The sequence below is a fragment of the Microtus oregoni genome, unplaced genomic scaffold (assembly GCF_018167655.1).
Source record: "Microtus oregoni isolate MIOR12 unplaced genomic scaffold, Mior012 000026F_ref0000081, whole genome shotgun sequence".
NCBI lineage: Eukaryota > Metazoa > Chordata > Mammalia > Rodentia > Cricetidae > Microtus > Microtus oregoni.
In genome coordinates this window covers 4,450,354-4,522,442 of record NW_024543085.1, presented here as the reverse complement: position 1 = coordinate 4,522,442, position 72,089 = coordinate 4,450,354, and the positions used below count along the sequence as shown (strand labels likewise).

The window sequence follows — 72,089 nt, the reverse complement described above, 5'->3', positions numbered from 1 at the left end:
CCATGCGCGCTTCCACTATCAGTGAGGATGAACATTTCTTCATATAACCACCAGGTATTTGAATTTTGCCTCAATTTCTCCATCACTTCTATAGACATAGGTGTTTTTGCTGCTGTTGATATAATGGTTCTGTATTTTCATTTAAAAAGTTCTTGAATGTTCATTCTGTGGAGGAGAGAGCTGTTTGTTGTTTCCCGCTGCCCAGAACTGAAATAATCATACAGAAACTATGTTAATTAGATCACTACTTGGCCCATTAGCTCTAGCTTCTTATTGGCTAACTCTTACATATTAATTTAACCCATTTCTATTAATCTGTGAATCGCCACGTAGCTGTGACTTACCGAGTAAAGTTCCATGTGTCTTCAACAGGGCTACATGGCTTCTCTGACTCCGCCCTTCTTTCTTCCAGCATTCTGTTTAGTGCCCCCCCTCCTTAGCTCTGTTGCCCTATAGCTCTGCTATTGGCCCAAAGCAGTTTCTTTATTTGTTAATGGTAATCACAGCATACAGAGGAAAATCCCACATCACTTCCCTTTTTCTGTTTAAATAAAAAAGGAAGGTTTTATCTTTAACATAGTAAAATTAAACATAACAAAACAGGTATCAAGCAAGAATTAAAGTTAAAATATTTATATCTACTTTATCTTTTATCATAACTAAGAAAAATTATAACTATAACTATAAATTCTTCATCAAAGATTCCAGAAGGATATACTATTGCCTAAGTAAACATGAAGTGCATTACAAGCAACTTCCAAAACTCTAAAATTGACAGAAACATCTCACTGTCTGGACAGTCACCCAAAGTTCTTCTGTACCTTGGGATATCCATCTTTAGCCTACAGGCCCATAGTGTCCATCAGACTTTTCCATGAAGCAGGAAATTTCAAAGACAGTTCTGCCTATACTGGCAGTTTGTCACTCACCTTCTTCTGTGTCCTGAAGAATGTCTGGCAGACTCTTTCAGGAAGCAGGAACCTTGAAGGATGGTCTCACCTTTAGGCAAATTCAGCAGTCATTTCTCTGTGGGTCTTGCATGTCCAGTTCATCAAGCAGTTCAAGCAATAGCAATTTCTTGCCAAAATGGCTAACCAACTTCATAAGGAGCCTCTCCAATGCCTATCTTCCTCATGAAGTAGATTGGTGCTGCCAGGAGCAGATGTATCTCATTGTCATGAAAAGTTCTAAGTTCTTAAAACATTTTAAATGCTATATTCTGAAGGTTTCTGACAGGTTTGAAGAATGCCTATCCATTTGAAATACATTTCTGTGCATCTAGAAAATCTAACTAATATGACTACAAGCTTGACTATTATAAATGACTCTCTATTAACCTATATATCTTAATTATACATTACATTTTTAAATGAGCTGTAGAAATGCAATACCTTTAGCAAGAGCAGAAATATATATATATGTATATATATACAGTACAACAAATTGATCTTCAATTTGTATCAATAAACCAAGATTCATACCAATGCAAGTCTCTATAGCATATCCCCCTTTAAATGTAAACAAACATTTATAGACAATATAAATTAATAATAATTATAAATTAAAAATAATAGAAATATGGGTATAATATTTCTCCAAACTGCTTCTTGTTGTTTATTGGGTGAAGTAATCTTTTGAGGGGTGTTTAAAGTGACCTTTTTGAACATTTCGGTCCGTCAAACCACATAAGTTTAGAATGAATCCATGGGTTCTCATCCTCTGTGGAAACAAAAGGAGAACCTCTTTTCCAAAGCAACATATCCTTATATCCATATTTGAAATCAAGATACCTTTAAAGCATATATGTTGGATTAGCTTAGCAATCCCCAGAATCAAATATCTCTCTGCAGTCAAAAATTTTAAAGAAAGCACAATATTATACATAATCCAGACTCTTTGTGAATTTTCCATCTTTACATGGCTAGTTTATACTCTTATACTTTTTCTACAAGTTTAATATTTATTTTATTGTCTTTACTCCTTTAATCTATGACTGTTTGTACTCTGTCTCTCTAAAGACTTTGTTTTATTTTTTAAAGAACCATTTATTTCTTTTTATAATGCTCTATACTCTTTTTCTTCTCTCTCCCAAGCCTATGTACATTTATCCAACACTGTGACCCATTTAGAGGTCTTTTATGTCTGAATCTGTTCTGTTTGTATCTGTAATTATGTAGTGCATTGAAGAGCTTTTAAAATGGTAAGCAGTTGGTTGCAGTGGCTCTGGATTCTGGCTCTGCCTCTTTCCTCTTTCAAAATGGTGGAGGTACCATTGCTGCCAGCTCTGGGACCTCCAGGTAGGAACTACGCTCAGCTTTTTAACTGTGAGAATGAGCATTGCAGCACATAAACCCTTTATTATCTGAGTAATAGCTAGATATGGCTTAACATTTCTTCATATAACCATCAGTTATTTGAATGAAAATTGCCCCATTTTCTCCATCACTTCTATAGACATAGGTGTTTTTGCTGCTGTTGATAATGATTCTATATTTTCATTTTAAAAGTTCTTGAATGTTTATTCAAGTGTTAGAGATAGTCCATATGACTTTCTTCCAAAGACTTCTTCACTTATCACGGTGCTGATCATTCAATAAAAATCTTTATATTTTATATTGTCATAGTATTTGGCTTGAAAAACTGCTGTTACCATGAAATCAGGAAATACTGCTTTATATTTTACTTTATTACTCTTTTATTGTTACTGTGCATGTTTTGATCCTGGAGTTATTTGGAGTGTGCTGTATGCTGTGAAAAGGAGAGCTGGTTTCCTTCTGTTGTGTGGTGGGCCAGCTCTGCTGGTGTCATTTCCAATAACCTGTTTCTCTTCTCTGACTTGTGATGCTTCTGTGATTAGATAACAGTTTCATATGCTCAGGGTTCTGTTTGTTTATAAGTTTTCTGTTCTACCACAGAAGTCTATTAAGTTCTGTTTTTGTTTTCCAATGAGTCAGCAATATGTCTTAACTCTGCATATCAATACACATCACTTTTCCATCCTCAAGTTGCCTGTTAGCTATTTAAGGACTTCTATTTTTCCGCAAAATCTTATATTAAAATGGTTAAATTCCTCAAAATACATTGCTAGAAAGTGAACATTCTGAAACTAATATTAGGTGAAAAAAAAGATGTTATGTAATTAGACATTTCACCTATTTACTCAGATTTTCTTTTAGACTCTTAAATTTTAAGTTTGAATACTTTCCATGAGATATTGTTTTTTAAATATTGAAGTTAGTTCCTAGGGGCTGTAGTTTTGCTTGTTAAGGGAAATGATGCCTTCTTTATGTTGTTTGTGTTAAATATTGTTGATCAAAATTTTAAATAAATTTTGAATGGATAATTAATACTTCTAACATTTTGTTTGTGGAAAACCTTGACATTTAATAAGATTTTGAAGCCATTAAAATTAATTGTTGTTTATTTGTTTCTAATTTTTTCCTTCCCTCCTTTTCCTTTTCTTCTCCCCAGTCCTCTTTTAAAGATGTGGTCTTGCTATATCAGAGAGTAGTTTTGAACTCCTGGTCTCAAGCAATATCTCAAGTGGCTGGGGGTATCTGTGTCACCATTTCTGGACTTTATTTGTACTTTTAAATTATTATTTAGCCAGGATTCAAAGAGCTCTATAAAAATAAAGTCATAATTATGGAGGCCTGCCTCCAAGTGGCTTTATGAAATGCCATATTGGTTGTAGACTTTTAGTTAAGAAGTTTTATTTAGCGGGAACGTCGTCATTCTGGTTTTTTAAAATGCAGTCTTTAAGATTTTTCTATAGCTTACACTCCACAGTGGGTTTTTTTCTATATTAATTCCCTAATGTTCAGATTCTCTTAAACTGTCACCTTTATATTCCCATGCTAAAATTGACTTGGTCACCAAATTTCTTAATATACAGATATCATAATAAAATCTTCAGTGTGTCCCAATGGTCTATATGATGAAGGCTTGCTTGCCAGCTAGGCAGTATTGAGGAAGAGTCTATAGAGGTGAGGTCTACTGAGAAGTCTTTGGGTCATTAGGGTCGTGCTCATGAAGCAAGGGTTAATGATGCCTGGTCTCTTCTCTTTCACTACCCACGCAGACAATGGAGATTTTGTCACCACACTTCACGTTATGATGTGTTGCCATAGATCAAAAGCTCATTTGTTAATAATGTATAGAACTAAAATAAGCAACTCCTCTATTAATTGCTCTTCTTAGATATTTATTATAATAATTATTGTATGTATAGCTGTGAGATAGTCTCCAACTTAATGAAAGTTCCATCTACAATTTTACAGCTTTCTAAGAGGCAGAATGGGCATGTGGTCGATGGAAAGCCCAGTGTGAACTTCAACTGGTGACATACAATGGACCATCACAGTTGTGAGCAGCAGCGAGGAACGGCAGCCCCAAGTCAGTCACAGTACACTTCAGACATGCTACAGCTTGCCTGTGTAAAACCAGGATGCTTTGATGAAAGAATTAATCATTTTTTCAACATGATATATTTTCGGCTGGCAGAGTGTTTCACAGGATGCAAATGGTGAACTGTGTGGCATCTGTACTGGCAACCTAAGCATCTTAGACTTCTCTCATTTGCAGTCATAAGTGAGGCATATCAACATAAGTTCCCTTGTACTGTTTTCTTTGATTTAATGTATTAACTGCAAAATACTGGGTGTCTGAGCTGTTTTCTTGATGGTATTAAGTCAGGGTCTTGCTAGCATTACAAGCACTGCTAACACAGTCTCCCTTCTGGAATAACTCATGCAAAGATTAGCAGTTCTTTACTAATTCTAAAGTTAAAATGCTTTAATTGCTATAAGAAGGGAATTACCAATGAGGAGCAGAAGGAGGGAGAACATGAGCAAAGAAGTCGGGACCACGAGGGATGCACCCACCCACTGAGACAGTGGAGCTGATCTATTGAGAGCTCACCAAGACCAGCTGGATTGTGACTGAAAAAGCATGGGATAAAACTGGACTCTCTGAGCATGGCGAACTATGAGGGCTGATGAGACGCAAAGGACAATGGCACGGGGGTTTGATCCTACGTAATGTGATGGCTTTGTGGGAGCCCAGCCAGTTTGGATGTTCACCTTCCTAGATATGGACGGAGGTGGGAGGTCCTAGGTCTTACCACAGGGCAGAAAACCCTGACTGCTCTTTGGACTGGAGAGGGAGGGGGAAAGGAGTGGGGGGAGGGGGAGAAGGGTGGGAGGAGGGGGCGTAGGGGGGGATGAGGGGGAGGGAAATGGGAGGCTGGGAGGAGGTGGAAACTTGTTTTTTTTTTCTCCTTTTCTCAATTAAAAAAAAAGGGAATTACATTAATGTCTTTAGATGTATGCTATTTAATTCATCGATGATCTAACCTGTTCTTTTAACTCCCCCTCCTGTCATCTCCCACTCCCTATACTTATTATTTGAAAACGTCTTAGAGATATTGTTGATGAATGTTTTAAATTTTCATAATATTACACCTATGTGTGATTTTGTTTCATCATCTATTTGTGGCCATCTATGATTTTTTAATTACTGCATTTATTAAATGGGGGGCATGTGCATACCACAGAAGGCAGAAGACAATTTGTAGGAGTTGGTTCTCTTTTTGTATCGTGTGAGTTCCAGGATTGAAGTCCAGTCATCAGGCTTGGTCACAAGTACGTCTCCTCCTTTTTTTTTTTTTATTAAAAGTAATGTTGTTGGTTTTTTTTCCAAGTAGTATATTTTGATCATGGTTTCCCTTCTCACTTCTCCACCTCTCCAGGCACCCAACTCCAAGTTTCTACTCACTTTAGAAAACAAACAGGCTGCCAATTTGACACAAGCTTGGGTTATCTGAAAGGAAGGAACCTCAGTTGAGAAAATGCCTCTATAAGATATGGCTGGAAGACTTTTTTTTTTTTTTTTTTTTTTTTAGTTAGTGACTGGTGTGGGCTGCCCCAGTTCATTGTGGGTGGTATCAACCCTGAGCTGGTTGTCCTGGGTTCTATAAAAAAGGAAGCTGAGCCATGATGAGCAAGGCAGCAAGCGACACTCCTCCATGGCCTCTGCATCAGCTCCTGCCTCCAGGTTCTTGTACCATCTGAGTTCTAGCTTCCTTCGGTGATGAACCGTGATGAGAAAGGGTAAGCCAAATAAATGCTTTCCTCTGACAGTTTGCTTTGCTCATAGCATTTCATTACAGTAAGAGTCACCCTAACCAGGATACAGGCAGTTAATTAAAAAAAAAAAAAGATAAAACAAGGCAAACATAGATAAGAAGAAAAACAAGAAAGAGAAAGCATGAGAAACACATGGACGCAAAATCCATGAAACCACAAACTTGGAAACCATACTAGATAACCAAAAGACTAGTAAGGTAAAAGAATGTGTAGTCAAAGCATTATAAGAGAAAATACCTCTGAAAAATATGATTGAGTTCATTTTGGGCTGGCCATCTACTAGGGATGGGACCTGGCTTCTGGAAGTATGATTTGTATACCCAGTGAGACTCCACAGGAGAAAACGAATTTTTCCTTTGTGAGTAGCTGTCCATTGTAGACAGTTTCTGAGTTAGTGGTGAGGGCTTGTGTCCACTTCCACGGGACCCCTGGCTTGAACCTGTGCAGGTCTGTGCAAGCTGCCACAGTCTCTGTGAGCTCATACGTGTGTCAGCCCTGATTCGTTTGGAAGGCATGTTTTCCTCGGTGGCTCCCATCTCTGTTGGCTCTCGTAATCTTTCTGCATCCTCCTCTGCATGGCTCCTTGATCCCTGAGAGGCAGGGTTTGATGAAGACATTCTATTTAGGATTGAGTACTCCAGTGTCTCTCACTCTCTGCACATTGTACAGTTGTGGTTTCTGGATTAGTTCCCATCTCTTGCAGGAGGAAGCTTCTCTGATGCTAGCTGAGTGATGCACTTATCTCCGGGTGTGCCAGAAAGTCACTAGGAGCCATTTTATTGCTATGTTCCTTTAGCACAGCAATAATAGTTGTTTTCTTCTTAGATCCATGGCCTCTCTATTCCCAGGTTCTTGGCCCCTGAGCAGTGTCGGGCATTCATGGAATCAGTGGCTGGTTACTCCCACAACCTTTATGAAACTATTGCACCAGTGTATCATGCAAAAGGTCACCATTGTAAATCAAAGGGTTTGTAACTGGGTTAGTATTTAGCTTTCTCCTCTGGTGGTGTGCATAGTACCTTCCAGTACCGTGACTACTAGTCAGTAGGAGTGAAGACTTTAGCTAGGTACCAGTTTGATTTTCCTGTGTTCTGTGAAATACATGTATGTTGTCTTTAACAATAGGGCTTTACCATCAGCTCATGGAGAGCAACGGATAGCCTTGGAAATATCCTGAGATGTTCATGGCTTCTACCAGGCCCCATTGACCAATAGCTCAGTTAGACATAACATATTCCTAACACTGGAGGTTTCCTTTGGTATCAACAGAAGTGTAGTTGGGGGCTTTGTCTTCCCTGTTACTTGGTGACCCGATTTAGATTTCTCTCATATCTGTATATTTTTAAGATGCTTCTATTGTAGTCGGTTTCCATATGATTCTCAGGTGGCCCTTCATGTTAGCTTTTCCTCCTTGCATTCATCCCCTTACCCACCTTCTTCTCACCACCTCTCTGCTTAATCCTACGGTTCTAGTCTTCACCCTCTCCCCAAACAATCTTTCCATGTCTTGATGGAGGGAGCCATTATGGGGTTAGCAAGAAATCTGGCTCTAGAGAAATTCCCAGGAATCGACAAGAATGACCCCAGCTAAGACCCTAAGCAACAGAGAAGAGGGTGCTTGAACTGGCCTTGCCCTGTATTCAGACTGATGATTATCTTAAATATCACCATAGAACCTTCATCCAGCAACTGATGGAAACAGAGGCAGAGACCTACATCAGAGCACTGGACTAATCTTCCAAAGTTCAGTTGAAGAGTGGGAGGAGTGAGAATATGAGCAAGGAGGTCAAGACCATGATGGATATACCCACTGAAACAGTCTATCTGAGCTAATGGGAGCTCACCAGCTCCAGCTGGACAGGGAAGGAACCAGCCTAGGACCAAACTAGTCCCTCTGAATGTGGTGACAGTTGCATGGCTGGGGCAGACTAAGGGGCCATTGGCAGTGGCACCAGGATTTATTCCTACTGCTTGTACTGGCTTTGGGGGAACCCATTCTCTTTGGATGAACACCTTCCTCAGCCTAGATATAGTAGGGAGAGCATAATCCCCAAAGCAATGTACTTTACTCTCTCTGAGGAGTGGATAGTGTGTGGGTGGGGGGTTATGTGGAGGGGATGGGAGGAGGGGAGGAAGTGGGAACTTGAATTGGTATGGATAATGAAAAGAGATAGTTGGTTTTCTTTTTTAAAAAAATAAAATTTAAAAAATGGTGGGGGGGAGTTTGCATTTTCACCAACAAGGGATGAGTGTTCCTCTTACTCCACATCCTCGCCAGCATGAGTTATCATTTGTATTATTGATTTAAGCTATTCTGACAGGGTAAGATGAGATCTCAAAGTAGTTTTGATTTGCATTTCCCTAATGATTAAGGATGTTAAAGCTTCTTTAAGTGTTTCTCAGTCATTTGAATTTCCTCTGTTGGGAATATTTCTATTTAGATCTGTACCTTATTTTTAAATTAGGTTATTTGTTTTCTTGATTTCTAGCTTTTAGAGAACTTTAAATATTTTAGATATTGACCCTGTTTTTTAATTGGTACTGATCTTTTCCCATTCTGTAGGCTGTTGCTTTTCCTGAGTGATAGTGTTCTTTGCCATACAGAAACTTTTGAGTTTCATGAGGTTCAATTTTTTAATTGCCAATCTCAGTGCCTGTGCTACTGGTATTCTGTTCAGAAGGTCTTTCCCTGTGTCAATGACTTCAAGACTTTTCCCCCACTTTACCTTCTACCTTATTCATTGTGTCTGGCTTATGTCAAGGTCCTTGACTCACTTGGAATTAAATGTTGTGCAGGCAATAAGTACTGATCTCTTTGTGTTCTTCTACACACAGCCATCCACTTTGACCAGCATCATTTGTTAACGATGCTGCCTTGTTTCCAGTGTGACCACAAGCATCTTTTCCCGCTGAGCCATCTCACCAGCCTATTGCCCATCTGCATTTTTAGTTTAAGGTCTTATACATTTTTCTAATTTTGAAAACTTTTGCTTACTCTGTCCTCAAATATTTATTTTCCTCCATTTATTTATCTATTATTTTCCCTCCTTCTCAGGACTCCTATTCTATAGATATTAGCTCTCTTAAAAGACCACAGAATGTGTGTATTCTGTATGTCCTACCCTCTGTCGCCAACATATTCCTGTTTGTTTTCTTGGGAAAGTATACAGATACTGCATTCTGGAGTTCAGCTCTCCTCCATCAATGCCTCATCACTGATCATTCTTGTAACTATTTATGTCTCTTTTGTGAACTTCATAATTTTTCTTTTCTAAAGATTTCTATTGTGCTTTAAACACCTTTGTTCTATTTTGCACATCATCTGTGCTCCATCTAGTACAGATTGTTCTGTTTATCTTGTTTTCTGGTACTTGAACCTTAAGGAACTCCTTTCTTGACTAACAATGTTTCTCTCAGTAAACTAGGAGAAAGCTAGGCTCTGTTTTCCTCATCAGAATGTGCCTGGCAGTGGAGAGGGAGTGTTCCGAAAGGAAGAATGACTTGGGTATTATAAGTCACCTCCTGTGACTCATTCTATGTTCGCTGCCACCTCCTAGGCTCCCACTTTCAACCCTCCCTATAGCTTAGCAAACAGAAGCACTCTTTTTTAAGAGAGCTCTGAACCCTGTCATGTTTTACATAGTGCATAGAACTGGGAGAGAGAAGAAAGAGCAACCTTAAGTCCTGGCCTCTCTCATTTGCTCTAGTGATTCCCTCCAGGGACTTCTTCTCCATGGTTTGATCAAGAGCACAGGAAAGCATCTGCTGTGGAGTGCCATGACCCTCACTCTGGGACAACACTTTCTGTTCTCCCTAAAGAGTCTATGAGATTCCTTTTCAGGGGTGCAGATCCTTAATCTACTTAACTCCTGTTTGAAATCTCACATAAAGGAAAATCAGAGACTAGTTCACTCTTTAGAAAGACCAGCCAGATACTTTTCTAAAAGTTCCCACATGCACAGCCAGGTCTGAAAGCATGCTAAGACTGAGACTTTCTTCCAGAAAGTTCTAGCTCCACAATGCCAGAAGAGGGTGTGCTGATAATTTGAGGTGGCGGCACAGTTTGAGAAAGAATTTAGCTAGGGCTAGCATGACAAGATGAGCTTTAACAATTCTGTTGCCATCCAGAAGGCAGACAAATTTCATTCATTCTCTCTTTCTTCCTCTTCTACCTCTTTCTCTCTCTCTCTCTCTCTCTCTCGTGTGTGTGTGTGTGTGTGTGTGTGTGTGTGTGTGTGTGTGTGCGCACATACAGGTGAATCTCCTCTCTCTCTCTCTTATCTCCTTCCCTTTCTGCATGTAAAATAGTCAGTACCTACTTGGCCACAGTAGTATGAATCCACCTAGTGGGACTTAAATAAAAGAATATTTTCAGAGGGAAGTTTGGTGAAAGAAACTCTTTCCACTATAGCCTAAGGATTATGTTTAGACAAGAAAGACTGATTTGACTCTGAAATAAAAATGTTGCCATGCAATTTTTTCAACAACAAAAGGTAAACTTATAAGTAAAACCCTATGGCTCTCTTTGTTCTTGTAATTATAACGTCCCCTCTGATTTCACTTATTGTGCTTCTTGCCAGAGCAAGCCAGTTAATTGAATAAAGACAGCCAGATTAGTCTCTCCAAACTACCTATCGTCTACTGGTGAAAAAGATCACCAAAAACATACAGTCCATTTTTATTTCCTACTAAACAGAAATGTGCAGGGAACTAGTCAGAAAATGTTATTTTATTTGCATTCAGCATTTATGTAAATTCACAAGAATAAGTGGTTTTCAATGACATCATCTTCCTTCCTTTCTTTGTAAGTCGATAATTAACTGTCAGATACACTTTCCAAAAGGAGGATTTCACCAAATAAGGGGTTTTGTGAATGCAGATCACAAAGCAAGCAGCACACAATGAACAGAGAAATAAATTTGCTCCCTCCCCCCAGGAAGGGATATATCGAAGTAACTGTGCCTTAGAAATAATAGTTACTCATTATTTTGTATTTTCTTTTTCATATATTGCCAGGAAAGTCCAAAGAAAAACAGTTTTCAACCTCTGGTTCAATGGATGAATTTGAAATGAGAATGAGAGACGCTGTTAATCTTGGCTTCTTCTCAGAGCCCCACCTGATATCACTCCTCATTCTCCACGTAGACTCTTCCCTGGCCAGGCAAGACAATGAAGTCATCCATCCTTAACAGATTATGTGCTTTCCCTGGCTTCAGTGCGCATCAGACTACAGCGACAGACCCAGGACGCAAACAGCAGATCAAGGAATTGTCTGTCAAGACAGAAAAAACACGGCGGGAACTGTTTATGCTAATGGGAGCAATTTTTCCTAGATTTCACACAAAACCAGACTACAAAATTCTGTGAGCACTTGGCAGAAATGATCCGAGGATTTGACTTTCCTGTTTACCATCACATGTACCTGCTTCTCCTCTTTCTGGACTTGACCGGCAGGCCGTCGTTTGAGTTGCCTCAGCTGTCCTTCCTGCTTCATACCACTCTATTTTTATCAAATGCATGTTGTAGGAGGCCACCCAGACTCCCAAAATAACCACACAGAAACTATTAATTAAATCACTGCGTGGCCTATGAGCTCTAACTTCTTATTGGCTAGCTTTGACATCTTAATTTAACCCATCTCCATTAATCTGTGCATCACCACAAGGTCGTGGCCTACCAGCAAAGTTTTAACCCATCTATCTCTGGCAGCGGCTCTATGGCTTCTTCTTGATTCTGCATTCTCTCTCCCAGCATTCAGTTTAGTTTTCCCTGCCTAGTTAACTTCTGCCTTGCTATAGGTCCAAAGCAGTTTCTTTATTAAGCAATGGTATTCACAGCATACAGAGGAGAATCCCACATCAAATGCACTCTTACTTTCAGACTCAAATTGTGTGCTTGTTTGACTCTTGTGTCTGTTTTGCCAAATGGGTGTCCTTTCTCCCTCTCTACATCTCCACACACATATGTAGACTTGTCACCATTGTGCTAACTCCCTCCAAGACCACTAAAGATCCCTATGATGAACCCCGGTGAATGACTTTACTATCTAGTGCACTGTAATCATCTTGATGTTTGACAATGATATTACATTCTGAAATACCTTCTATTTAGTTAGAGACAATTATATGCTGCACACGCTATCAGGCATTTTGTATGTATAGACGAATATTTGCATAGTTCCATAACGACCACTGAGTGTGAGGACTGTTACTGATATAGTTTTGAAAAGTACAAAATAGTGGCATGTGAAGGGGTTAAGAAATTTCTCATTTCTCCAGTTGGGAGGAAGGATTCAATTCTAGTTTGTGTTGACTTCACTATCCTCCATTATGATACTTCTACTCCACAAGGTAGGTCTTTGTTCCTCTAGAGTTATGACACATTTTCATCTGGGTATCTCTCTCTCTCTCTCTCTCTCTCTCTCTCTCTCTCTCTCTCTCTCTCTCACACACACACACACACACACACACACACACTTCAAGTGGACATTTTTAGGTACAGTCTTGATGTCTTCTCCAAGATGTTTCTAGAGTTCCATCATTTAGCTCAAATTGCCCTAGGAAAACCCCTCAGACTTAGTGGTTTACACTCAGAAATATATTTTCTCAGTTCAGGATATTGGAAGTGTGAAGTCAGTATCCCAGCATAGTATGGTCAGAGCTGAGGGCTTTGTGACTTGGACACAGAAGATTTCTTACTGTGTCCTCATGCAGCTTTTATTTCTGTGTAAATGAAGATCTCTGTTGTGTCTTCTTATAAGGCCACTGGTTTTACTAGAATAGATTATCACTTTTGTAGTATAATTTTCTCTTCAAGGCTCTTTTCCAAACAGTCACATTGCAGGTCAAAACTTCAATAGGAATTTGAGCACCAGGATTGAGAGCATCATTTGTGTCTAGTTCAGCCCCCTTTCCTTACCTCTAAGTCCTTGTCACACACATTTCTCCAATCTTCCCACAATCACCTTAGAGTCAACAAATCACAAATTTTGGGCTCATTTCTTTATCACCTAAATGTGATCATCCTTGTTCTCCTTCAGAAAAAAATCTCATAGTGGTCTTTGAATTTTAACCAACCCCAGTCTTGGTTCTTACCGAAGGACTTTGGCCTTCAAAGAATGTCTCATAATCCTCCCATCCTTTCTTTCTATTACACTAACATATCCTAATCTCCTGTAACAATTACTATTGCTACACAGCAAGACACCCCAAAACTTAATCTTAAAACAATTATTTAGCATTTACCATGTGTTTGTGGGCTGGCTAGGGGGTTAACTGATTAAGGCTGCATTCAGCAAGGGCTCAGCTGCCCCTGGGCTTGCTAGACGAAAATTAGCCAAGTTTTCTTCTCTTAGTGAGGATGGCATTCCGCCTAGACACACAGTATAAATGCTTCTCAAATTTTTTGTTCACATCATCCCTACTCAGATTCTAGCAACCAAAGAAAATTGCCCAGCCAAGTCAGCCAAGTCTCTAGCCAAGGGTTAGAGGACAGGCACTGAAAGTGAGAGGAGCATAGACTGGAAATAACAATGCATCCCATCATGCCTTCTCATTCATATATTACAACACACATGCTCTTAGTGGCTTTTGGTGACTGTAATGTAATCATGACCTACCGCTTCTAGTATACATGTCCCAGGTTGCCCTTCCTTCAGTGACCACATTAGTTATAATATTAACGTGTTCTAAAGTGGTGGGTGGGTTAATATCTCCAACAGCAATTGTATTTAATGTCTTTCTCTTGTCTTTCATTGACCCTCATAATCTGACCATTCATTGACTTCCACTCTAATCATATGATACCCTTCAGCATTTCATGAACACCTTTAAGTTCTTCTCATCTTTGTTCATACAGCTTTTCTTGCCGGAGATGCTGTCTTCTTTTTCCAGTCCTAATGACTTCTGTACCCTAGATAATTTTTTCCAATTTATATATGTTGTAGGATATCAACCAATTTGTTACTTGTCCCAATGAGATGTCTTGATCGTTAATTCATCCAAGAAACATTTTCTGAGTATTTACTAAAAGCCAACACTGTGCTAACAGAATAAAAGGAATTCGATCCAGGACCACATATTGATTTCTTGAAGAAGATTATGGAATCAGAGTGCTGCAAAGGTATGAGCATAAGCCACGTTGGGGGGGGGGGGGCGGCAGTGGGACTTAAGTGCTGCCTTAGAAAAACATGGTAAGGTATTTTCAGGCATAGTTGTCTATGGTGAAATCTGTTGTGGTGGGAGCTATTCAGATAAAAATGGATTATTGAAATGCATTTAGAGTAGAAAATGCTAAGACAGGAAAGAGAGAGTCACCATCTTTGGAGAGCTGTCCATGGTTCAGAATGGACAGAAAATTCCATAGAAGACCGAGGATGGAAGAAAGCCTGGTGAAAGGGAACTGGGGAGCTGGGTAGCATGTTTAAGGAGGGGCATTTCTAGTATGAAATAAACAGTTGCATCACTAGTTTGGGGAGCATGATGGAGAAGAGCTAGCAGGCAAGGGAAAGGCAGCGCGAATGGTGAAAGAAAGAGAGGGAGACATGGGCTGATAACTCAAGAAAGATACGTGGTTCAGAGTTTCCCAGACAGATGGGTAAGGAGGCTCTTCCAGCATTCCTGAAACCATCAGGCCAGCAGCTTGCTGAGCAGGATGGGTTTGAACTGGGGTGTGCCTGGGAGAAGTACTGTGGGTGACATTATCCAGCTCCAGACCAGTGTCCTTATACTCAGCATAGATGGAACCCAAAAATAATATCATAGGCACCCTTGAGTTCTTGTTACAGTGGACCTAGAACATTGATAGTTACAGCGACGTCTCAACCCACTTTGTCTATTAGTAGTTTCTGGAAGACATGGCATACCCTGTTTATGTGATGGTGCCAAACGAATAGTGTTTCACTGAGTACAAGGAAGACAGTGAGTCTCAAATTTAATAAAGTTTACGTTCTTCGCAAAGAAACCGAAGATGATATTTGTTTAAATATCTTAAGGAATAAAATATCCTCTGCTAAAGAAATAATCAAAATATACACTAGGTCTTAAAAATGAAAAGCTGACTTCTATGGCGTTTATATTAATATCAGGGATATTGAAAGATTTGTCTTAAGAGAAAAGAATGCAGGTGGATTCGAATGACCGATTTTCCAGGGAGAGAATCTACTGAATGGTTTGCGATGTATTTAATTGCTGGTGAGTCCAGCCATCCCAGGTTTACCAGTGTCGAGGGCTGTTAGCTTACTTAACACGGTCCCTGCAACCGTAATAGGCGTGCGCATAGGGGCTCTGTTCAGTCTAGTTTTAAAGGGCATAGGCTTCAAAGCTGTAATCACCTCCTTTAGAAGACTCTTCCCTTCTATCATAGAAAACATGTCCGTAAGGGAAATTTGCTGATACTCAACCCATATTTTACTTGTTATAATTTCCTATTAGTCTAATTAATACCTTTCTGGGAGCCATCCTCGTGAGTCATCGTTGCATATCACCTATTCCTCCACGGCACCTTGGCCGTCACATCCCGTGCATGTACAGTTATTCTGTGTCTCTAGCCAATCTTAATTGTTAGGAAATGTTTAAGCCTGTAGTACTAATAAATCAGCTCAACATATAATTAGAGGCTTAACTCTGTGAGGAGAAGCTACAACCTATTTGTTAATAATATCACTTAGGTCCTTTTCAACATTCTTGCCTAAAATAACTGAGTCAAATTAGCAAGTAGCCTTAAACAAAATGTCAAAATAATGGCCTTCTAGGACATGATGAGCCCAATGCTTTCACCAAAAGCAAAGAGCTAAGAATGTGTAGTAATTTCCTGCCAGTTACTCCCAAGGCTAACTGACTCTACTTCTCCAAATCCGGCTAACATGCAGATTAAGATTACTAATATGTGAATATATTCCTTTAATCCTCCAAATCGCACACATGTTACAGATGGATGTCAAAACTGAGAGATGTTCAGTAACATGTCTGGTACCACAGAGTAGATGTAAGAGTTAGCTAGGGATATGCCTGTGCTATCGACCAAGCAATGTTATGATTAATATAGTTTCTGTGTGATTATTCAGGTCTGGGCAGCTGAGAAACAAAAGTGTAGTCTCTGTCTATAATACATCCTCAGCTGCAGCCACAAAGAGTACCCCTGTGCACATTTGCCTTGCCCATCTCCCATCTCTGTCTGTCTGTCTGTCTATACACACACACACACACACACACACACACACACACACACACAAATATATGTCTTCTGCCACACTTGTCCTCAGAGACAAGTCATTGCCCCCCTCTCTGCTCTCCTCTACCTTTTTCTCTGTCCTTTTTTCTGCCCCTTTTCTCTCCTCTTCCAATAAGTCGCTTATGTGAGCCCTGTTTTATATGGTCTCTCTCTCACTCATCCATTGTTTTTAAATTATAACAATTACCAATCAGTATTCAAACCCATAGTAGTGGTTATAGTTTTAATAGCCTATTTTTCCCTCACTATTCTTAAAGTAGAAAAGAGTAGTAAACAAATCTCTAAGTAGGTTCTGGGAGATCTAGAGTTACGGCCAAGCATTATAGGAAATTGTGATTATCTCACGACCGTGCTGTTGGTATTCTACTAAAGTCTGGATGGACACAAGAACTGTGTTTATTTATCACCATAAGACTCACATTTGTTTGAAGTCAAATTTTTCTCATAAAACATTTGTTTGATATTTACAAAATAAAGATTAATTTTCACAACCCAGTAAGATGGCCATAGGTATGGTGCTTGCTATCAACCCTAACAATGTAAGTTTGATCCTCAGGGCATAGTAGAAAGAAAGGACTGGCTTCAGTAATTTGTCATCCTTCCTCCACACCCATGTGTGATGTACATGCCCATGCAGGCGTGCATCTACACATACATAAACACAAACATTAAGATCATTTTTAAAAATAGTAATCATCCTTTTTCAAAACACCATGTATCCTTGTAATTCCCATATCTTGAACTGTTCATTTATAAATTCAGATGGTGGGGACACCAAAGGCTATCCTCACAGGGATGCTGGAAAAAAAATCCATAGTAATTATAACATGCTTTGCAAAATCAAATATACTAAGCAACAACTGATCATATCAATTTCTTGCACTCAAATTGTACCCAAAATGAACTTTAAAACTCACTAAACCTGTTTTCCTATTATGCAATCCCTCTTCCTAACACTTCTAAATATGCAATGTCATCTTTAATGTATTATAACCTGAATGGTTCATAGCTGGTTATAATGGTTCTGAAGCTTCGATAAATAATGCTTAAAAGTAGATTTAATATTCATTTAAGGGAAATATCATGCTTTATAATTAATAGCAATTTCCAAAACATATTTAACCTTATAAACTCTAAGACAAATAATCAAGATTAACCCTGACAGTGATGAAACATGTTGATAGTATCCTTGATATAATGGGATAACATTGTTACTTTAACCCCATGGTCTTTCTCCCCAAATAGGTGAGAAAAACATTAGAACAATCTCATCCTACAGATAGATATACTTGTGAACTATAAGTACTCTTGAATACGCAATGCCATAACAAATCTAGAAAGTCTAAGGCATTGTCATAGTTGGGAGGCCTCTAAGGCCATGTGACCACGGTGAGTGAAGGTAATGTCTTCTCCTGGATGGGATCTTAGAATGGAATAAAAGAAGACATTGGGTGACAGCTCAGGACATCTGAAGAAAGCATAGTCTCTAAGAACAGTGCAGAAAGACAGCTCATTAGCCACAGGAAATTACGTGGGAGGCAGATGTGAACCTCTGTATTAGCAAGACAATTGCTAAAGATAAAATATATGTTCTTTACAAAGATGTTAATTAAGACAATAAACAGAAGGGGACATAGGACAGAATTCGCTTTTTATAAATTTCTTAAAAATTGTATTCTTCTGCTCCTGTTCTGGTGTTTCTGGGGAAAAAAAAAACTGAAGAATAGAATAACAAAGTCATTTTTTTCTTATTCACAGGAAATGTGTTTTCTTAAAGAAAGGTATTAGCCAATAAGTTCGCCTTTTCCCGCCTGGACTCTATAAATGGAGATTAGGATACACCCATTTTTCCTCAGCTTTGTTATTGATCAGAGATAATCAAAAGTTGTCTTAAAAGGGGCTGGAGAGATGGCTCAGCGGTTAAGAGCATCTCTTCCAAAGATCCTGAGTTCCATTCCCAGCAACCAAATGGTGGCTCACAACCATCTGTAATGGGGTCTGGTGCAGGCATACACGTAGACAAAATATTGTATACATAATAAATAAATAAATAATTTTAAAAAGTTGTCTAAAAATAAAATTGATGTAAATTCAAAAGCACATCTGATCAGTGAAGACTGGACAAGTAAATCTAATCTCACAAAAAAATTAACTTTTTAGTAAAAGTATTCCTTAAATTGTAAAAAAAAAAAAAAGTCATTTGTAAGTTGTAAAATAGATCAAATCCTGCCTTGAAGCATGTATCTAAAGTTTAATGAACAGACATCGATGGACAGTACAGGAAAACAATTATGGCAGGGCTGACATTCTAACATCAGAGCTTTTGAAAACAACGTTTCAAGCCCTGACCAGATTTGATTGGCCTGTGAGTACAGGCGGATATACTGGGACTTTATCCCCCACCCCCACACATTTTAGACTTTTCTTCACACACATAAGTACAGACTTCAACCTTGCTCAAATACCAGAACGTGCTGACACAAGCTGGGGGCAGAACTGCAGAGACGGTCCACACCCTGGTTCCTCCAGTGTTCTTAAAATCCAGGACACAGTGCGACCCAGATATGCAAGTCTGGGTGTGATGACTCAGCCCCTCCATACAAGAAACACATCCTTGGCAACCTGGCTGTGATGTTTCAAGGTGAAAGAAGTGATTGCCTAAGGAGAAGACATCCAGGCTACCACATGTACAGGCTGGCTCTGCCCAGGATGGGTAGAGTTTTGCTTTGCTTGAAACTAGAACCAGAATTTAAAATAAGACAACTTTGTGATATCCTAAGAGTACATCTATTTATTCCCAAGAATCCAGGTGCTGTGTTTTCTGTACATACAAGCCCTGCCCATATGTACCAATCTGGAGTCCTCCCCATTAACACACAATTGCTTGAGCTCCTAAGGTATTGTGAGGTAAGATGAATTATCCAATTCAGGAATAAGCTTATGTATAAAACCATTGCATGTGTAAGCAGAGGACTCACAAGATAGCCCGTGTGACCACAGGTTCTCAAGGGAGATGTGATTGTGTCTACGCCAGAAACCATCATCACTTGTGTTCTGTAATTTTTGGGTTTTTGTTGTTGGTTTCTGCTTCAAGAAAAGAAACTGTTGAAGCCACAGGAAACAACAACAACAAAAAACCTAGTAGGTCCACTCTCTGACCCAAGGTGATATCTAAGTGTCTTTCTTCTCTCAGAGAGGCCCAGGGACTCGGGTGATGGATACTCACGAGAATTTTATGAAACATAAGTACATTGGAGTTTCTGTCTTCACTTCAAATACTTTATGACTTGGGGTTGTAGACCAAGCCTCACTTTCTTCAGTCCCCTTCTCTTTTATACTGTCATCTGCTCCTATCCCAGAGTCCACCCTCTGCCCATCTCTATGACAGCTGTGAGTAGAGATGATCCACAGTCTTAAGGCTCTCCTGTTAGCTGTAGAGACTCGCAAGGCATTTCTGCATTAGGCGTTTGAAGTGCCATAGGAACGATGACGTCAGAAAGGAATGTAGTAAGTATGGAGAAGGTTTAAGGGCCTAATAACCTACGCAAAATTCTTTCCGGCACAGTCTCTAACTTGCAGTTGGGGAATGACACCCTTTGGCTTTCATTTCTTCTTTATAAATTCAAAGCTTAGAATAAATAATAAGGAAAACTGGTTTTCTATTTATGGGCAACATTTCAGTTTGGGGAAATGTCATGTATATGCTCCCAAATCTGATGGGCATTTTCACAACACAGGAACCAACTCTTATGGATTCTATCACTGGGATAACAATACCCTTCTCTAGCATTGCTATAGAAAGTTCAGTCAATATACAGAAAAAGAAGAATAAATATGACGTTTGTCACCTCTCAAACTCTTGCTTCTACCATTCTCCTGATGAGACTTACCAGAAACATGTCTCTGAAGCACATGCAGAAGGCCCTTGGCTTGGTTGCAATTTCATTTTCATCGCCTAGTCAGTAACGTTGCTGGCACTCCGCATTCACCTGAAAGCCCTTCCTCGTTTCTTCCTCAGACCAAAAGCTCATGCAACAGAGCTGCGCTGACCGTGTGTTTTGCAGAGTCAGCAGAATAGTCTACTAGCTTTAATTCCAAGTCTACACTAAGAAGGCCAATTTTCTCTTTTCTCCAGCTCACACACACTCACACACACTCTCAGAAGAGCAATAGGCACACATGGAAATAAAGTAAAGAATACGTTCTTAAATTCAAGGTGGCTTGTTTATAGCTCTTCTTATAAGTGTGGTAACTCAGGGTTATGTCTACCCAGGAGCCTAAATTTCCCTGGCACAAGTCTGGGGGCCTTTAGTTTGAGGACATAGCAAAAAACAAAACAAAACAAAACAACAACAAAAAAAAAACAACTTACCTTACAATTCACATGTTCATGGATGGCATATGAATCTACACACTAAAAATTTTATATTTTAATCTTCATTGCAATCATCTTACACCATTTTGGTGATGTTTCTGTTGTTTTATATTCTGTTTACCTGACTTCCTAGGGAAAGGAAGTATTCACGTATAAAATTCACTACTTGCTATGAGTTGCAATTATGTAGGGCTTTTCTTTTTCTTTCTTTTTTATTCTTGGAATCTTATTTTCTACAATTTTTCTTATGTTAGCCTGTTTATCAAATGATTACAATAATATATGGGAATGATCCTTTGTGTCCCAAGTTTGTATTTGTAGCATAAGTTGGATAGGTTGTAACAACACAAGCAGCAATAACATGTTATTAAATCTCAGAGGAGCATCATTTGTGGTAAATTTCCCTTTGTCTAGTCCTCTATAACTGTCAGTGGAGAAGTAATCTGAAAGACATAACGTTAAGATCTTAGTACTTTGTATTATATAACAGTAAAAATGACAGGGTAGAAATGAACAAGCCTACTTATGGTCATTCATTACTAACCTGGAGTTTTAATTCAGAAGACATTTATTCTGTTCTAATTACAGTGATTAAAAAGATTTTCTAAGAGTATGCAACCATGTGGAGAGGAAAAATAGTATAATTTATATTAATGAAATATTAATTAAGACAGCCTTTAAAACGTTTTTACCTAAAGCTTTAATGGATCTTATAATCAACAAATACTGCTAGGAAGGCTTGATATCCATATGAAAATGAATGAACTGGACTCCTATTTTACTCCATGCACAACCCTTAAGTTAAAATGGATTACAGACCTTGATGTGTGAGCAATATTTTCTTACTAGGAAGCATAGGTATAAATCTCCACAGCCTTAGGTTACACAATGGTTTTCAGATGGAGCCCATGAGCATAAGCACTGAAAGAAAAAAATTACACAGTTGCTTTTCAACGATGCTTTTTTTCTTCAGTGGACACTGTCACAGCGGCGAAGGGCAGTTCTCAGGATGAATTATCTGTAAGTCATGTGTCTGGAAAGGAAGTTGTCTGCAGAATATACAAAGAACTCATAGGGCTGGGCATGGTGGCTCACTCTGACCCCAGCACTTAAAAGGTCAATCTCTATGAGTTTGAGGCCAGCCTGGTCTACATGGTGAGTTCCAGGATAGGCAGAACTGCATAGTGAGATCCTGTCTTCAAAACAGAAGAACTCATAGAACACAGTAATAAAGAAGACAGTCCAATTTTTAAACAAGCAAAGGATTTGGCAGCAAACTTCTGCAGAGAAGATACCCAAATGCCTGTGAGCTAGCAAGCTCATAAAGAAGGTACAAATGTCATTAGTCACTAGGGGAAATGCAACTTAAAGCCAAAGTGAAACAGCCCTTCATCCATTAGGATGGCCATTTAAAAAACAGGAAATGCCAAGTCACAGCAAAGACGTGGAGAAAAAGGACGTCCCTGTATACTGTAGCTGGTAATACAAAATGGCGCAGCCCTTTAAAAACAATTTGACGGTTCTTTTAAAAAGGCAAACATGTTACTGTAAAAGTGAAGGCTCCATTCTTGTTGCATGTAGCGGTAAAAGTGAGAAATGTCCCCCAGCATTCATTTGGTCCAATGTTGGTTGTGCTATTTGAGAAGGCTTTGGAGGTGTGGCCTTAGTGGATGAAGTATGTCACTGGGCGCAGGGATTGTGACTAGTTAGCCTTCCTTACCATCCAGTGTGCTCTCTCTGCTTTGTGGTCCCCCAAAAAAGGGGTGCCCTCTCAGTTTCTTGCTCCTGCCTCTTGCTGCCATGCTGCCCAACATGACTGACACTCATCCCTCTGGAACCAGAAGCTGAAGTAAACTCTCTCTTCCTTACGTTGCCTTCTATTATGATGATTTATCATGGCAACAGAAAGGCGGCTAATCCACTGGGCCTTCTCATAGCTACATCTAAGAGCAATGGAAACATGCTATAAAAATTCCAATATGGACGCTGCCCAAAGTGTACACAAACTGACAAATTAACAAAATGTAGCGCACACATACATTTCCATAATATTTGACCATAAAAGGAAAAAGGGAAAGTGTATTGATATATACGTACATATATACTTAGATGGTCTCTGAAAACATGTTGAGGAAAGAACCTAAACACAAAAGGCTGGTGTCATATAATATATATTGACATTTTTTCTGGAGTAACAGAAATGTTTTAAGAATTAGTGGTGGTGATTGCAAAATTGCAAGTGGAAGAAAATCATGCGTTGTTCGCTTTAAAATGGAGAATTAGATGCCACATACGGTAAGTATTCAAACTCCCCGTACTTCAAGGGAAAATACAGCGATTGGGAAGGGCTACAGACTTTATTAAGAAGAGGGCAATGCAGGGTGTTGATCGACTCCGTGGTTCTCAAACCATGGTCAACAGCTCTGCCTTACTCAGAAGCAAGTTTAGAGACATGCATTTTAGGTTACACCTAGCCTCTGAGTCAGAGTCCCCAGGGCTGGGCTCTGTCTGTTTTAGCAAGCGTCCAGGTGACTCCGAGGCTCACTCAGCTTTGAGAGTCAATGGGTTGGTTACAATTTCTAAAACAGAATTGCCCCCCCCGCCCCCCCCCCCTCCCGACTCACTAGATGTACAGCCTTTGGCAAATTTCTGGACCTTTCTAGTCTTAAATTATTCAACTGGAAAACAGTTCCCTGCAGGGTTATTGTGAGGGTCATCAGAGATTTGAACATAGGGCTTGGGCTTGAAAAGGACCAGTCATTTAAAGAGTAGTAAATACAGTCAGCAGTTACACATGGGTGGAAGCTGATGTGAGGCGCCATCCTCTAGGACAGCAGAAAATGAGTCACATTCACGCTTGCATTTTCCTGTAGTCACACTTTTTACAAAGTTAAAAGCAGAACAAATTTTAATGTATTTCATTCAACCCAATCTATCGAAAATTCCGTTCCCACACATAATCAATGAAAAGTTTTGAGCTATTTTATACTCTACCTTTTCATACTAAGTCTTTAATCAGTCAAAATCTACTACAATTTTGGGTGTGTCTCCATTTGGAATTACCAAATGTCAGTGGCTCATTACTCTTCCTCATGTAGCCGTGCCTACCCAATGGAACAGAATGAGCTCGATTCAAACCCGTTGCTGTCTCCAAGTTCTTCAATATTCAGAGGTACAGGCGACACCTGAGAAAGTTGTCAGGTGGTGGCCTGCCGTGAGTGCTGTTTCCTGACCATGTTAACATGTGATATCGGGTTGCTCTAAAGCCAGAACTGACTCAGCTCCTCAGTTATGTATTGCTTGACAAGAACAGCCAGCGATCTAGCAGAAAAGAAGGTTAGTGAAGTCACGTGTTACATTCCAGACTGTCACGTGTTGCTCACGGTTATTGCTGCAGAGTCTAATGTATCCTGTCTGAAACACTCAAACCTCTTTTTTCAATTAATTAAAGAGAACCAACAGTGAGTTTTCTAACTTATTTAACAGCTGTCTTTAAAACGTCTGAAAAATCTAACAGGTCTTTAACTAGTACGTCTCACAACCAAATTGACTTTGCTTTCTAAGCTGATTTTTAAGCCCCCAGCTACTTTTAAATGTTGGTCAAACCCTTAGTTTATGAAGATCATGAACCTATAATAGAATTGCTGATATTTTGGAGTTTTATTACAATAAACACATATTCTGTGTATAAACATTAAGGATTATAAGTAAATTTAGGTATTTCTTATTGCTACCCTAAAAATAAAAAAGAAGCAGATATCCAGAGTTCTAATACTTGAGATTATGCAAACATTGTCAACAGCAGGGACTATAGGGCATGATGATGTGCTAGGGACCCATGATGCTATGTTGTGCTGACATTATTAAATATCATGCCTGGACCACTCTGACCAGCCACACAGGAGCACCAGGTGAGTGGTGGTGAGCAGCTTCCAGAAAGGCTGACATCTCATGGCTCATGAATTATGAATTGGTTTTGTTACTAAGCTTTTCATATTCTCAAGGCAAATGCTGTGGGCAATTGACTGAGAGCAAGTGATGAGGCCCTTGTCACAGCCTAGAAGGCATATCTGACTTCATATCTCAGCGTCTCTCTCCCCCAGGCCTCCTTCTTCTCTTCAGACAGAGAGATTTACAGATTCTCCTCTTCTTGGAATGATCTTGCCTTAAAATGGCCTTGGTTAGCTCTGCTTTTCCTTCTAGTCCTGCTGAAGCTCTCTCCTTATCCATGAGTTCTGCTCTCTATTGTTAAATACTCCAACTCCAAATCTTCCTTTTGCTTATCCTGCCCCATGTTTAGCATTGCTGCCTCAGAATTGAAGATATCAGATGGTATTGATACTTCACCGTTCCTTACACGAAAATGTAAACTCCAAAGGCTGGATCTCTTGTCTGTTCTATTTATTCACACTCGCAGTCCTGGAAAAGTGACTGTGGGCGCTCAATAAACCCGTGCACGGTGAATGAACAAATTAATTCATGCATAAAGCAGGCTCTAAATCTTCGTTTCTTCTCTCCGTCACTGGTTACTCTGCTACAGCATTTTAATCAGGTAGGTTTTGCAAGTATTTCACACTCTTCCAACCTGCTCCCTGGGCTTGCTTAGTTAAAGATTCTGACTTTTGGAATTTGTTCTTCTGGGCAAACTGCCGGGCTTAAATTTGTCATTTTTAGTGGATGATGCAAGGTTTGGAGATTTATTTATTTATTTATTTAATTTTTATTTTTAGGGGCGTGTTTCAATTTTGGTTGACTTTATTGTTTTGTCTGAGGTTTTGTTCTTGTGTTGAGTTCTACTTGTCTGGGTTCAACAAGCAATTTAGCAACTTTTCTTCCTAGAGCTATGGAGTAGTAGAAACCAGAGCTGGAAAAGTCCTCCTGGTTGCCCTAGGCTTCCCCCCTTATCCCTAAGTCTTGAGCTTCACAATCTGATCGCCATGGCTTTGTTCAGTGAGGTTTCAAATGTCTTCAGAGTTTCCCTTGAGTGCCCGATCAACAAACCTAATACTCTTGACAATTAAGAAGAATTCCCGGTGTGTTGTCTAAACCTTTCCTTTCTTATTTTCACTTTATTTATCCTTCTTACGGTTCAAGGTAGTGAGCAAGTCCTTTCTCCTTTGGCGCTTTATACCTTTCAAAGAGGTGTAGACTTATATTTCTGTTCTTTTGGCTTCTTAACCAAACCATGCCTGCATTCTCAGCTTAATCTTCCATCTTTCTCTTTGTTTAATTTTGCTTTTGCTTACTGAATTCCACCAGTGTCTTCACCTTGATTTGCTGCCCAGGTAATTTCACCAGTCCCCCACTGGGCAAATGAACACACCGCTGCTCCTAAGGCCTGAAACCGCTGCCATCTACCTATCTAGTATGCATTGGTTACTGCGTGCAGTTTACTGCATAGATGACCTGGAGGGCTTTTATTTTATCCACTAGAATATGAAAAAGTTTTGTGCAATGTTGTTCACTTTACTTTAATGTTTTGATGGTCATTGTGTAGACCCCTCACGCATGCCTGTGCGTCTTTTTTTCTGTAGCTGCAAAAAGAGAGAATAGAATCTGCTTCAGCCTCCTTCACTGCAGTCTTGTGAGGAAAAAAAACCCCATGTGATTCAGAGGCAAAAAGCACCTCCCTCCCCAGCTTCCAGAGGTACACACAATGAATTATTCTCGGTAGTGTAAAGTTCAAACAACACTCCTTGTTTTCTGCTTATAGTGATTTGTGTTAAATCAGAGCATGTTTATTTGTAGTCAAGGGTAAAATTTAAAACTTTTCAAAGGCCATGGACCTATCTTTAGAAAACACTGAATCTCTACAACAGATGAATGTATTGTCAAGCTGCTTTAAGGGTTTCTAAATGTTCATAACAACTTGTGTGGCAGTCTCAGACAGGAACATCTTGGAAAGCCCCATAGGAACTCATTTCACTCCTTCTGTTTAGATTGACATGCCTTTGAAGAGAAATCTTTTGCTTCTGAAGAGTGGCATTAGTCCTGCATTTCCACTGTGGTCTACTTCAATTCAAGGTCATCTTAAAAAACAGAACACTCAGGGGATGTATGTATTGACCCCAACAATAAACTACTGTGGCTCATGAAAACTAGAACAAATGAAAAGCTGAACAAACAATTGATAATTTCTCCCCAAATCTCTGGCTACCTGTTCCTCATTTATTTGTGAGGCAATTCATAACTTAACTTATAGGACGAATTCAGAGTGTAAATACTCAAAAGCTATTAATCATAGCGGTACATATTCATGAGATATTATGTAATTCAATATCAACATACTTTTAAGAGGGCTAAAAATTACAACAATTGTGTGGAATATCCACCTAACCTAGTTACAAAATAATCTTTTCAATGCAGATGCCCTAGTAACTTCACTTCTCAAACTGTCTGAAGTCCAATAATCAAATACCAGGACCAGGCCAGAGCAGCAAGAAACCCACCAATCCTGAAAAAGCAGAAACAGCAAATCCCATGGCCCAGTGCTTCATCACACCCACCTGGTACCATGTCTGGATATGAGCTTATATGCCAGCAACGACTGGGATAGTTATTCTAGAAACCCACACCCACCTGGTACCATGTCTTGTTATGAGCTTATATGCCAGCATTGACTGGGATCGTTATTCCAGAAACTGGCTATGGCTGCAAGACTCCATGAGCTTGTAGTCTGTATCTTTTTACAGTTTGAGTAAAATAAGTTTTTCGTCTTTTTAGTGGACTTTAATTATTTGGAGAGTGAGTTGAATAAACATATAGTGAAATATCATTTTTCCAGGCAATCAAATAAAGTTTATGGGAAAACATGAAATGTGGGGGGAAATTAAATATAGTAAACTGAAAAAAATGTAATACATAAGTCACACATTGGATTTTTATGATTCACAAATCTAGTCCAAGAAAAAGAAAAATTGAAATTCAAAGACTTAAAAGCTTGTTTTTGAAAACAGTAAAAATAAGTTCCAGGTGGTGTGGGAACAGGGATAGAGTAGCAACTCACAGCCAAGGTACAACGGGGGACCTGGGTCAATAATTGAAGGATGATGGGTGAGGTTGTAGGCAGAGGGAAACTTTAGATACAGAACGTTTCACATTGCTTACCTAAGGAATTTCTACAAAAGTAATAAACTGGATATGCACATATCACTAGCAGATAAAATGTATAGAAACAGCGCGTCACATAAAGTTTTCCTTCGGATGATTTTTTCCAAAGTAACACATGACTAGTGTGGCTTAGCCATTGATGAATTCAATAAAGGGGACAGATCATTAGCTCCTAAAGCTAATTATTTTGTTTTTGTAAAAACCCTCCAATATGCCAGATGGTTCATTAAATTTTTTTATTATTTAAAATGATTTATAAAGCTAAATGCTCAAATTTTTTTTGAGATGTAAAATTTGAGTGTTAAGAACTGTTAACAAACAGAATTTACAGTTCAGTTAACAGCCACTGCATGTGAAAAGAGTTCTTAAAACGCTTCTCTTTAGAGCCAATCTGGTTCCCATGGAAACCAATGTGCGATCCTGGAAAACAAGGGAAGTTCTAAAATAATCACCATTATAAATACCCATTATATAAATGTAAATATAGGCAATTGAAATGATTTAGATGATTTTGAAATTGCATATCATTTCCCAAACCATAATGATTCCTTCAGAGTGGTTCTTGTCTGTCATATAAATACAGCATTTACAAAATTTTTAAAATTCTTATGATTTGCTTGTGAGACCATAATCGCCTTTTCAAACAAGTCTTGGGCATGCAAATATCGATCTTTGAGCATGGATTTTGGTGCAAGATGGGTCTTCAGGGAAGTGCTTTTACTTCACGATAGATTTACTTCTCATTATTAACTTTTGAATTTATATATATTTTCTTTATTCATTGCTAATTACAATAAGATCATATATTTTAAATTATAATATTTTTCTATTTTATCTATCCAGACGTCTCATTTTGCTAGGATAAAAAGATCCCCCCCAAAAAAATGATGTTTGCATTGGAATTAAAATTATTTTCAAGGCCCAGAATGAATGATTTGGATATAAAATACTCATGACATCATCAAATCTGTGAATCTGTGAGTTGAACCACACACACACACACACACACACACAAGTTAGGCCTTCTACTGTCTAATTTGTAACACGGAGGAGAAATTCCAAGAGTGAAACACAACCATCTCTAGTCCAGGTGCTGAAAAAAACATAGATTATAGGACAGTCTCATGGCATTGTTAACAGGACCAGTTTAAGACTCAGATATTGTCTTTACTGTGATTTAATCTACACCTTTACTCTATGAGTGTGTTCATGTGAGCAGCCACATTAGTTCAGTCCTTGTTAGAATGCAGAGTCTCAGGCCATCCACAGACTGAATGTGGAATCTGAACCTTAACAGGAGCATTGGGGATTTCAATGTATATTGTAGTTTCAAAGCATCGTCAGCCCACAATTTCTTCTCCAGAAACAGTTAGAAACATTATTCTAGAGCAGCGGTTCTCAACCTACAGGATGGGACCCCTTTGGGGATCAATCTTTTCACAGTGGTTGCCTGAGACTATCAGAAATCACCGATATTTGCAATGTGATTCATAAAAGCAGTAAAATTACATGAAGTAGCAATGAACATAATTTCACAGTTGGGGGTCACCACAACATGAAGAATGGTATGAAAAGGACTCAGTGTTACAGAGGAACCGATGGAGATGGACAGAACCCCTAGGGTGTGAACTCCACTAGGGTATGAACTCTACTCGGGTATGAACTCTACTCGGGTATGAACTCCACTAGGGTGTGAACTCCACTAGGGTGTGAACTCCACTAGGGTGTGAACTCTACAAGGGAAGCGATCCTTTCTTCAAATAACATTTGCAGTGCATGGGTCAGAGTAGAATCTATAAACAATTTTAAACAATTAATTTTCAAAAGGGATGTACATGCAAGTTTATGTTTTTAAAAGAAAATATTTTTAAATTTTATTTTTCATTGCCCCCACAAAACTATTAAATAAACACACACACACACACACACACACACACACACAAATCCAAATGAATTTAACATAAATGCAAGACCTGCCACATGAGCCTCCTAGAAAGAAACACAGAAGAACTGCATGCCATTGGTCTACTTGATGGTTTCTGGGTTATGACTCTGGGTTATAAGTATAAACAACAAAAGCTAAAACAGACAAGCAGTGCTCAAAACTCAAAAGTTCCTAAATTTCCGCAAAGTTAAGAAACTAACCAACACAATGAAAAGACAGCCTAGGAAACTGGAGAAAATATTTTCTAGCCAAATATCTGATGAGGTTAATATTCAACAGAAAGAAACTTCTAAAATTAAATAGTAAAACCCAGAATAGCCTAATTAAAATATAGGCAAATGTATTAGTCAGGGTTCTCTAGAGTTACAGAACGTATGGCCTGAATCTCTCCATCTCTGTCTCTTTCTCTCTGCTTCACTGTCTCTGTCTCTCTCTCCAAATATATATAGGATTTATTGGAATTACTTACAGGCTACAGTTCAGCTAATCCAACAATGGTTAACTGTGAATGAAAAGTCTAAGTAAGAATCTAGTAGTTGCTCAGTCCTGTTGTGTAATATTGCTTTAACTTTGTAAAGGTATGTTGCATTTGTTTAAGTATACAAAGTTGTATTATATTTGTTTCACCTTGTCTGCCTAAGGTACCTGATTGGTCTAACAAAAAGCTGAACGGCCAATAGAGGGATAAGTGGGGCTGGTCGGCAGAGAGAATAAGTAGTAAGAAAAATCTAGGCTTGAGAGGAGTGAGAGAGAGGAACTAGGAAGAAACAGAGGAAGCCCAGATAAAGAGCAGAAGGAGGGAGAACATGAGCAAGGAAGTCAGGACAGCGAGGGGTGCATCCACACACAGAGATGGTGAGACTGATCTAATGGGAGCTTACCAAGGCCAGCTGGACTGGGACTGATGGAGCTTGTGATCAAACCAGACTCTCTGAACGTGGCTGACAATGAGGACTGACTGAGAAGCCAAGGACAATGGCACTGAGTTTTGACTCTACTGCATGGATTGGCCTTGTGGGAGACTAGTCTCTTTTGGATGTTCACCTTCCTAGACCTGGATGGAGGGGGGAGGACTTTGGACTTCCCACAGGGCAGGAAACCCTGACTGCTCTTAGGACTGGAGAGGGAGGGGGAGAGGGAGTGGGGGGAGTGAGAGGGAAATGGGAGGAGGGGAGAAGGAGGAAATTTTAAATAAATAAATAAATAAACCCGGAGTTGTGGCTTTTAATAGCTAAACAGAGCTTTACAAAGATAGACTGCAACCTAGAACAGCAAGCCAAATGAAGCCTTTCTGGGTTGCTTTCTGCCAGGCTATTTTATCATAGCAATGGCAATGAAAGTGAGACAAAGTGTTTGTATTATTATTGAGGTTATTTCCTGGAAAATATGTTCCACTTTCTACTTTCTTTCTTTTTTGGTTTTTGAGACAGGGATTCCCCGTAGCTTTGGAGCCTGTCCTGGACCTACCTCTTATAGACCAGGCTGGCCTTGGACTCCAGAGATCTGCCTGCCTCTGCCTCCTGAGTGCTGGGATTAAAGGCGTGCGCCACCATTGTCTGGTTCTACTTTCTAATACACCTTTTCTGTAAAACAACATACCAACTTGTTCATATTTATAGCTACAAATCACTTATGATGATAAAACATATTTCCCAATTCCTTTTTTTTTTTTTTTTATTCTTCTGGCACTGGGGAGTGTGGCACTGAGATACATGGCAAGCCCTTTGTTTACTTTTTATTTGGAGACAGGTTTTCACTAAGTTGCCCAAGCTGATTCTGAGCTCATATTGTAGCCAAGGGTTCCTGCTGCCTCGGCTTCCTGAGTAGCAGGAATTACAGAGCTGGCTCTACTTTCATATTATCTAATAGAGTTGTGCTTGCACTTACAGCTATGCATGCTATATGTATAAGCCTAAGTGGGGCTAATCCATTATACAATGGAAAGATTAAATAACCCATATAAGGCCCCTTTCGGATGCCATAGAGTACAGATTTATGAGCTCTGCAAATACGTATTACCTTTGTGCTTAGTTTAGCTACTAAGTAGTCTCACATCTGCCGTTGTCTGTTTTGTCCATTTGCCACAATTAAAACAAACAAACAAAAAAAAATTATATCTTTTGAGCAACAATAAAACGTTCCATTATTTTTTAACTCGTTTATTTTTACAAACCTGTCAACTAATTACAGCACAAAGCCCCTACCACACACAATCCTAAGACCAAAAGGCACTGAAGAATGGAAAAGTTGGAGGACAGTCAGGATTGTCTAGCATATCTGAGTGACTTGGACTGCTCTGGTCCTGAGTTTCCTATATGTGAAGATATTTAACAGCACGCTCAGGGAATTGCTTTGAGTACTGGGATAATGTATGCTAAGGGCCTGGCACTAAAAAAATGTTACTTACGTTATATGCTTATATAAAATCTTTTTAGATTTCTTTTCTAGGTTATAAGCTAAGTAAAGGTCTCTAGTAATTTTATACACTGTTAATCTTTCGCAGTCAGACAATCTACATGAATAATAAAACGACGGAGCTGTAAAACAAAATCTATACAACAAAGCAGCTCCCTGTTCTGAGTCAGGGGGCCGGCTACACCCGCAGGAAGCGCTGGGCGGACCTCCGACATCCCAGCATTCCTCGCGCTGCCCCGTAGCTCTTCCTGGCTCGTCTCTATGGTTGCGCCGGCGTGGGCCGTCTCGGCGCCCGGCGAGTACTGAGGCTCCCAAGTTTGCGGCGGCTCTGAGCGCGGCGGAGCTCGGTGCGGCGCGATGTCCGAGAAGAAGCAGCCTGTCGACCTGGGTCTCCTGGAAGAGGACGACGAGTTCGAGGAGTTTCCCGCGGAAGGTAACTGCCAGGCCGCGCGCTGGGCCCCGGCCTGGAGTGGGGCGGCGGCGGCGGCGGACCTGCTCGCTGGGCCGGGGCGCGGTCCCGGCGCGGCCTCCGGGTGCGCGGGCCTCGGGGGCCCCCGGAGCGTCGCTTACGGTGCCCAGGGCTCTGTGTCTCGGCCCCGAGAGGGCCAGGTGCAGCCGGGCCCCACGCGGTCTCGTGTGTGGCCTTCTATCTCCAGCCCGGGACTCTGTTTCGCTTCGGCGTCACAGCCTCCCTTTGGTTGTAAACTTCTCCAAAATTCCACAGTTGTCCCAAGGCCGCCAGTGCTGCCTACTCCGAGGGCCGTGGCAATGAGCCCTGCGAAGTAGGAAGGCAGAGTCATGTGTGGTGTACTCAGTACAAATTTTGCCTTCGCGTCCGCATTCTAAATTAACTTCAAAACTAGAGGTGTTGTAGGTATAATACAGCTAGTGTTGGAGCAGGTTGCTATGATCTTGGGAATGTAAGTCCACGCTTTATTAGCACAGTTCCCCTGCCACAAATATAATTGCTGTATCTACTGTTATTCACGTAAGGAAACTGAAGTTTGGAACAATCGAGAAACAGGCCCAGTGTCAACACTATGGAAATGTGGAAGCTGAAATAGGGACCCTCTGTTGCCCCCAAAGCCCTTGCTTCGTGTGTTGAAGCTGTTACCCTTCTGTTTGCTAGATCTCTTTGCCCCCGTACGTTTTCGGAATTGGCTGATTGTTTGGAGTACGATTCCCAAATATTTACCTTGTTTTAAGGAAGTGAGTTCCTGTTGCCTTTCTGAAGAAAATTGTGGTCAGTTGCACATATGGGGCGTCAAGCAATTATCACCTGGCGAAAATTGTAGAAGTTACCCCATCATGATCTCCTGCTGCATAAAACCACATCACGGAAACATCTAGTCTGTTTACTTAGGATGCAGTGTTTTAGTTTTTATGGAAGAGAACATTAGTGTGCATATTACACAGCCTCATAAACCAATTCAGAGCACATTTCCTTCCAGTTAGGCGTCTACAATATATTATGGGATAGTTTACCTTTTGTTTTGGTAATGAATTTATCTGTTCAATGTGGTGTTTTGTTTTCAGGTTCATTAATAATCCTCTAACAGAGCTTGTGGTAGAATTGGCTAAGTGAGGGCAGGATCCAGTTCCCTCCAACTACTTACTTCAGGTGGCCTTTCTTCCTTATTCCATACGAGCTACACTGTTAGAATTTTGATTTACATTGTCTAGTCTAACGTCCCATCCTGAAGCAGTAGAAATCGACATATTCAAAAACAGACCCTTGCCATTTGATGGCCAACTCAAGATCCGAAACGTCTTTCTGACCAATATTCCCAGACAAATTTTTTCCCTTACATTTAGTGTACGTACCTATTTATAACAACTAGTTGAGAACTGGCTAAAGGATTTGAGAGGTAGCTGTCTCCTTATGATGTACTAGATTCTTTACAGCACTTCCGTCAACCGGGCCCACTTGCGAGCAGTAGTCTGCTCAGTGGTCACAGCTGGATTGTGATTAGACATTTCAGTAAAGTTAAGGCAAAGCTTATAAAGATAATAGGATGCGCAAGAGACTTCTGCGAGCATACACACCATGTTATGTATAGCTCTTAGGAATTTGTTGTCTCCGATGTATAGAATCTAGTTTGTTAAGTTATCCTTACATTTAGAATGAGAAATACTTTGAAATGCATTTGTTATGGAAGTGTATGTTTCTTCTCTAGTTACCAGTTAAATTGCCTTTCCTTACTTTTCATTAGGGAGATTTTGCTGTATATAAAGTTATCCCACTGGTGAAACCACTACATATTTACAAATGAAAACTTTTGATTACAAATTAAAAGAAAAATAAAACCTGTAAAAAAATCACCGAAGAGCTTTGTTTCTTTTAGAGTAAACATGATCTTTCATATTTTTCTGTCATCGTGGTATAGATTCTCTGTTGATGCTGAGGTGTACATGGAGCACAAGTCTTTGTTGGCATTCACATTGTCGGGAGAACGTTAGAAACACCTATTAGAATTTGGGTGTTTGGGTTTTCTCTTCAGTTATAAGTTCCCTGATTTGCGTTCATGTACTTTCCCTTTTGAAGATGTATTTGTCCGTGTGGTCGCCCTTTGTGACAAACACACCTACAGACGCCCTACTAGAATAAATGAGCACGGCTCTTGTTAATCCAGTCTGGAGTTCTCTCTGCCATCTGTAGGGCATTTTACTCCTGAGAACTTTGTCAGTCTGAGAGTTCCATAGTAGGGCTGACTATTCTCGGGGTTAACTTGTGTGTGGACTGTACCCAGAAGAGCCTGTCACAGATAAGTCATTGAACTATGTATTCATGGTTTGTTGGGAGTGTTGTTGCTACAGCTCCTCCCAGATAAGAACCTACTGGATGGGATTTCAATTTAGTGATCTTAAAGAAAGGTAAGAAAGCTTAAGTTAATGATTGTATGGAGGCCTCGTTGTTTTGGTGTGAAGTATAACATCTGGAGTGAGTCTCTGAAGGTACAAAGGAACACATGTTCCATTTATCCCTCCAGTTCCCTTGTTTAGTCTGAATCTGTTAAATTGGCAATTCCTTACAATTATTCTAATTGGTGGGTATGTACTATAATGGCCATTAAGTAGGAGCTGTTACAAAATCATGTTTAGAATCTTTGTGGAGTGCAGTCTACACAATTTCTAGTTGTTTATGCTAAGTGAAAATAGACTATAAGAAAGCCATTCAAATTCAAAATTCTGGTAAGACTGGTTTTAATATATTTCTGGAGGCCTTCACAAGGTTACAGGTTTTTTGTTTTTTTTTTTGGTTTTTCGAGACAGGGTTTCTCTGTGGCTTTGGAGCCTGTCCTGGAACTAGCTCTGTAGACCAGGCTGGTCTCGAACTCACAGAGATCCGCCTGCCTCTGCCTCCCGAGTGCTGGGATTAAAGGCGTGCGCCACCATCGCCCGGCTACAAGGTTACAGTTTTAAACCCAGCTAACAACTTTGTCTACAGAACATTTCAAATTTCATTCATCATGCACTTAGGTTGGAGATTATAGAATGAGTTATAAAATTGAAGTTGTTGTATGATTGAGACTTCTAACTACTTTTTCCTTGTTGGACAGATATTGAAAAGATTTTAAAGTATTGTTAATTTCTTTTTATTGACATTTAGAAGTGGATGGTGAAAGAAGGAAGAAGCAGTGGTTGTTCAGATTATTTTATTTATTCTCGTTTTTCCTTTTCCAGAACTAAGATATTTTGTCTTGCTTTTTTAGAATATTTAAGCAAAATTGCCTCAAAGAGCAGTAGGATTAGCAAGAGTTCTGCTGTGTTAACTATTGCTTAATTTTTCTATGATCAGTGATACTCATGTCACTGAAATATTAGCAATACACAACTACCCACCTCTTCATCTTATCCTATTAAATTCCTTGATAAGACCTTGGTATTTGCTAGAGAATGGCGAGAATCTGCTGAGTCATACAGTGGGCTGGTGATCCCTGAAGCTGCTGCTGGGTAACTAAGGCCCTCTCACTGGTGTCTGACAAAGTAAGGCATCCTGTAGAGGTCTCCATATCTGGTGCGTGTTTTAGTGTATCATATTCACATGACTTGCAGAGGTAAAAATGGCCAGCATTTTGTGAGTGGGAGCCAAGGAATTTAAATTAACATAGATGTATTTAAGAAAGACTTGTCATAAGAACAGTACCATTAAAATATTATGAACATTGGATACTAACTACACTAAAGTAATATCAGAAAGATTTTTTAGATGAATATAGGAGGAAGACAGAACAATTGTTGACTACTTTTCATACTCTGTGAGTTGGTTTATGTAGTACCAAAGGGGACTTTGCTGATAACAGTTATTAAATATAATGTAGTCATATAAACAAGATCATCCAACATTTAAGTTAGTTATATGGTGTTGGTATGAAATGAAAATTTGTTTCACTGAAACTGTAAAAGAAGATACCTAATCTACATGGGAAGGTACCTACTGAATGTCTGTTTTTCGAAATTGTATTCAAGGAAGTAAATTTTTGAATTGCATTAATAGCTGTTTGTGGGGGAGGGACATTAAAACCATGTAAATGTTAATTCCAATCCCCAAGTCTTTAATGCATTTATATGCTTATTTTCTCATTTATTTGTATTACTGTGTGCAGATGGACTCTTAATTCAATGAATTATAATTTATTACTTCTATTCTTAACCGCTGGTTGTCCCACAGTTGAATATGGAAAACTCCTTCAAGCTTGTTTTTGTGTGATTTTTGACACGTCCCCATCGTTTTCCCTGATTTTGCTAGTATTTGACACAGATATTTGAAGCTAGTCTTGTATTTTCCTATTTTGTTTGGAATGGAGAACAGAATCTTGATTCCATTTATGATACTGTTTTTAGGGTGTTATTGCTCTCAGTGAAAGGGAACTAGAGAACGTGCTGTGGTGTGTGTGTGTGTGTGTGTGTGTGTGTGTGTGTGTGTGTGTAAAACATCAAGTTCACATAGATCTCTCCACTTGGAATTCAGAACCACAGATTCCCTACTGCTTTTTTCCTTTTCAACATTTATAACTTCTCTAGTAACTTAACACCTGGCTACCATATCTTAAATGTGTTGTCTATTTATTTATTCTCTTTTCTGTTGGCCTGTCAAGTTCTGCCCACCTTATTTGGGCTTAGCATTCTGTATGCCAGGGTACTCTCTCCTCCTCACTCCTTCATTCTCTCCAGGCTGTGTCACACCGACCACATCCTGCCCCATCAGACAGATGTTGTCTTTCATTAGCTTGGCACCTCATCCAAAACTAGGTGTACTTTAAATGTAAACATATTCTCAAATTTTCTTTGAGAAGAGTTATGTGATATATATTACCATTTACAACTTGCAGTAGGTATTAAACATTTTAGTCCTTGTCAGTCTGATGGATGGAGCTGAGATATCATTTTTATTATGGGTCAGTTGCATTTTGTGTGTGTATGTTTGTACATAGTGTGGTGTGTACATATGTACATGTTCATGTGTATATATACATATGGAGGCCTGAAGTTAATGTCAGAGGCTGCCTTCTCCATCTTATGTTTGAAGCCGGGTTTATCAGAGAACCCAGAACAGACAAGTTTGGCAAGGCTAGGTGGCCGGCAAGCCCTCGGGATCTTCTGTGCATGCCACCACACCCAGCTTTCCACATGGGTACCGAGGAGCCAAATTTAGATTTGGATGTTTGCACCAAAGGCATTTTACCCAACTGAGCTATCTCCTAGTCTCTTCTGTTGATTTGCCTGTGACAAACCATTATACCTTTTTTTTTCAATTGCTAGCTTTCATTCTTAGTTTCTTTGCCTATGATTTAGTTTTTTTTTTTAATGTGAAAGATTTTCCTAATTGTATTAGCCTGCTTGGACTTCCAGAAGAAAACACTACAGATTGAATGGCGTAAACAATAAACACATTATTTTCTCACTCTGGTGAGACAGTGCTGATAGTTTCATTTCTGGTCAGGACAGCCTCTCTTTTTTTGTAGTGTAAACCATGTTAGGAGGTTCATACCTTCATAACCTCATTCAGCCCAACACCATGCTATTTATATTATTAATGTAAATTTTAAAGACACACAAGAAGTATATCTGTATATATAGCATACTTTGCATATACATAGCATATGTTGTTTACGGGTGTGTGAAGATAAAAATGAGTAATCCCTGTGGAAGTCAGAGCTAAGACTTGTAAACCAGAATGTTAGGCAGCACAAACAAATTCTTTGTCTTTGAGTACTACTTGATTAACTATTGCAGTGCTTGTGTAGTGAGCATACAACACACAATTATGATTTTCAGTGTTTAACATTACTGTTTGTTAAGCTTTGCTCATTGAAAGATGAATTATGAAAACATTAAAGGGGAAATAAAAGTTGCAAAAGTTTGATGATCTTCTATTGAAGTGTATCTTTATCTAATTTGGTAGCTGTGGTATTGTCTTTATTTTGGAAAAGGTTTCTCTACTTAGATTTCCTACCCCCAACTGTTTTCATAGTTAGCATGTAACAAGTGATATGAACATGATATAAACCTCCTATAAACCTGATACTGAAGGATGGAGAGAGGTAATTTCTTTAGCTGCCATTGCCAATCCTAAATGTTTCACATAGTCTCTTTTACTGTTCATAATAGCTCTATGAAGTGTAGAGTTTTTACTGAGGACTAAGTAAAATAATAATAATAGTAACAACAACCAGGGTCACATTTAGTAGACACTGCACTGAAACAGAATTCACTCTATGCAGAATCTCTGTTTGAATGTGGTAAGGAATATAAATGCTGATAAATTAGGACCAGTGGCTTTGTTGCCAAGTAGAGTACTTTAGTCTTGGGAAATGCCTATCCCAGGGAAAGAATCTCTACGACTTAGTTTCTCCCCTGGACCCTTCATACACATAGCCCTGGTTAAACTTGAACAATTTCGTACAGTCTTTATTATCTGTTGGGCTTCTAGGTGAGATTTCTGTTTCCTTCTTCTGTAGGGTGTGTGTGTTTGTGTGTTGGGATATTAGAACACAACTAATCATAAAGTTCAACAACAGTTCAAAAAAAAAAAAAGAAATTATTTCCATGCATTTAAAACATGAGTTAGCACCATTGGAACAGATACTTGAGATGGAAATGGGGTGAACATTTTGTTCAGTGGCTAAGAGAACCTCTTGCTGAGGACCTAGGTTCAGTTCCTAGCACCCACATGCAGCTCACAACCACCTGTAGCTCCAGTTCCCTGGGGGGGGGGGGTCTGGCCCCTCTTATGACACCAGACATTCATATACATAATTACATTAATCTTTTTAAAAGAGATTGAAATGTAGAGAGGGATAAGTAAAGGCTTGGTGGTGAATATACATACGTATGTGTTATGAGCTAGAACCGGTTGGATAGGTGAAGGCATTTGCTCTGCAAATTTGAGTTGGAGCCGGTGTGAAGGTGGAATGAGAGGTGGATCCAACAAGTTGTCCTAAGTTGTCTTCTGGCCTCTACCTAACATGGCATGTTTCTTTGCTCCCCTCCACCCAATAATTTTTTAAAGCTAGGATTTGTATACACAGGTAGCTAGAGACTGATCTTGGGAATCTTTAAGGCATAACTATTTTGGACTTAATTCTTAAATAGATTTCAAGTTGTTGGGAGTTGGGGGTTGTTTTTTAAATTGATTTTTGCTTTTGAGAGTGCATGTGGGTTTTATATGGGCAGTAATCTATTGGGACCTATTAAACAGCAGAATTAATTTACAAAGGTAGGGACCAAAGTCAGGTAGACCAAGTAGTAAATTTTGTTGAAATAACTCAGAAGGGTTTTATGGGTTATTAGTAGTGAAGTGGAATGATAGTGCCTGAATAACAGGAAGACAAATTGATTAACTCTGGACTGCTTGTTATATATGGCGTGGTAGGAGTACTAGGAGATGAGGGATTTTGATTTTGCACTTTGAGTCTAGGAAATGGATGATGGTGCCCAGGTTGGGTAGTGCTGAGCAGTGAGAAGCAGGGTCAAAACAAGGTAAGATTTTTAAGTCGTAAGGGCATTTTTAGAGTAATGATTTTCGGCAACTCTATCAAATTAAACAAAATTGAAGGTACTGATAATAAAAACAATGATGTGGAAACATTTTGCAAATAAAATACACGTGATGAAAAGAATTGGGTTTGAATTGGTTTTTTTAAAGGATAATTAGGGATAACTCTAATGGTTATAGGTTACTTTGAGCATTAGTTTTAGACTTATGTTCAGTGGCCTGGCAGCACCACCATTTATGGATTGCCTTTTACTCTGAAGCTCTCCTTTGACAGCAGTTAAGAGGAAGTGTGGGGAACAGTGGTGCCGTGCTAGACAGAAGTTTCTTGTCTGCTAAGCAGACATTAGATCTATGGAATGCAGTGCAGATGTGTTTGCATTGATAGCCTTTAGAAAGCAAAGTTCTGGGAAGAACCCATGTACTTGGAAGTGGAGAGTTGCTGTGGCTCCAGCTCCCTTGTGTCAGAGTTCCTGTTCTCACTTGATAGTAAGTGCGAGTTGGTGTGTTTTCATCATGTAATGCTCTGCATATGCATGTATGATAAAATTCATTGATAAAACTCAGTTTCATTTTTGAGAATTTCATAGAACATGTTCTGATTGCATTCACAGCTCCCTGTTCCTCCCACTAGCTACTTCCAGGTCATTCCTCCTCCCTCTGTCCTCCAACTTTGTGTTCTGTCTCTCTCAAAAAAGCCTGCTGAGTTCATTTTGTGCTGCTCAAATACATGCTCACGGTATGAAGACTTCCATTGCAGTGTAGTGTACCTACCAGGAGCCACACCCTTAAAAAACCTGACTTCTCCTCCAGAAGGCATCGACTGGCCGTAGTTCCCTAGTTAGAGCTGGAGACCCATGAATCCCTTCATGCTGGAATGCTCACTGACTTGATCTTGTGTAAGGCTTGTGAAGGCAACCTCACCAGCTGGGAGTTCATAACTACAGTAGGCCATTATATCCAGTAGCTGACTATTAAAAAACATTTTTTAATCTGGAGGCAAATAAATTGAAGTAAAAAGCTATAATTATTTAATTGATCACAATTCTGGCAGTACATTGAAGTTGAAGGTTAAACTGTATATTCATTTATATATTAAAGGACATCGTTAGACATTAATAATGCATCTGTTTTAGTTAGGATTTCTATTGCTGTGATGAGACATTTTGACCATGACACTCTTATGAAGGAAAAACATTAAATTGGGGTGGGGGGGGGCTTACATTTTCAGAGGAAAGGATACCAAGGAATGAGCTGACATGGTAGCTAGCTAGGTCTGTGAGTGGCATTTGCCACCATGCCTGACAGCCTGACATGGGAGAAGGAGAAAGCCAACTTCTGTGAGTAGTCTTATGGCCTCCACATGTATCCCATGGCATGTGCACCCGCGCACATAAATCACCAAGGAAACAGCTGCTTTCATGAATCCTCAAGCCTTCCTTGCTTTTGAGACAGTTTCTTTTCCGAAGAACTGTATTTCTGCCCTTTCCTCTTTGTCCTACTAAAGCATGAGGTGCCTGTTTAAAGAAGGGAGAGGTAGGTGCTTTATTCTTAAGCCAAGTGCTCTTCTTACTCAGTTTGCTACATTAGAAACTACATCATCCTAAAGAAAAAGACACATAGGGTAAGAAGTTTGCCTTTTTTAGAGAAGCATTGCACTTCATAAAACAAATCACTGACTCAGTCATGTTTCTTGCCGCTGATTTTCTGCAGCATTTGGTTACAAATTAACAAGCTTTTCCCTCACAAAATTAAAAGAAGTAAAACCATCATGGAGACATTTGAATGACACCAAGTAATAACAATATTGAAATCAACATTTTGAATCAAATAATAATTTAGATTAAAAGTTTCTGGAACCCTATAATTTTCGTGTTTCTAAAAAGGCAATTGCTTCAGAAGACAATTAAGGTTTTGCAGTGTTCTTAAAAGACTTCATAAGCTTTCTCCAAAAAGTATTATATTTTTATTTTTTTATGTTTTTAACTTGCCTCTTTCCACACATGATCATTTCCTTTTTAGGGACTGGTGCGAATGGAAACCACTCACTTAATAGGAAATTATTTAGTTGGAAGTGTTTCAGGCCTGTTGTTTCAGTGCCTTGCAGATTCTACCATGTGGTTTTAGTGACAGATCACCCCCATTTTCTCAAAAACTGTTAGGTCTTTGTTCATATTATTGTTTGGCTAATTTTGTTTTTAAACTTTAAACTCCCTTTCGTATAACTTATAAAATTTCCTAAAAGTATATTAACAGATTTTGACCTTTCCTGTTTCTGTTCTCTACCCAAACAGCCTATTTACAACAGGATTTTAAGACTAGAGGCATGGGGATTGATTCTTAAGTGACTATCTTTTGATGAGGCAGCCTTTTCATCTGCTTTTGATTGTGGTGATGATTATTCTCAAGCCAAAAGGGAAATGTAGAGTGATCTTTAAGACCCTTCTAGTTCCAGATATCAGTAGTTTTTAAATAGTCATGTCCTGACCATTTTATAAAATCTTGTTTTATAAATTTGTTATAAGCCAGTTTAATGAAGGAGTCGCTTTTGAATTTTAGTAAGAAAGGGTTTAGCATTACCATTTCTTTTGGGGGAATTAGTTAAGTTACTGAATGGCCAGAAAACTAGTAAGTCCAGAGGGAATATGGAGGAAAGGAATACTTTCCGCCGATAGGATAATTAATCCAATTGTTCTGCTACAAGGTTTACAGTCATGAACCTAGGCTTTTTAAGGGTTTCTTGTATTTTAATTGAAAAATTAAAGCCATCGCATTGATCTCTGGTGATTTAGAGAAACATGTACTGTCTGAAATGAAGATCTTTAAACATAGTTACTTCTTATTATGTGCCTGTGTAAATAGGCGCCACATGCATGTAGGTGCCCACAGAGGATGCCAGATTCCCTGGAGCTGGGGTTTCTGTTGGTTATGAGTTGTGGGTGCTGGAATCCAAACTTGGCTCTTCTAAAAGAACTATAAGCACTCACTGTTGAGCATGGCTTCAGATTTGATCTTCCTGTTTTAAATAAAATTCGATCTTAGCATCTGTTGCCACTTTCATGTAATAGTTTTCTCTGTGTCGTTAATAATGCAGTGATAGTCCATGAAGGAAATCTCGCCCATATTAACTTAGTCGAATTTAGGGCAGGGAGAAGATAAATAACTTTAAATATTTAGTTATTAAAACTGGAAAATGCTTTGTGGTGGTGGCACACACCTTTAGTCCCAGCACTTGGAATATCTGTGTTCTAGGACAGCCAGAGCTACATAGAGGAACCCTGTCTCGGAAAACAAAGAAACTGGGAAGGATGTGACTGTGGTAGTTGAAGAAGGAAGACTAGCTTAGATGCCTTCCAAATTTCTGTTCTTTGCTGGTTCTTCTTTCCATTTTTACACCAGAAAAATTTAAGTATATAACTGTAATAAAATACCCTTGTGGACACTACTGTTGAATATTTTGAATCTATTACATATGTACATAGAAAGCCTAAATTGTACCTTTGTTATTTATTTTCTGAGATTTGTGTTATTTTTTCCGCATCGACAGAGCAGCTTACAGAAGGAAAATTTTATTCTGACTCACAGATTCAGGGACATGTCAGCCCATCACAGCAGGGAGAGCCTGGCACCTGATGCATGATGTAGAGCTTGTTCACTTGATTGTAATTACAAAAGGTAGAGAACTCCACTGGGCTAGCTTCCAAAATCTACCCTTAGTGATGTGCTTACACCAGCCAGACTTACCTACTAGAAGCTCTGCAGCCTTCAGAATAGTGTCACAGGCCACACACCAACATTTAAACATAAGATATTTCAAATTCAAGTCATAAGATTTAAATCTTCATAGCTGTTCCTCCCTTTATTGAAAATAGATTTTTTTTCACACATAATATATCCTGATTATGGTTTCTCCTCCTTATACTCCTCCCAGTTCTTTCTCAACTTCTATCTGATCAGTTGTGTAATAGTCTCCATCTATTGAAAAGCAAAATTTCCGTGACGAAGAGTAAGAACTTATCTGTGGGTACATGGATAAATATTTAGAATGTAGTTAACAGTTGTGCTGATTTAGTAAAGTAGTAGCTATAGGTCCTCCTCCAAGATCCATGACCTCACTATCACTAGTCCTGGGTAGTTGGCTAAATTTGCAATACAAGGTATGATCCTCCCGCCCCCTCCCCCCCTCCCCCCCCCATTCAGCAAGCCTTAAGTCCAATTAGAGAATAAATGGTTTTCCATCGAACTATGCATGCCACCACTGCAACGTTAGTGTATAGTATGCTGCTCATCATTGTGGTTCAGAGGCACCATAGCTGGGTAGGACTGTTGTTGGTTGCTTTCCTTCGGAAGGCTTGCATGGTGCCTTCCGGTACCATGATATCTAGTCCTCAGGGGCTTACAGATCTCATCCAGTTCAAAATCTCTGGTCCATGTTTCCCAAATGCATGGTGTCTTTAGCAGTAGGGACTTACCGTGTCTAGTGTGGATGTTTGTTTTAGATTAAAGGTCATAGGAATAAAAGAGCAACTTGAGAATTATTTTAGGGGCTAAATAAGCAGAATTTGATGTATCTATAAAAAAGAAATTTTAGAATGATTCCTGTGCTTTTCCTTCTTTAGGCCAGTAAGTTGGATTTGTGTCTAGAGTCAGTTATTTGTAGAATTAGAAGGTGTAAAGGATAGTTCCACAGTGGAGCTGTATTTGGAAGGGCAGATCAGAGATGCAGTTTCTAATTCAGGCATTCCATGAGGTAGTGTTCAAAAGCATAAAGGAAAGGAAATTTGGGGTACCTTATATTTCATTGTATGACTCTTTCTGACTAATTAACTAAATATTTGCTTGTAATGAAGCTATCTAATTGATTAGTCCTTCGCTTGACTACTGAGTTGCTTTAGAGCTTGTGCTGTTGGTATTATTTTAGCAGTAGATATTTTTGTAAAAGTGTGTATGCATACGTACATATGGATATGTATACACATGTGTGCAGAGGCCAGAGGTGAATGTCAGCAGTCTTTCTCCTAACTCCATCAACTCTCACAGGACCTTTTTCCATTGCAGGCAGCTGCCCCGCTGGGTACTGGGAATCTGAACCCAGTTCCTTACGCTCGCACACTTTACTGAGCAACCTCTCCAACCCTCTATAGATATTAACCCTCTACAAGAATGTCTAGAGATATTTACACGCGTGTTTTTCTCTGAGGAAAGCTGAAATCTAGCTGTCTAAGTCTGTCCTTTAAAGCCAAAGGAGGGAGGAAAAAGAAAAGAACGTATTAAGTAGAACAGCACCACTCTCCCCTGTGCATATTTATGTTTTCCTTCTGGAAAAGACAAGTGGGACTTCCTGATGCGCATCTGTAATCTTAGTAGTTGGAATATGGAAGCAGGAAGATCAATAATGTAAGGCCATCCTCCTGCACAGTGAGTTTAACACCAGTCATGATTTGTATGAAATCTTGTCTTAAAAAAATTGTAAATTTTATGTTGCTTTTTATTTACTGACATTTAGTGGTGGGTTATAATTTGAATTGGTTTCCTTTTGGTTCTTTGAGAATTCCATTCAGTGTCTTTTAATCCTATTCACTTCTTCCCCAAAATTCCTCCCAGATTCTGCTCCCTTCGCTACCCACTCCCAACTTTGTGTCTTTTAACCCCCAATCCATCGAGTCCAATCTGTGCTTCCCATATATAATACTGAATGTGTGGCCTTCCCCTGGAGCCTGATCCACTTACTGTAGGGTCTTAAAGAAAAACGGAGGCTTGCTGTCAGAGCAGCTCTCAGTTGCCAGTAGCTCCTTAGCTAGGCGTAGGAACTTGGTCCACATCCCTTCTCCATGCTGGGATTTGAGCTTGCACGAGGCTGGTGTGTGCTGACAAAATCATTGTGTGTCCCTGCCCTGTTGAGCAGGAGAAAATGAGAACAAGATAGCAAAAGATTCGAGATTTGTAGAGGAAGATAACAATTTTTCTTAGGTAACAGTGTTAGCTGTTTTGTGAGTTGTGAGGATATTTAATGGCAAATTCTCTGAAGCTTTTATACTTTGGGAAATAATGTTTGAGAAATACTTAGGCATCTGTTTCCATTTTTAGACTGGGCTGGCTTAGATGAAGATGAAGATGCTCATGTCTGGGAGGATAATTGGGATGATGACAATGTAGAAGATGACTTCTCCAATCAGTTACGGTAGGTTTTCAGCCAGATTTTTATTAAAGATAAGTATTAATTTTAAGCATGGAATGTACAGCGTACATAGATAGCTGTCCTCTTAGAACTTTTGAGATGGTTTTTTCATTATGTAAAATAAGACATTTCCTTCACCCTTTGGATTTCTAAACAGGAGTATTTCAGGAAAGTGCATACACCTTTTGTTCCTTCTAAGAAGGTAGTTAAATAAAAGCGTATTTGCTCTTGTTCATGAACTTGATCCTGTCAACATTTTTTTTCACCCAGTATTGAATAACTGGGTCGAAATTAGAATCATAGATCTAATTGGGGAGCTCATTTATTTATTTTTTTTTATAAATTTATTTATTAAGGATTTCTGCCTCCTCCCTGCCACCGCCTCCCATTTCCCTCCCCCTCCCCCAGTCAAGTCCCCCTCCCTCATCAGCTTGATTTAATGATCCTCAAATTTGGAGATTGGAGTTGTATAGTGGCCTAATATATTCAAGAATAAATTCACCCAAGTTTCCTATTTTAGATATTTCATATAAATGTTATTATACAAGATATGTACTTGTGTATCCACATTCTTCCTCTTAGTATAATCTTTCCCAAATTAAAAAATATGGTAGTGTATAGAAGTACATTATTCTTTTTCATAATTTAATAATTCTCTAATGTAAGATATATCATTTTATGTATTTGTCAGTTTGTGGACATTTCTACTTTTTATATGCCGTATATGCTGCACACTCACCCATATGTGCATGTATTTGAGCATGTATATGTGCATGTATTTGAGCACGTATTTTCAGGTTTGGGGACTATGAAGTGACATTTCTAGGTTGTATGCTAATTTTCTGTTTTAACATTTTGAAGAACTGTCAGACAGGTCTGTAGTCACTGGAAAGGTTTCCCAGTAGCAATGTACAAATATAATATTGTTCGATTATTGTTTTAGTGAAAGCCATGAAGCACAGTCTCCTTGGAACTTGGGCTTTCATTTCCCAGTGTGCTTCTTGACCACACGTATTTTTGGGGTGAGGGAAGTCTATTCAAGTCCTCTTTTTTGTTGTTGAATTGAGACCTACTTTGCATATTCTTGGTATTAAGATCTTGTTAGGTATTCTGCTAGGTTGTCTTTTTTAATTTGTTAATTGCAAAATTTTAAATTTTGGTGATCAAGTTTGTTTATTGTTACTTACACGTTGGGTATCAGATTTAGAAACTCATTACCAAATTCCAGATAAGGAAGGTTTATTCATGTGTCTTTGTGGAAGAATTTTATAGCTTAGCTCTTCTTCAGCCTGAATGGATTTTAACATGTAACGTGGGTGCAGCTCACTTTTCCACGTGAGCATCCGGGTCTCCATTTGTTAGACAGCGGCCAGTGTCCTTCCTGTATGCAGCAGTATTGTGCTTGGGGTGATTGCATCATTGGTAAAACTTTGATACTGGTATGAGCTTTGTAGAGCTCAGAATTTTCTTAGAGCAGAAGTATCTAAGGATACTGCTGAAGGCAGTGTGCCGACTCTGCATGCATGAGGCGCTGACTCAGTCCTTGTCTCCACCTAAACAAACGAGCAACAGAAATTTATAGTTCGGGGTTGGGAAGATGGTGCACGCTGGTGTAGACACTTGTTCCTCTTGAGGTGAATTTCTAGCACCCACATGGTGGCTTACAACCATTCAGCGCTCGCCTGATTTCTGTGTGCAGTAAGCACACAGGCAGGACGCACATGCATGTAGGCAAAGCATTCATACACTTAAATAAATCTAAAAGTATGTTTGCACTATATTAAAATATACATTAGAAATAGAACATTAGTATAATATTTGTAAGGTTCTTGTAGAATAGTAGAAAAGTCTCATTCTATAAGTAGGTTCATATATGAGAAAATTAATGAAAATTACAAGTAATGATACGACAAACAATTTTTTAATTACTATATTGATTGATACCCAATTTCCTTCTTATGGTTTCATTTTAGAGACTAAAATAAATTTGGTAATGTTCTAAGTTAGTGACCCAATCTAAATTGATTTATTCTATTCTGTCTTAGAAACAGCTGTGTCTTTGAATTCTCAGAGGGAATGCTAATGCTGCCCTTGTCTTGTGTTTCAGTGCTGAGCTTGAGAAGCACGGGTACAAGATGGAAACGTCATAGCATCCAGGAAGCAAGAACCTCAACATGGACTGTGGGCTAAATTCTAGGACAGGGAGCAAGGAAGGGATACTTTAAAGTTATTTCATTATCTGCTTGGATTTATTTTTGTTTTATAACAAAATAAATAAATGTTTTGATCTAATCTTTTTGGTTCAGATGTCTTGATCTTTTGCCTCTGTTCCTTTATATTCATGGTTTTCAAAAGACGTATTGACATACTAAAGGTCCACATTATAACATTTTTTAATATTAATTGAGGCTCAGATGTTGTGATTCATCAGATCTCCAGCTCAGCACCTTTCTTGAAATCAATGAAATCTCAGTTCAGTTTTATAAGATACTTCATTTACATCACCTTAAACTTTAATGTCTTCTGTCTTTTGATAGTGTAGGCAACATTACTAAATTTATTTATAAGGGGGGTCTTCAAAACCTGTGGTTTTAGAATATTAATCATTTTAAATCTGTAATTTACTTAGTTCTGAGCCAGTAATCTTCCTAATGGTTGGTAGTGTCCATTGGCTATTTGGTCACAGTTTTAAGAATATTTCTGTTACAATTGGGAAAGTGGGTCCTGGATACGTTAGCAATATTGGTGTATTCTCAGCTACTGCATAATTCATGTCACACACAGAGTTTCTGGAAAATTATTACTGTTGCTCTGCCTACTGTTTGGGAGATTTAATTTGGTGTATAACAGGACTCATTGAAACTGGCAAATGATGGAATGGAATAAAGAACAAAAAAGAATTTGGACAGAGTAAATGCCATGTACATAGAGCTAGTATTTTCTGCAAAAGTGGTGTCTGTTACCCAATGGATGTGCCCTGCCTGGCTGTTACTTAAGTACTGTTCAGGTAGCTCCTGTGCTGGCAAGTCAGCCAGCGGGTGAGTGCTTCCAGCTCGGTCCAGCCTCCTTTCTCCATGAACTGAAGTATTTTCTGTAGTAGAGAATTATTGTCTAAACCCACAACTAGCAATAACTGGGACAGTTTCTGGCTCATCGGGACTTTGTGGCCAGTAGCTAACCCGTAGGGAGGTGGCCCACTTTTAGCGCTCTTGATTTTCACCAGCAACTGCATGGCTCCAGGGAATATCCTTCCCTCTTAAGTGTCCTGCTTCAGATGCCTTAATTGCTGTTTTTACTGTCCTTCCAACTGCTTTCCCAAACCTCTAAGGTGTTTTAAGGTTCTGCATCATAGAATGAAACCTGTTGGCAGGGCCTACTCACAGCATGCTGAGGAGACAGCTACGGGGATCTTCCTAGGATGCCCTACTCTCTGAGGGCTTTAACTTGTACATCCCCCCCTCAGCAGGAACACCTACTTCAGCACATTATCCTGTACCACATGGGGAAAGGCAGCCGTTGGAAATGTCCCTGTATAAACTCCACCTCAAGCAGGTCAGCCTCAGTTGCAGGGCTCAGCATTCATTTTGGAAGCCATGCAATCACTCCCCTCCAGGTCATCTTTGGATTTGCTTTTTTATGTCTTAGTTTGTAAGTTTTTACTGTATTCCAGGAGAAAACCATATGCTACCCTGCCCTTTCCAAGTAAACAGGAGCAATATATCCCTCCTTTTAGGCCAGTGGTCTTCAACCTCTGGGTCATGACCCCTTTAGGGCTTGAATGACCCATTTTTCATGGGGGTCACCTGGGACCATCAGAAAACATGGATATTTACTATTCCTAACACTAGCAAAATTAAAGTTATGAGGTAGCAATGGAAATAATTTATGGTTGGGCTCACCACAGCATGAGGAACTGTATTAAAGGACTGCAGCATTAGGAAGGTTGGGAACCACTGCTTTAGGTAGAACATTGTCAATTTGTAGTATCCTCAGTCCACTGTCATGTCATGTTAGAGATTGGTTTTGGGTCTTCCAGCCACTTACTGTGTCTTCTCAGGCACTTACCTCTAAATCCTAGCTTACATCTAGTCTGCCTTGAGTTTTTTTCCTTTCTGTATCCATGTCTTTTCTGTTCATCTCATCCGGTGTTAGGTGCTTTCAGAACTGTATGTATGTATGCATGTATGATTTCAGACCTGTTTCCAGTTATTTTTCTGTTGCTAGAATTCTTAACTCCCATCTCCTAACTTGATTGTCTTTGCATTGACGAGGGAGCATCTTCAAATTAACTTGATGAAAATGAAAGAGCAGAAGCCTTGATTATCCTCAAACTTACTATTTCACCCAGTCTTGCCTTTCTCACCTTTTCTACCCAATTATTGAAGGCCAGATGATAAGATCTGTCCATGTTTTGTTTTCTGAAATACCCCACCTGTTATAGCAAACTCCATCCTTTCTTCCCTCCGTGTCATTGATCCCAGTCCTGTCTACTCAGTCTCCGTTCTCATCCCTTTTCATCAGGAATCTATTGCCCTTCTTCTGTTCCACATACCACTCCTAGGTCAGGGTGGGATCTGCTTAATCTTTAGCCAGTACTGGTAACTCTCTCTTGGAAATGATTAAATAAGAGGCAGCAAATTTAAAGGATTTTGAGCCAGTAAAAACAAAGGGGCTCTGGTGTTCTGGCAAAGAGGAAACCTGCCACATACAACAGCCTCCCCTCTGGATGTAAATACAGAAGTGTGGCCCCCTAATTGCCACAGTCAAATAGAAAGCAATTTTAGGTTATAGGTGAAGCTACTCAAAGAACTTTGGAATAAACAGGATTCTGGGCAGGGGAGATGGCTCAGCAGGGAAAGACTTTTACTGCCAAGCCTGAGAAGCTGATTTTGATCTTTGGAACCTACAGAGTAGAAGGAGAGAACCAACTCCTGCAAGTTATCTGCTGACCCCATATGTATGCTGATGCATGCACATGACAGACAATAAATAAACGTATATAAAGGAACAGGATTAGTGGATAGCACTGACCCTGTCCTGTCTAGCTTCCTGTACAATGAGTTTATAGATTTTATTTCAGACTGTTTCTTTAGAAACATTTTAATCAGCATATTCAGAACCAGTGCACACTTACTATCAGTATCCCAGTCTGACCATTGCTCACAGGGTCCTACTAAACGTATCCCTGAGCTGCTCTGTCTACTACTGTCTTCTCTCTAGTCTATTTTGGAAAATGCGATCTTTAGACGTTACCCTTTTCCATAAGCCTCCTCCCCCATAAGGCTTCATTCATCCTCAGTTTGGATTAGTATTCCCCACCCTCTCCCACTTCCTCCCCCCCCCCCCCAAGCCCGCTTAAACTGAAATGGTTCTTTAAATAAACCTCCTGGTTCTTTATGTCACACGTTTTCCTTATTTGAGTGGTAGTACCATTGTTTCCATATGGCTTCACATGCATGTGTCATTCGACAGTGGAAGCAAGGTCAGGTAGCTTCTGAACCTGCATGACTGCTGGGGAGTCTTGCAGCTCTCCTGGGTGAGGAGGATAGTTTATAGGGAGGACCAGTAGCAGCACTCGTCAGTACATAGAACCCTAAAACTTCCAGATTCTCTGCCAGGTTATCCCTGGATTCTGGAGACTGAGGCAGGCAAAGCTACATAGCTAGATCCTGTCTCAAACAAACAAAATTTTCCAGGTTGTTATGCTTTCTTGAGCCAGTACATCTCCATTGACAGCACAGCTTTGTCTTTTTTCTCTTAGTGTTTTTGCTTATAGTATCTGCCAGTCGCCCCCTTTTAGACAAACCCTCAGAGTGTCCCTGTGGGGTCCATTTTTAAGTCTCCTCATCTTCATTTCCCTTCTCCCAAAAGTAGGCTTGTAGACTGTGATGGGAAATTTTCTGGTTGGTTTTAAAGATGAGGGAAGGAAAGAGGTAGAAAAGAGGAAAGCTAATAAACTGTCAGTCAAGTAAGCACTGGACTACTTGACCTCAACGCCCCTGGGAGCCCTGGGAGGGTATGTATAGACAACACACTTGGCTGGTTGTAACCCCTTCCAAGCAGTATGAGAACCAGGTAAGGAAACTTTCTTATCACCCGGTGTAGGCCATGTACAGGAAAGTGGCTCCTGGCTACCAGTTACAGTTACGGGCTGTTGGAAGTGCAGGTGCATTGACCAGAAGTGAAAAAAATAGTGAGAATCAGTGGGACTTAAACAACATGACTACAGCCCTATAGTGTACTTGGTTTTCTTATCACTTTTTTTGATCACTTTTGAATCTAATTTTGTAATTTTCTAATTGTCTGATTTTAACCTCTGACCAAAAGATAGTTTGGCAGAATCAGCATAGAACATTCAATAGCAGGGACCCTTTGTAACAGAAATGGCATCGCCTCTCTCTTACCTGCATATATACTGTATGTCCGTATAAAGCCATTTCATACCTAATTGGCTGTGCGTAGACAATTTAAGACTTACATCCTGTCAAAAAAGGTTAGTAGACTCGCTCATGACTTAGAAGTGCACGTTTTTTGTTTCTGCCTAAGGTGAAATCTTCCAGAAAAGTCTGCATAGCCTTCTACTCTGACTAAAATCTGGCATCATTAAAGCTCAGTAATGATGAAGTAAATTGAGCACGTGAATCGTGTTTATGTTTTCAAGACTAATTTCTGATTTAAGGTAAAATGATGTGCTTTTCCACGCACCAGTGTGTGTAAACAGAGATGACTGGTGCGTGTGCGGGACCTTTGATCACCCACACTGGCTTGTGTTCAGCATTTTATGTGCAGAACCCACAGTCGAGTTCGTATCCTCGTCTGGGTGATGATATTTCCAAGTCAAGAGTACACAGAGCGAAGCTATTCTCTGCTAAGGCTGAGAAAGCCATCACTACGAGGGACAGAGACAGCGGTCCGCCTTTATGTGATTTAGTACTTTTTAGTAAGTGCCCCTTTGGTGATTATAAGAAGACATATGCTAAATTATTTTGGCTCTATAGGCATACACATCATTCTTCTGAAGCGGGACTATTTAAAAAAAAAACAAGAATAAGATTATCAAAAAAATTTAAATGTATAAGTTAATAACGTGTATTGAAAGTTTTCTTTATATGTAATAGCTCAACTTGCTAAATAAGTCTAGTAAACACATGGAACCTGAATTTTTATTTAAAACAATAGTCTACACATTCTTAGTGATGTAGAGGATTAATTGCTGTTTCTTATTTAAAGTTAACTCTTGATAAACTTACAATAACATTTAAGTCAGTTGACTCCATTTGTCTAAAGAAAGCCTTTTCTAGTTTCCTTTCTGAAACAAGATTGCTAACGAAGGTTCAGGAAAGCCTAGGCACGGCTAGTCAGGAGCTGGCTGAGTGGCCCCTGGCAGTCTGGGAGATGAAGATGATGGTCTTCCCACCTTTGCTTCAGCAGAATGCTTTGACCTTTATTTGTTTTAGACATTGAAATTCAATGTTGGGCTTTATTTGAAAAATTGATTCTACTGCCCTTCTTTTAAAGTTTGATAATAGTGATCTAGATTTTCTACAATATTGGCAATTTTTCCTAAATGCCACCAAGTAAGTTAGGTTTTACTTTCTGTCCAGATTCAGGGTAGAGCCTTGTCATACTGTGAAAATTATAAACATTTCTTCTAAGTTAGCCGAGTCTCTGTCATCTGTATGTTTGTGACCATGATGTTCAACTTAGAGAATTGAACAGATTTCTAAAGAGCATCTACCGCCACCATTTCATTTTATAGATGAAAAGAATCCAAAGTGGTTGTGACCCATCCACAAGGTCACATTGGGTAGAAGCAAGGGCAGATTCTGATTCAGGACTCTCCTTACCCTTGCACTGAGCCTTTCTTATAGAGATCCTATTTTTATCAAGTTTGACTATAGAATGTTTGCTAGATAATAGGAAAATATAAGTGGAAGAGGGAAAACATGAGACTCAACAAATACCTAAGTATTTGTGCTGCATTAAATAGAGCGCTGTTTCCCAAGGCTAGTTTATATGTGCATTCCTAGATGTCTGTTATAAGAAAAGATGAGTCCTGACCTCTAGGGCTAAAACATTTCTTCAGTGACATAGTGGACACTGACACCATCGTGGCCCCCAGAGCTGCACTGTCCTGTCTGGATAACACACTCAACTTCCTCTGTGGGTAACACACTCAACTTCCTCTGTGGGTAACACACTCAACTTCCTCTGTGGGTAACACACTCAACTTCCTCTGTGGGGAATTAACGTTGCCACTGACCTTCCTCGTTCTTCTCTCAACCCCTTCATTTTTTTTTTTTTCACTGTCTTAGTGGGGCCCCAAATCAAGGTCTCTCTCTAGCCCTAAAAGGTTGAAGTTCAGTGCTAGGCCAGTTAAACCGGGACTTGGGACTTGGTATTTCAAACAGGAGGATAGAAATCTGGGAGAATGATCAGAGTTCACGCAGCTCAGATCACTGACTAGGTTCTGGACTCTGGAACCAAGCCATCTTGGATCCTACCACTTTAAAGCCTGGCTCTTTACCCTGGTATTGATTCTCATAACTCCGCCCCTTCTTCAGTTAATAGTCCATATTCCTTGTTTCTAGTTAATGCCTGTGTCGGCCTGAAAGATGCCCCAATTCCTTCTCAGATGTGACACCACAAATGACCAGAGAAGAGTAAGATCTCTTGAAGTTTAGACTTTCCATCTCAAACTCCAAGATACCCGTAACCCCCAAGAGAAGCTTTTAGCTTTCTGTCACATTGACGGGCTAGGTACTGGGAGACCTGTTACGCAATAAAGATAATTCCTTTCTCGGCTTTATCTTCTCCCCATTTAGAGCCGGCTTCCTAAGACGCTGGCCTGGGCCCTTCAGGACTGTGAAGCACTGTCATCCTGTTTCCAGGGCTCATTTTGAGCTGCTAAAGTACCATTGCGCTGGCCTCTGCTGAGTGCTGTTGACCTTGTTCGCTGATTGCTTTTAGTGATTCCCTCCCGTGATTGATGGAACTGACTGGACAGTAATGAAAACAGAGCTGATTCGCTTTATCTTAGCAGGATTAAAGCCTGAAAACAAATCTAATTTTCTTTTATGGGGAAGGGAAGTAGGAACAAAAGATTTTGATCAGTGTCTTAAAGTAACATGAAAGGAAGACTGGAGGGTTTAATATGGTAAAAGGAAACTTCGTAAAGGGAGGGAAGCGTAACTGTTGGGGTCCTAATGGAAGGAGTGGGGACGCTCTAATTTCCTCTTTAACAATAAATGTGTTCACATTCTAGGCATGGTATGTAGTGGCCCACCTCGCCTCTGGATACACTCATGATGTAGGTTGGGCCGGGAGTGGAGACGAGAGGGAGTGTAGACTGATAAAAAGTAAAGAGGGGGACTGGAGCGTCGGGGGCTGCAATTGGATGCCTGGCCAGGAAGGGGGAAACGCAGCTCCTAAGTCAAGGAAAGGTCTTGTTCTTGTAAGCTGCTTTTCTGCCAGCAGTAGCGAGTGCGAAGTGTTTACTGCTAACCACTAGTTAGCACCAAGCAGTCGTGTTTAGAACTCTTACATTTCCTTTAAATCTTAACCAGGTTAGACTGTGGCGGGCCCAATCACAACAGGATGAACTTTAAAACTCCCTTTCATTCATTTTTTTCTTCTTGTAGGGATATGTAGGTGATTCTTCGCAGGCCAAGCGAGGCTTCAGAATGTCAATGTCATTTCCTTCCACTTCTATAAACACAGTTTGTGTCAACACTTGATCGCTAAGTCTCTGTTTCACACTGCAAACAGGAGATGTGTCAGAAGCCAAGCTGCTGCCAGCCTATGTTATGCCTTGTGTAAATTAGAAAATGCCACCCTGTCCTTCCTCCTGGAAATATGTTTCTTCATGAGCTTGGTAAATGAGCACCAGACTAGATTTCAGTCTTCCGTTGAAAACTCTAAACTACTTGGCTATACACAGCATCCCTGGTGAGAGTCCTTGAGTTCCCATAACAGAGACCATCTCTAAATATCTGAGACTAATAGAGAATCCACTGCCAGGGTAGTGTAGGACATAGATCTAGACGAAAGTGAAAACAAGCCAAGCTACTGCACATCTTGGCATCAGAACCAAAGTTGACCACCGTTTAAACTCAGGAGCCAGCTGGTCCTCGGTGCTACTGTGCTAGATTTGACATCTTCCCTGGCATTGTTTGCTCAGAACTTGCAGTCTCAGGCCTGGTGTTTGATTGCCTCGTTCCCATCTGACCCCTAAGGGTAGGTGGTGGAGAGGGTACTTCTGTGCAAGATGGCAGTGAGGTGCCTCCTAGATTATACACTAATTGCCTTATCCTTAAAAGGATGCAGGGTGCTATTGAGATGCTCTATGTCTGGAGAGAATTAGATGCCATATGACAGAAACCGTGAACGTCTTATAGGTTTTTGACATTGGTATAATCTAAAGGTATTATCTAGACCTGGTTCCCTTGAAAGACTGCCCTGAAGATGGGGGTAGAAAGTACGGAGCTCTAGGCACTTGGATGACAAGTGCTCCTCAACCCATGTTTTGGTGCATGTCTTTTTCTCCACATGTAGACTTGACAGCAAAATTAGAAAAGAAGGACCCTGTTGATTCCTTGAAGTTTCATAATTAAGTATTCATGAGGTATTGTGTGAATTAACTACTCTTTTTATATAGTCTCTTTAACTCACCCCAAACTCATGATAAAGGACAGTGTTCTCCACAGAAAGAAATGCTCTCAGACTCTTATCTATTCCTCTCACAGTGAAATGCCCTGTTTTCTGTTTGTTTGATTTTTTTTTTTTTAGCGTTCTCCATGTGTGCAAATAGCAAAGTTGTACTTGATGTTTGTACTGATCTAGTGGTATTTTAAGTCCTGGTTATTATTGTTGATTTCACTGATAGGTAAAGCCTGGATTACCTGTAAATTCTGTGTGTGCAAGTAGGTTCTGACAGCCTGGGGAGCAAGAAGCAAGTAGATGCACATATATAACTATATTATATATATATACATATATATATGTATATATATATATATATATATTCTCAAAAATTAAACCAACTGTGATGGATAACAATGGTAAGGCATAGTCAGAAAAGCAACCAGGCTTTTCTGAGGAACAAATCAGGATTTAAAGATTGACAGGAAACCTGTCAAATAAAAGGTTTGGCACACAGGAACTGGAGAAGCAGAAGGAAACAATGTATAAGTGGTGCTTGTGTTTTAAGAGGGCTAAGGCTTATATGGTTGCAAATAGTGGCTTAGTATTTTGATGGTCTTTGCTTACACAATTTTTCTTTCAAGCGTCTAGGCTCTTTTCACAGCACCACCTAAAGTGGAGCATCTCATCTCTGCATCTGCTGCTATGGTTACTCAAAAAGGAAAGGGTCTATGGTGCTTTCTCTACACCCTGCAACTGAATTCATGATGATACTTTGTTGTAAAGAGCTAGGATACACAAGGATGAGTGTAGCTGTGTGTTATTCTCAGGCTGGATGGTACGGGAGGAGTCAGATTATGCTGGGCAGAAAATAGCCTGGATAAATGCCTGGAAGTAGGACTACAGTCAGCACGCTGTAAACTCTGTAGTAGTAAGGGGATGCGCCACTCCCTGTAGCTACATAGCAAAATTTAACTTGAAATGTGACACGGTTTGTTGTTCTAATCATCAGGATCCAATAGAAAGTCATGTCTTCTATTGAGGAAAAATATACTTTCTAGAATAAAGAATGGTAGATGGGAGGCAGCGAACTGCTGGTAATTACTAACTATATATCACATGTGACAACCACAGTGGCATGTCCGCACTTAATTCTAAGTACTATTGTTGTCCCTGTTTTGAAGACGAGGAAACAAATGAGCTAAGTGACTTATTTGAGTCACACAGCTGGTAAGTGATGGCGCTGGTGTGCAGCCCCTGTCTTGAGTCCTGTACTAATTCCAGTACCACTTGGAAGTGCTTTGTTGGTCGTGCCTGGGAAGGGCCAGCTGTGGAGCCTATAGAAGGAAGTGTTGTCGTTCTTCTTCCATAGCGTTTTTGTACATTTACTGTAGTAATTAGGGCAGTGGGGTTGCATTCCCAGCACCCCGGCCGCCTGCTCGGCTAGCTTATGCCCCAAAATAACACGAACACTGTATTCTTTTAATCACTGCTTGGCCCATTCTCTTCTAGGCTAATTCTCACATATTAATTTAGCCCATTCCTAATCATCTGTGTGTAGCACCCCAAGGTGCGCTTACCAGGAAGATTCTAGCCTATGTCCATCCTGGGTCGGAGCTTCATCCCGGGAGCAGGGCATGGTGTCTCTCTCAGGCGTATGCTCCCGAGAGGAGAGCTGTTGAGACTCTGAGCTCACTTCCTCTTCCTCCCAACATTTTGTTCTGTTTACTCCTCCCACCTATCCTCTAACCAATAAAATGGGCCAGGGCAGTGCCTTTATTAGCCAATGACCTTCCTCCATCAATTTACGCTTGTGGTGGGAGAGCCAAAGAGCTGAGTCTCCCGTCTGCACAGTGACAGATGCCCATCAGCAAGGCATTAGAAAGTAGGGGGTAAAACAGTAGAAATGAAACTATGTTTTCTCAACTCAAATAACTGCCCTTCTCTACTTAGAACACCTTCCCACAAGGGCTAAAACCTAAGTGGGCCTGAACTAACTGTAGCCATGAGACTGCTCCCATCAAATTTTGGGATGTTTACTTACAACTTTCTACAGCGTGGTGCCCAGCAGCCAAGCTGGGCAGAATAGGCACAGTTCTTGTTTTCTGCCTATCTTTCGTAAAAGCATCTCTGTGATAGGTGTAGGGTGTACTGCATAGAGGCCCCAGCAGGAAGAGATGAGTGCAGGACCATCGGGCAGGATGAAAAGCCATTGTACTTCTGCTTGTCCAGTTAGAGTCACTGCAAAACTCCAGTCCAACACAAACAAACCACTAGAAAAAGGCAGTTTTTGGTTTTCTAAAATTAAAACCTTAAAAAAAAATACCCCTAGGACTAGATTCTCCATCCTGATATGAACATCATATTCTGAGCTAAAGTTTTCACTGTGAATTTAAAGATTTTAATAGTATTGCTAGGCACCTAATCTTTTCCATTCTGGAATATCCTAAGTTGGAGATTTCAGGTTCGAAATTCTGTTCCAGACACACTCTTGTGTTTCTGCCTTTGGATTTTTCTTCCTCACACAGATCCCATGATCTGAGGTGCTCTTTCCTCCTTTTTCTCCTTACTTATTGCTCTCGTTTTCACCCCATCCTTTCTTAGAACCCTTTTTTGCAGTCTGGGCTCAGTGGCCCCCTATAGTTTTGTATTATATTCGCTATCATTATCCTTTATTTTATTTGTTGGGCTTATCTAAGTAAAATATGATCTGCTTTACAAAGACTGTTCCTTCTTCATAAAAATCTAAAGCCTTCATGGATGTGAGCTGTCTTCATCCAACATTGTCATCTCTAGGTCAATAAATGTCAAGCAACCCAAATTAAGATGGGTGAAAAACTCCAAAGAGAAGTAAGAAGACATGCTTCTATACTAGCTTGTGGAAGTGAGAACTATTTCTATTAAGTCATCATTGAAACAGAGGAACTAAAATCAAACCCTATAATCCAGCCATCCCAGAAAAGGGTTAAAAGAAGGACAAAGCTGGGCTTGAATTTTATTGATAGCTTCAGTTCTCCAGCAGCTTTAATTGGTTTGCTGCTAACTAGCTGTGAATATCACATCCCTGGGACTTGGAAGGGCCTGCTGTTACTGAGTCAACATGAATGCAGCTCATCCTGAGAGACTTTGGCCAGTTGTACTGCCTTGACATTTTCCTGGAGTCAACAAGGAGTCCCTATTCCCATGTGGCAAGCTACTGGATTTCCTCCCCCATCCTGTGAGCTATAAGCATGCTTTCCGCATTGACATTTATTAGAAAGTAACACAAAGCAGATTGCTGGGTTTGGGTTTGCACTCTGTGGACGTTTTCTATCAGGCATGCTATAGGTTCTCCTTGTGCCAGGCCGATGGCATTCTTGCTTAAGCCCTCAAATCCTGCTCTACCATTTTAATAATTTCATTGACTTAACCTTTATATAGACGAAGTGCTTTGCTCCTCTGTGCTGGTTAAATGATGCGTCAGGTTACTGTTCGGTCTGGGATCTGTCAGGTGATGACACCAGAGATTTGGCTTGATCATCAGCACTGGGTCATGCAGGGACAGGCTCCAGGTGCTTCTGGATTTATTACACCGTCCCCATCTCCCTATCTGGACCCTTTCCTCTCTTTTTTTGTCATCTTTCAATAGATCTGAGTCACCTATGCAATCAACAGGCCAGTTTTTTTTTCTTTGTAAGGCAAGAGTATGTTATAGATCAGTATCTAGTTTAAATTATCCTTTGTTTCCTCCATGGGCCATTTCCTCCTATACTTCTATTGTTTCTCTCTCTCTCTCTCTCTCTCTCTCTCTCTCTCTCTCTGTGTGTGTGTGTGTGTGTGGTATAAACTTTTTAAAAAAATAATAATTTGTCATTTGAGAAAATTACATGAAATTAAAATTTCAGCATGTATAAATCAAAGTGGAATGGAGCACAGCCACGGTGATTTATTAACTGTTTATCCATGGCAGTTTTCCATCAACAGAGTTGAGTATTTGTGACCAAACCTTTATGACGTGCAAGGTCTAAAATATTTCCTAGGTGGCTCTTTACAGAGAATATCTGATGCTCCTGGCTTAGGGCACTAAAAGCCTATTTTCAGGGAAGGCTTTCAGGTCAGAATTTCATTGCAAGAATTGGTGTATTAGTGTCCAAGTATTGACATAAGAGCACCATATTCTGGGAAACTCAAAACAACAGAATTTCTTGCTTCCCAATTCTTGAGCCTGGGAGTCTGAAATCAAGGTGTGCCATGCTCCTGAAACCTCTGAGGTAAGCTTTTCTAATTTCTCATGATTTTAGCGGGGTAATCCTAACCTAGTCTTTATCTCTCCCTGTGTGTCTCTCTGTTGGTATTGTCATCTTACAAAGACACTAGTCACATTGGGTCAGGAGTCTACTCTGCTCCAGTATGATTCATCTTCAGTAATTACATATGCAGTAGCCCCGTTTCCTAGTAAAATCACAAGATGCACGGTTGGCAACCAACATACCTATTTTTAGAGTGTGGGGGACGGTAAGGAAATAAAGCCGATGACAACTAGGAATTTGGATCCCAAAAAGTGTTAAGTTACAGAAAAAGCTGGTAGCAGAAGGAAGACTAGAATCTGGGACTCTTGAGTCTGTAACTGGTGGATGACTGGGACTTCCACAATACCACATGAATTCAAAGTGAGTAAATCTCCTATACCTAATGTACACTTCCTTACCAAACACTTTTCAGGACATTCCTATTTAGGCGTTAATAGTGAAACCCACTATTTAAAGTTGCAGGCTGTAATTGGCTAAAATCCCCAGTACTGTAATTTCTACTCAGTAATAGTAGAGAAGACTGAGTTTAGTGAGGTTTCTTTCTTTTTAGACCGATTTCAGTTGTCAGCAAACATTCTAGAAAAGAATCGAATGTACCCAACCTACACTCTTTGTCAGCAGCTGTCAAAGCCTGCATCTTCTCTCAAATGACATCCACATGAAGAAAGAGTAAGGACAAAGATCAGCGTTGGAAAGAATAACCCGCTTAAGTACTTTAAGAAGTAATTTGTCTGATAGCGGAGCAACTCTTTTTTTTCTTAATAGCTATCACTTCTATTAGCTGTAGGAAGCTTAAAGTTAATTCTTTTTCAAGGTTACTCTAAAAAGGCGAGTTTCCGCCTCCATTAGATCTGTTAATGACTGTTTTCAAAAAGATAGTTTCTCAGTGTTCAGATATCATTAAAATATGAACTAAGAAAAAAAGAATTCCTTTAGAACTACAGGTTCTGACCGTGGTAGATAAAGAGAGATAATGGTGTCACGCCAAGACAAGGAGGGAGGTGGGGGAGAGTGTCTGATCACGCGTTATTTACTGGTAAACACCATAAACTGTTCCCTGCAGTATTTTTCAAGTGGTTTCACATTCAATATTATAGGGAAGCCTGGATGGTTGGGACGAAGAAAGCCACCAGCATGGCTTTAGCAATGTTGTTCTCTTGGGCGGCATCCAGGCTTTCTGGTTTAATGCTTTGGAAGATGCTCCTGCTTCCATATGCCAGCATCCAGGCAGCTGGGCGTGTGGCTGAGAAACCCTGGCGACAAACACCCCTGAACAAGCCTCCAGCAGTGAGACTCGGCCGCCCAAACCCTAAAATAATCACAAAGTGAAATGATCGTGCTTTGAGAGGAAAAGCTGACAATAGTATGGTTACTGCACAGAAAGTTCCACAGTTGCTGGAAAGTTCCACAGTTGCTGGTTGTGAGGTAATTAATCTTCCCCATGGATGCCTTTGAAGTCGGTGGAAGTGAGGGGAAACTGCCCCATTTGACTGATAGAAAAACTGAGTTGAGGGCAGCTAACTTGCATGTGGTTACCCAGGGAATAGTTGGCTGAGACGCCAGGATTCTTGACTCCAAATTCATTGCTGTAACCACCAGACTGAAACCAGCCGCCAAGGGCTGTAATTTGGTCTTGAAGCTGTGGCCATAGTTTAGAACCACAATAGTGAGAGAAACACACTTTAAGGAGGACCTTGAAAATCTTTCAAGAGAATTATGCCTCTTTATCGGTGTTGATTATGCAACAACTGGAATAAATGAAGGTTCTGTCCCTACCACATTTTGTGGGCTTGGGTTAGGCTGTGGCACTCTAAGGAAGGTAGGAAGGTTTGCCTCACCGTTCAGCCCAGTTCTTAGGGGAATTGTGTTGAGTTTATGGTGCATGAATCAACATGCTAACATTGCACTTAAAGCCGGCAGAAGTGCATGGGGTATGGTGGATAGAGGAAGTTGGGCTAGTGAGGGGAAACTCTCGGAGGCTTGGAAACTAAAAGATCATATTTCCTGGGGCCACTTGGGTAATTTGAATTGGACCCGAGGGAGAGCATCTACAGGGATCTCATCAGATAGAGGCTTTGCAGAAAGACACACCTTTGGTGTCTTGGGCAGCACAAGTGTGTACAGAGAGTGACAGAGCAGGATTCCATGGTGAGTACCAGGCTAAACTTCTGGAAAGAAAATTTCAGACATCACAGGAATTGGGTATGTGCCTTTGGGTTCCAGGCTCAAAATAAAGTATTGTCACTGTCCCATCTTGAAAATCGTAAACTGAAGCAGGAGCAAGAGGTAATAACCATTATATTAACAGTACACTCTGGGAGGCCCCTGGGAGCTGAGTCGTGTGTTGTTTAGTCCCTTTTAGTCCTACTTCCAACCCTATCATGTAGGTTTACATTTTTATAATTTATTATGTAGAAAATGTGTCTCCGAGGGGTTGACAGACATGGATAATGTCATAGTGTGGCATGAGCTGGAGAAGGGATTTGAACTTGGGACTCCAATTCCATGGCCTAAGCATTATGCTCCCTTTTACCACACCATGGACACTTTAGGCACTGAGTTCACAGGTGTAAAGGAAGATGTCAGATACCAGACCTGCTGTTCAAGGCGGGCAGATACTTCTGTGAGATCAACTTTTCAATTTTAGTTGTAAAAGCCAGCTCCTTTGCTGTGTGATTTCACACGGTAGCTCCAACAGTCATTCTTCAATAAAAATACCAAACTCACCAACACCTGTGTCATGTCTAATATCAATCCCTTAATATCACATAGTACCCAATCTTTGTTTAAATTTTTGCATTTGAGCAGAAATCTTTTATCTTCCCTACTGATGTCACTTTCCAAACAGTTATATTGTCAGATTGTCTTGTAAATATTTGCGTTAATATTCATGCACTGCTCCCAACCTCCCAACCGTGGTCAGAGAAGTTTCTCTATTGTATTGGACAGTGGTCAAGGCAGAGGCCCTTTGCTGCTCAAAGTGCTGAGAAGAAAGCACAGGTATAGATGTGACAATGACAGACAGAAAAATATGCATATAGACAGACAGACAGACACACACACACACATACACACACAGCAAGACTTGGGCGACAGCAAGGGAAAGGGGATGGGAAGAATGCAAGAACGGGCAGATAGGGAGGAGCAGTGTGAAATGCTGTTCTCTGCACACAGCATGGCTGTCACACACGTGGACACATAGAACGGGCAGATAGGGAGGAGCAGTGTGAAATGCTGTTCTCTGGACACAGCATGGCTGTCACACACATGGACACATAGAACAGGCAGATGGGGAGGAGCAGTGGGAAATGCTGTTCTCTGCACACAGCATGACTGTCACACACGTGGACACATAGCAGCTGTGCCTACCCACACAAGATCCAACGAGTTAGGAACCCCAGCAAAGCGTGGGTCAGTTTTCTGATGCCTCTCCCCTGACTGAAGAGCTGTAGGAAGTTGCTAGCTGCTGTGTGTGTGTGTGGTGGTGGGGGGGGGGGTGCACTCTTCTTTAGGGGTGTGACCAGGCGCAGGTTCCTCGTTCCCCAGTAGATGAAGGGATACTGATACACATACGGGGCTGTCTGTGTGGTGGCACACGCCTTCATTTCCAGCACTTGGGAAGAAGAGGCAGGCAGATCTGAGTGTGAGGCCAACCTGATGATCTACAGAGTGAATTCCAAGACAGCCGGAGCTACACAGAGAGGTTTCGAAAAGCAAAACAAAACAAACAAAAAAACAAAACCACCACCACAACAAAAACCCCAGTACACATGGAAAGCCCTCAGTCGAGTCGGTGGGAAGGAGCTGTGGTGGCAGGGATAGGGATGCTGGTGGGTGAGGGGGTGGATATGACTAAGACATCATAGACATGCAGGAAATTTAAAGAATAAAAAATATTTTTAAAAGTACTTTATCTTAATGTAGTTAGGTACTATGTGTTTGCTCTAGTGGGTTACAATTTCAGTTTTTTATTCAAGGAATCTCTCAAATCATGGTCAAGACAACATTCCCTAGTAATCCCTTCTGACTAAAGCGAAAACCTCCTTTGCCTTTGCACAATGAAGTCTTGAACATATGGTCCATATAAGGACTTGTTTTCCAGAGGTGTGATGGTCGAAGCTGACAGTTTGATGGAATTTAGGATCGCCATGGAAACAGTATCAGAGCCTGTCTGTGAGACATTATCTGGATCAGGTTAATTGCTGTGGGTGCCACCATTCCATAGTGACTTTGCTGGGGTCTGGACTGGATCAAAAGGAGGAAGAAGCAGCTGAGCAGAAGCGTCCATCATCCTTCCCTGCTTCCTGGGGCAGGTGCACGATGACCAGTTATCTGGCTCCTCCCTCCTGACTTGGCTGCCGCGGTGCCCTCTGGAACTGTAAGGCAGAGTAAACCCTCCCTTCAGTTGCTCTGTCAGGTGCTTTGTCCCGGCAGCTAGGAGACAGATATCCAGTACAGTAGGCCGTGAAGTAGGACTTCAGTTTTTCCAGATGAATAACCAGTCACCCAAGAACTATTTATTCAATGATCTGCTCCATTCCCAGCGACGTGCAATGCCACTATCATCTGTAATGAAAAGGACGACTATTTTGCCAGCCTCGACTTCCTTCCTGCTCACTCATTTGATCCCCTTGGACAAACTTCTTTCTGTATCAGAATAGCACTCTGATGTTTAAAATATAGCAAAGCTTTACAAATGGCGAAAGACATCTCTCTTTATTCTTTCGCCACTAATACCTTCGCTTCATTGACCATTTGTTTTTTTTTTTCATATGAACTTTGAAATTGGTCTGTTGGATCCATGAAACAATTCATTGATATTTTGAATGAAATTGCATTGAATGTAATCATGACTTGTGTGGGGGAGCAGTGATATCCTGATGATAAGCAACTTTTTCCATCAGAAGTATGGTGTCCCATCCATTTTTCATATACAGATATCTTTCAATAAAGCTTCATGGGTCTCCCAGAGATTTTGCCTGCCAGTAGCATAATGTGTGGTAAAGAACAACGGTGAAAAGCAGGACAGCAAACTCCTGTACATTCTCCACGCCTGTTTCTTCGTCTGTAGATGAGGACAGCTGTGGTCTCCCTCTGAAGGTTCTTATAAACAGTGGATGACTTGGGACACATGTGGGGTATGAAAATATGCCTGGTAAGTAGCAAGAACCATGCAAAAATTGCCTTCTAATATTATTTATTCCCAACTTTCTTTCATTTGTTAATTCTACTCCAATAAAATAGGGATTTTGGATTTACATTTTCATTTCTATATTTATTCATGCACTTGATTGTTCATATTGGCTTTAAACCTAATTATATGGGAGTAAGATTCCATTTGTTTAAAATTTCTTTGGAATTGCTCCATCTGGTCAATTTTCATAAATATTCCATTTATTCAGAAGTATATCCTTACATTATTGGATATAGGTTTCTATATATGTTTATTGTATCAAACTTATAAATTGTTTGGTTAAGCCTTATATGTTACCATATTTAAAATGTGTGGATTTTACTAGTTCAGTGGGTGAAACTGAGATAGTAATGTAAAAATATCACTAAACAATTTAAAAGTCTTTACGTATGTTGAAATTTTTATATATAATAAAAATGTGGTTTTCTAAAATATAATGCAGAGTTGCTTTGCATTTTACTAGGAATAAATCAAGTCCTTCTGTTCACAATGATACTTAGAATTTTTTCACTCAAAAATAATGAATTTGTTGAGCAATAAAATGGCTCAATTTTTCTTTTAATGTATCCTTGGCACATTAAGGACTAAGAGGTGTGTTGAAATGTTCCACTGTAAGAAAGGATGGGTCCAATTCTTTCCATGGTCCATCAACTTCTGATCTATATGATTCAAAGCAATTCTAAAACTACTAAATCTTCATGGGGATAGAGACTTTCTTAGGATGTTGAGACTCTCTCTATCTTTTTTATGACTCAAAGTCCATCTTATCTGCTAGTATTATAGTTTTCTCAACTCTATCTTCAGTAGTTTTTGATGAATAGTTTTCCCCTCTCCTTTCATTTTCAACTATCCAGGTCCTTTCATATGTTTGGAGCATTATTGCCTGATGTTTTTTAGTGTGTGTGTGAGTGTGTGTGTGTGTGCGCGCACGCCTGCCTGGGTTGATATCAGATGTTTTCCTCAATCCTTTCCACTTGGTGTTTTGAATCGTGGCCTCTCAGTGACATTGGAGCTCCCTGATTCCGCCAGATTGATACAAACAAACCCAAGGACCATCTGCTTTCTGCATCCCCTACCTGGGATTGCAGATGCATGCTGGGATGCTCCACTTCTATGTGGGCCCTAGGGATCATGGTCCCATGCCTGGGTGAGGAGCACTGAACCAGCTAAGCCATCCCTAGAACTCTGGTACTCTTAGTTTCATGACAAATTTGACACAATTACACTTGCTGTAATTTTGAAACATAATAAACATAATTTGGCTTCTTAAAAAACAATCATCTGACTTTGTCTCTCTTACTTGTTTTTTTTTTTCTATGCTGTCTCTGTTGGCCTTTGTGGATGATAAAAATTTTTTAAAAGTTTTCTAAAGAGATTTCAGTTGTTTTTAATTTTGTGCATATGTATGCCTGTGTCTGTGAGGGGGTGTGCACGAGTGTGTGTGTCTATGGATCCAAAGGAGGGTTTCATCCAGAGGAGCTCGAGTTGCTGGTGATTGTGAGCTTTCTAACTTGGGTGCTTGAAGCAGGCTCAGGTCCCCGACAACAGCAGCACACTCTTACCATCTGAGCTGTCTCTCCAGAACCTTTTGTTAAATTTTTAATTTCATCTTTTCTCTCTTGACTTAAAAGTTATTAACTTCTGTTTCAATGGCCATTTTTCAAGTTTTGCAAGTAAACCTAGCAAAATCAGCCTTTCTTTCTGTGAGAGAATATTCAGACCCTTTATGTATTTTTAATTCTTGTCACCTTCTCTGCCATCATGAATGCTTCTATCTTTTGTTGTTTCTTTTTGGCTTCAAATCGATAATTGTTATTTGGAAACTCCATGATTATGAGTGCTTGATGGTCTTTCTTTCAGTGGCCCAGAGTTTGGTTCCTAACGCCCACAGCAAATGGCTTATAACAGCTTGTACCTTTAGTTCCAGGGTGATCTGAGACCCTCTCTGGCACCGTCAGGCACCTGCACTCATGTGGTACACACACGCGCACACACACACACACACACACACACACACACACACCCCTTTGAAAATAAATTGTTACTATTATTGATTTTTTTCAAGCAACCTTGTGTAGGTTTAACTCCATTTTAAAAAAACAAAGCAAAACAAAGCATTTCTCTTCCCTTCTTCCTAAAATTGTGCTTTGGAGTTTCTTGAGGAAGGATCTTTTAGTGATGATCTCAAATTTGTTTGCCAAGAATGTCGCATATGCCTTTGTTGTTGAAGCACAATTATGGTGAGGGTGTAAGTTGGCAGTTACTTGATGTCAGAACTTTGAAAATATTATTTCAGTGCTGCTTTTTGGCTTCACTAGCTGCTGTGGTGAGTTTCTACCTATAATTTGTGGATCATTTTCTTTCCTGTTGCTTTAGCAATCTTCCCTTTTGATTTTGCTGTAGAGTTTTAAATTCTACTGTTTCACCAAAATGTATCCAGGAATGAGTTTATTTTATAAAGTTCTTCTTAGTGTATACCATACGTCTTGTGCCTGTAAGTTCATGTTTCCTCAGTTCTGGAAGATTCAGGGCCTTCGATTCAGAAGTTTGCTTCCTCCCTGCTCTTGTCTGATGAAGGGCTCGCACAATATGTCATGGCAAGTATTGACATTCTCCAAGACTGTCTGTGAAGTTACTGCATTGCTGTGGGTCATTCAAGACAGCCACAGTAAAGCAGCTCAACACCAGCATGGGGCTTCTGATCAACTGCATGGTGTCTCTCTGCGAATTAGGAAAAAAATAAAAATAAACCCTCTTTCATTAGAAGTCACAGCTTACAGAGTCTGGGTCAGGTTAAGGTTTAGTCCCCTGTGGGTTTCCTTTTCTTGATCAAAATCAGCACAACCAGTTTCGATTTCTTTGAGTGGTAAGGTTTGTAGTGGCTGTGAGACCCTGCACACTGAGTGTCAAAGGCATGGGGGGGGGGGGTGAGACCCAGGACACTGAGTTGGTGTCAAAGGCACGGGGCGGGGTGTGTGTGTGTGAGGTGAGACCCTGGACACTGGGTTAGTGTCAAAGGCGTGGCGTAGGGGTGAGGTGAGACCCAGGACACTGAGTTAGTGTCAAAGGCATGGCGTAGGGGTGAGGTGAGACCCTGGACACTGAGTACACTGAGCTGGTGTCAAAGGCATGGGGAAGGAAGGACCTGGACACTGAGTTAACATCAAAGGCATGGCGGGGGGGGGGGGGCAACACTGCACAAACACAGGAAATCTTCCTGTGGTCCCATCAAGGAGGACCTCCTGGTCATGGGTTGGTTGATAGTCATTTCCCTGACGTCACCCATTAGCCCCCTTATAATGCTGAGAGAAATTATAGATTTTTCTCTTCTGACAACTGTGCTCCTGTGCACGCATTTAGTATGGCATCTTTATTTGCATCTTCGTTCCTTCATTAGAGGATCACATTGAGAAACAAAATAGTTGTTTATTTGGTAGAGTGAGTTGACAGAGGCCTCACTGTGCAATCGAGGCCCACATGGAATTCACTTATTTAGCCTGGGCTGCTTGTCCTGTCTTGACTTCCCAAGGGCTGAGAGTACAGTTACATGCCTTTTTGTTCTAGTGAGAAACCCACTTGTGTGGTTTCAAACTTGTTTTAGTAAAATCATTTAAAATGTGCCTTAGAGATGATGAGCGTTCTTCATCATATCAGATGTACAGACTAAGCATCCCCTGTCCTGCAAGTGTGTTCTTAGATACCGCGCAAATGCAGGAAAGAACAGCGCTGGAGTATGTACTCCGCCACTTTTGACTGGGCACTCACTCCCTGCTTGCGACTGGCCGCTAACCACTACGCTGCACACATACTACAGAAACACGAAGAGGGAAGTCCCTGGGCCCAGAAGCCAGGGGAGTTGCAGGCCCTTAAATAACACAGTCCATCCTCTGATTTCACTTGAGATACATCGGCCTAAGTAGCCTAATTGAGTGTCATAATTGATTTGGGAGACTCATTTCCTTCCTTGGAAATCGTTAAAGGCAGCCGCGGCCTGCTTGAAGCAGCACTTCCTCTAATGGAATCCCCTGGATCTGTTCATGAGGAAGAAAGGGTTGTCAGCAGGTGGCCGCTCAGCCCTGCTGGCCCATAGCCTGCCCAGCCCTGCCCTCTCTACAAAGGCCTCAGTGGCTCCTCAGGCCTCCCCACTGGGCATCTTTCAGAGCACACAAAAAGGGCATATTGCCATTCCTAATGGAGGCAGCCACCCTGGGCAAATGGCCGTCCATTGGCGTGGTATTGGTCATCATCCCAATTAGCGAGACACACTCCATGCCACTGAAGAATTTGTAGCAGGAAACTCCTTTGTGAGTGGCTCACCTTCTCACCTCTGTGAAATACCTAGATACTGTGGGCTTCTTTTTCCTAATTAAATCCTTACCTTGGAGACTTTTCCAGCTGAGAAAACCCACTGAAGAATTTGCAATGCCCTCTGTTAATTTCAGCAGCTGTGAAGCTGGGAGCAACTGCTCTGCTCAGAAAACCTTTGGAGCCACGGGGTGGTTGTTCATCCCCTCACTAACACACAGAACAAATGTGAACGAGTAACCCGAAGTCCACAGAAGACGCTGGAGTTAGGGTCACAAGTGGGGTGCAGTCTGACATGTTGTTTGACACCCGTCTCTTGACCTTATCCTTCAGCATATGTCTACAGCGGAATTGCCATGCATATATTGAAATGCATACCCTGAAAGTACAAAGTCTTGGTTTAGAAACATTTTCACATCCCTGAGATAGCCTTCCGTCTCCCAATGGCATGTCTGAAACAATCTAAGAAAGAATTCCTGTGCCATTAATGACATGAGAATGTTCTCCCTGCCCGCTGTGAGGTTTCACCATCTCACTGCTCCGAAGTTCTCCAATGTGTCCAACTTAATTTTTCTTACTGTTTAAATTTCTAGTCTCTATGGAATAAATAACAGGGGTTTCATATTATAAAGGCTTTGGAGACCGTATTTCCTTAGGGGAAATACTATAATTGTGACTATATAAGACTATATAAGTCACAATTTATGTTATAGACAGAATGTTTTCAGTCACAGCTACAGCTTAGCTTATGAGTTGGCCCAATATATAAGTAACTCTCTCTTATGTTTTAAATATATATTATATGTAACACATATATGGAACATATACTCTCTGCAGTTGGACTGTCTCTTTCCCAACTGCAAGAGATGGCAGAGCACACGAGGAAAGTTTTTGCTCTGGCTCCTTCCTCCATCCTCTCCTACAGAGAGGACTCACAGGTTATTTTTGCAGCAGCTTCATCTTGAATCACTGTCTAAATACAAATGATTCTGTTTCAAGGACCATTTTCCAAACAGGGATCTGAGTTTCAATGGAATAATCCCGCTTTTACATCCCTGGGTCCTAAACTACTTCTGACATATAAAGAAATAAACATAATTTGTCATGAAAACTTCTCAAATACAAAATGAATAAGGGGAAAAGAAGATGCATGGAAAAATAAACTGCCGTGCTACGATTTGCATAGGCAGAACAGTGGGCAGAGAGGCAGAAGGCAGATGTGGTGTGAATAGCAAAGGAAGAGATGGCCAACAAGGGGGTCCAAC

General features: G+C 40.2%; 1 long non-coding RNA gene across 1 annotated transcript; it reads left to right on the top strand.

The window, feature by feature from the left end:
* The first annotated feature begins 32,463 nt into the window (after nucleotides 1-32,463).
* On the top strand, nucleotides 32,464-48,687 carry LOC121463472. Its single transcript, XR_005976442.1, has 3 exons — nucleotides 32,464-32,654; nucleotides 46,305-46,398; nucleotides 48,503-48,687. It is a non-coding gene; the product is annotated as an uncharacterized LOC121463472 (long non-coding RNA).
* Nucleotides 48,688-72,089: the final 23,402 nt, after the last annotated feature.